At 45.7% G+C, this 72,089-nt stretch overlaps 1 protein-coding gene and 1 long non-coding RNA gene across 2 annotated transcripts in view; both read left to right on the plus strand.

The window, feature by feature from the left end:
* The first annotated feature begins 35,106 nt into the window (after window positions 1–35,106).
* Window positions 35,107–57,891, plus strand: LOC115462454 (alpha-1,4-N-acetylglucosaminyltransferase-like). Its single transcript, XM_030192455.1, has 2 exons — window positions 35,107–35,534; window positions 56,286–57,891. The coding sequence occupies exons 1-2, from the start codon at window positions 35,130–35,132 to the stop codon at window positions 56,856–56,858; spliced, it is 978 nt and encodes a 325-aa protein (XP_030048315.1). The 5' UTR covers window positions 35,107–35,129; the 3' UTR covers window positions 56,859–57,891.
* A 14,091-nt stretch (window positions 57,892–71,982) lies between these two features.
* LOC115462455 overlaps window positions 71,983–72,089 on the plus strand; it is a 1,391-nt gene continuing 1,284 nt past the window's right edge. Inside the window, exon 1 of the long non-coding RNA XR_003940857.1 lies at window positions 71,983–72,089. This exon is cut by the window's right edge and continues 74 nt beyond it. This is a non-coding gene — a long non-coding RNA (uncharacterized LOC115462455).

Here is a 72,089-nt window from a genome sequence, read left to right on the forward strand (position 1 = left end):
CTGTATGCCAGCCTCAAATGTCATACCCAGCTCCATCACAGCAGGTCCCTGGAGCAGTTGTTAGTGGGTGCAGTGGACTTCAGCCAGGTGGACCTAGGCCCATCCCCCCCTACCTGTTACACTTGTGGTGGTAAATAGGAGCCCTCCCAAAACCGCCCCAAAACCCACTGTACCCACACCTAGGTGCCCCCCCCTTCAGCCATAAGTGCTATGGTAATGGTGTAGACTTGTGGGCAGTGGGTTTTGGGGGGAATTTGGGGAGCTCAGCACCCAAGGGAAGGGAGCTATGGACTTCAGAGGTAGTTAACTTTTTTTTTAATTGTTACAAGTGCCCCCTAGGGTGCCCAGTTGGTGTCCTGGCATGTGAGGGGGACTAGTGCACCAAGGGCGTAGCCATGGGTGGGCCTGGGTGGGCCGGGGTCCATCCATTTTCATCCCAGGCCCGCCCACCAGAAAACCAGCCACCACTCCCTCCTCCGTCGTTGCAGCTTCAGCAGCGAAGTTATGATTCCTTTAGACTGCAGCGTGGGACCAGCCACATGCCCGGTAGCAGCTCTGCGCAGTGTTCCAACTCCCGCCCCTTAAGACACAAACGTCCGACACAGAGAAACAGGAAGGAGGGAGTAGGGCACCACAGCGCTCCGCTCCACACTCTTCTCGTCTCTGCTGCTGCGACTGCCTCCATTCTCTATGGCTGCCTACTGCAGCGCATCTCCTCTAGCCTTTGCACTAACGTGGTCTGCCCTGCAGTGCACGGCATCGATCTGGCACGGTGAGGTTTAATTTCGTCATCTCCAGTGAGCCCCCAGCCAGGACCCTTAGATTGAGAGTGGGAGATGGCATGGCGTGAAGGGTTGAGGCCACAGCACGCCACGGACTCATAGGTTGGTCGATGTTTTCCCTCTCCCCCACAGCCAGAACTATAATCTCGGGGCAGGGCAGACGGGCCTGTGGGCTGCTTCATCCACGTTGTCGTTCTTTATTGTTGGTGCCATTTTTGTTTGAACTCGCTTAGGGAAGCTGGCTTGTGCGGTATGGGGATGTACACAGAGGAAGTATAATAATGGGATAACTTTTCTTTGTGATTTATTCATTGTGAGCCTTGATCAGTGTGTCATTTGTAGAGGCTGGTTGTGGGGACACCCTAGCACGTGTTGTATTTGTGTCATGGGCTCGATATTCAGAGTTTCCATTCAGAGTTTCTAGCACTATTTATTTACTTATTTTAGAACATTTTTATGTATGTAACAACCAAGGCATGCACTAAGGGATATGAATTGGGTTGATACATGAGAGCATTTGAAGTCTTTTTTTTTTTTTTCCTGTGTCTGGGTCAAGGGAGGGGGATGGTTTGTGGGAAGTAATTATTTTTACAGGATACTGTGATGTGTGTTTAGATGTTTGCCATTATAGTAGACTTATGGCTTGTCAAGTTTAGGTGTTGCTTGTCTAGTAATTAATATGCAAAAATTTATGTATGTTCTATACACTATTAATCAGAAGGTAGAAGAGACCAATTTAAATCTCATGAGAAGAGGCCTTTCCTAGGGGTGCCAACTCAAACATACACTATTTAACCAATAGCACATTTAAAGCTGCCAATTACACAGGTATGCGTACACTTACCTGTTGCTTTTCTGTCCATTTACAGACTCAAAGTGGCACATACTGTGATGCTTTGGGTGTGCAATTGGTTGGGTGGTGTTGTTTTGGCTTGCACTTTTGGGAGAGGTTTCTTCTCGTGAAATTTTATGTTATAACAGGTGTAACCTGCCTAGAATTGTGGGATAGTGCAGGATTTACATAAAGTATGTATGTGGTTTATGTTGATGCAGGACGTCTGTTGGGCAGATCTGCCCAAGTGCATACTAAGGCATTATTTAGACTATCCCATGAACCACGACTCATACCTATATACATAGTGCCCACCCATATTAGCTCTGGGCCCATCCAAAATGTGAGGTCTAGCTACGCCACTGCAGTGCACTATGAATCCAGGCCCCTCCCATGACCCAATGCCTTGGATTTGTTCGTTTTTGAGCTGGGCGCCTTAGGTTTCCATTATCATTGAAAAATGATACCGCCCAGCTCAAATCCGCACAAATCCAATGCATTTGGCTGGCACAAACCGTATTATCGGAAAAAAGATAGACGTCCATTTTTTCGAAAAATACGGTTTGTCCTGCCCCTTCACGTACCCGTTCTCGGAGATAGACGCCCATGGAGATGGGTGTTCGCGTTCGATTATGCCCCTCCATATGACCTTAGAATACAAAGAACACAAGTTCATGATATTCCTTGATCAGAACCCTGAGGTAGATGGGAAGTGAAGAAACTCTCAATGTGTATTACTAGTGATCATTTACCCAGCAAAGTAAAAGATCCCTTGGAAAAGTGAAACCATAATTTTCTCCTCAATGAAAGACTCCATAATTATTTGAAGCTCCATTGTCAAGAAGGCCCTCTCTTCTCTGTAGAGCTATGAAAAGAGAGGAAATCACAATCAAGATCTGCAACAGAAGGGCAAGACACATGCTGAATTTATTGAGAAAGTGAAAGTATCGTTTTGTGAAATCATGCATGCAAAAACTTCTTGACCTCTTTGTTTTCCCAGATAAAGGATGTGACTCCCTCCCCTTTACTTTCTAACTCAAACTGAACAATGAGTTTGTCGCGTTCTCGAGGACCTTGGCATACTGTCAGGCTTCTTCCCCGGGAGCACTGGGTTCGTGAGTCCTTGGGCCACTACTGTGGAGCGGCGGTGGCAGGCAAGATCACCTTCAAGGTAGAGACGAGACAAGACTGGACCGGAACCCCGGACTGGAGTTCTGCACAGGAATACACAGGACTGGAACGCACCGGATGAGTGCGCACTGGAGTGGAGCCCGCTGGACTGGAACACACTGGACCTAGGCTTCACCTACGCTTAGCCACCGTTCCCCGAGGGTTGTGCCCTCAGGTTCGGGCAGCCGGTAGGGCTTACAGGAAAAACTGGAACAGGAACTAGCAGGCAGGAACAACAGGAGTCAGGATACAGAAGTGCCCCGAGGCGCCTAGGCGAAAGCAAGGCAGACAGGCAGGGAATGTCCGGGTTCCAGCAGTAGGCAGGTTCAAAGCAAGTCTCAGGGCGGGCGGCTAGCAAAGCAGTAGTCAGGGTCAAAGCAAAGTCTCCGGGCAGGCGGCTAGCAAAGCAGTAGTCAGGTTCAAAGCACAGTCTCTGGGCAGGCGGCTAGCAAAGCAGTAGTCAGGTTCAAAGCACAGTCTCTGGGCAGGCGGCTAGCAAAGCAGTAGTCAGGTTCAAAGCACAGTCTCTGGGCAGGCGGCTAGCAAAGCAGTAGTCAGGTTCAAAGCAATGGTCAGGACAAGGAGCAAAACTATGGCTGCAGCTCCAGTATCAAAGAGTACTGGCAACAGACAGAACAAGGGCAGAAGCCCCAGAAGCAAAAGAAAACACACACGGGAAAAACCAGAAAGCTAAACATGAGAAGACTAGGAAACTGTACACAAGCTAACAGGAAAGCTATGCCCAAGCTAACCGGTCATATACTAGAAACATACACAGAGCAAACACAGGAGAACTAGTAAAGCTGTACACAGGCTAACAAGCAAAGCTGTGCCCAAGCTAACAAGTCATACACTAGAAACATACACAGAGCAAACACAGGAGAACTAGCAAAGCTGTACACAGGCTAACAAGCAAAGCTGTGCTCAAGCTAGCTAGTCAAACATTAGAAACTCACACAGAGCAAACAATGTAGCAGTGTACAGAGCACTCTACATACCAGGGCCCTTAGACGAAATGCAAAGGCAAGGGCTGCAGTCTCAAAGTGATTAATAAAGCCCTTCAACACCAGAGGCACAGCTGCAGCAATCTCCTTGCCTCCAAACCGAGGCTTGACACACAGAGAAGTCAGCCCACAGGAAGGAACAGCGGGAGCCATCTTGGATACTGGCATAGAGGAGTTGGCAGCCATCTTGGAAGAGGCATAGCCCACACAGGTGAGGTCCAGTAAGGCAATCAGCACACAGAGCCAGAGAGAAACTAAGACAGAGACAGACACAGAGACAAGCAGACTGACTCCCAGAAACAGGATAAGAATGAGGGTGGTCATGGCCACAGACGTGACAGAGTTCACCATTCAAATTGAGCCCTTAGGTAGGTTTACCTTCTTATCTGCCACCCTGCTTTGGAGAGGAGCCTGATATGTTGTTGAATGGAAAATGTACATGTTCTGCAACATCTATGCAGGGAGCTCAGTATCCGTCTGTAACATGGGGCACACCTTGACTTCTCAGTAGGAAGATCCCCCTTTGGGTTGTGGTAAAAGCAGATCTTCCTCTTCTTTTTTGGGCTACTGTTCTCTATCACATTAATTTACAGTATATGTTTAGTTATTAGGGATGTGCACTTGTGACAAATTAGGACATTTTTGTTTCATGGTTAAGGTCCAATTTGAACTGTCTGTGTGTGTGTGTGAGTGGGGGGGGGGTAGGTGCAGGGCCATGCCTAGGGTCTCTGGTGCCCCCCTGCAGACTATCAGTTGGCGCCCCCCTCCCCCATGTGGCATCTCCTTTCTCTCTTCTCACACCCAGCGGTCTCACTCTCTCACTGTCACAAACACACACTCGCACATTCACTCTCTCTCACACAGTCACTCTCACACACACTCTCTCAAACATACACACTCCGAGGAAAACCTTGCTAGCGCCTGTTTCATTTGTGTCAGAAACGGGCCTGTTTTACTAGTAAATAAATAAACAGCCCTACCAGGCACCCCCTTTATAGGAGATTGAGAGTAAGTAACACCAGATATCCCCTGCTTATAATAGACAATCCATGGGCTGTAAGTCTCCAGATGTTTGCACACTAACCTAGCTCTAAGGTCCCTGTGTGTGCCAGACCTTTCCAGAAGTCCCTGCCTCTCCCCCACAGAAGGATGTTAACCTGGTGCTAACAGGTACAGCAGTCTCAACAGTGCTCTGTCCCTATGTACAGTTCCAGCCTTTTCAATGATGATGTGCCTGTACTTATGTATCTCTACTCTACCCCGTGGCTTTCTTCGAGTGGCTTTCCTGTACTTCACAGCTTATGTCTGGTGGCAGGTCTTTGTTATTATTCACTACTAGGAAGTTCGGAAGGTTTCAGTATGGGATCAGAGAGCTTTCCTTCAGTGATAAAGCCACTTCGGGCCTCAGCTCTGCAACTCCCAGCTCAGATTTGCAGCGGTTACTGATTTAAACTCCCCTTTGCCTCTGCACCTGGTGCCAGCTTGTTCTGCAGGAAGGGCGAGCACAGTTATTTATTCTGGATGTCAGCCCGAGTCCTCGGGGACAGCTTAAACAGCTGCAGGAGACTATTTATGTCAGCTTGCATTGGAAATCAATAGCCCCGTTGTTAAAAAGCCAGGCCTTCTGTGCAGGAGTCTAGGGCGTCCCAGGGGCCGGTGGCTCTGTACAAGCTCTTGCGCCCTTGCAGCAAGCACAGGAAAAGGCAAAATCTTTGCCTCTGCCCCTGTTGTGACTTTCTCTCCTTATGTTCTTCTCTTGACCTCCCCCTGTTTCTGTCTCTCCCCTCCCCCACTCTATTCTCCTTCCCACTCAGATCTGCCTCCATTATTGCACAGCAGTGGAAAAGGAGGATGGAGCCTGGAGAAGGAGGAGTGCAGTGTGACACCTACCTTTAAAAAAAATGTTGTGAAGCCGAGTTGCAGGCAGCGCCTCGCGTCTGCCCTGCTTGTAAAACTATTAAATCTCTTCTCCTCGTCATCGTCGGGTCTCTCTGTGTCCCGCCCTCGCAGAAATATGAAGTTACTTCAGAGGAGGGTGGGACACAGTGAGGCCCGACGATGAGGAGGAGAAGAGAGAGATTTACTTGTTTTACAAGCAGGGCAGACGCGAGGTGCTGTCTGCAACTCGGCTTCACAAATTTTTTTTAAAGGTAGGTGGGAGGCGGGGCAGCACCGCAGCAGCGCCCTTGAAGGCAGGCTCCCCCCTGCGGTGCTTACCCCGCTTACCGTGTTGGCACGGCCCTGGGTAGGTGGGGGAGGGGAAGGCATACAACTGAACCCACTTTGGGAGGAGGAAAAGGCAGAAGGGAATTTCATGAATGATGTTGAAAAACCATTTTCACAAGTATCCAAACAAACCTATACCACCCTTCTCCCAATCTTATGGCAAATAATGTCATATGCACCTGTCTAGGAAAGTGAAAGAAAGCAGATCATAGCACCATTTTCTGTCTTACTTTCAGCCAGAGAGGATCAAAGAAAAATACTAGCTTGAATATTTACTTGCTTGAAGTCAAAAGTGTAAAAAAACAAAACAGAAAAAGCATCATAACTGCAGAGACAGGGCTAAGAAAGAAAGTTGCAGTAGCAGCACTATCTTTTCCTCTTTGTACAAGAAAACTGGCTTTTCATGCAAAAATTCTCAGCCAATCTGGGTATAGGTCTAGAGTCCCATACTGAGGACTAGTGGCGTAGCCAGACCTGACATTATGGGTGGACCCAGAGCTAATATGGGTGGGCACAATATATGAGTAGTGTTTCTTGGGTTACTACAAAATAATTCCTTAGAATGCGCTTGATGATGGATTTCTTTTTTATTTATTTATTAAATTTCAAAATAATACATTCACAAAAATAAATGTATAGAAAACAGGAAATACTTCCAAAGAAATAAAGAACCATCCATTACATTACCATGGATTTTCAGAAATTATCTTCTTACTTAGTCCACTATAAATGATCAAGATACAAGGTAATAGTCAAAGGAAACCAAAAGAGTAAAAAAAACTCTTACAATAAACATAAGGAGGACAGAATCACAAGTTTGCCTGCGGTTTCAGCTCCCTACTGGTGCCTCCAAGGCTTGAAGATCCCTGCTTTCTTTACTTATTAATAGGAGCTTCAATTTTTCTGGATCAAAGAAAACATAATGAACATTGCCAAAAGAAACAAGACATCTACATGCAAATTTCAGCTTAAATGATCCTCCCAGGGAGAGAGTTCGAGGCCTAAGCCCCAAAAATTCTTGCCTTTTCTTTTGTGTTGGTTTGCAAACATCAGGAAAAATCTGTATCTTTGAGCCAAAAAATTGGGCTTCTCTAAATTTGAAGTAAAGGCGCAGTATATTATTGCGATCAGTCTCGAATGCAAAGGAGACCAGGAGAGTAGTGCGTTCAGTAATAGACTCTAGTGATGTTTCAAGAAGTTGAGTAAGATGCTCCAGATTTGTTTTAGTTCCAGTATAATAAGCTTTAATAATCGGTGGAAAAACTTCTTTTGGAATCTTTAGAATTTCAAGGAAATATTTCTGTAACATCTTTAATGGAGGTAATAGAGGGCTTTTAGGAAAGTTTAAAAATCGCAAGTTATTACGTCGAAGTTGGTTGTCCAAAAATTCTACTTTCCTTTGGTCCCTTTCTTTCTCCATAAGAACATTATCAACTAGAGTTTGTAATTTTTTTATTGCAATAGAATTTAACTCACTCTTCTCTTGCTTTGCTGTTCTCGACTCCATTAGCAGTTGAGAATTTTTAACGTCCTTCACTTCAGCAGTCAATACAAACAAAATCTTTTGCAGGGAAACATTCATTGCCTGGATGGCATCCCATAGGGTATCCAATGTAACAGTTGCTGGTCTAATCAATTCGCTGAGTCTCGCTGGTGAGGGCGTCTGAATAGAAGCGGGTACACTCTCCACTCTTCCCGCCTTGCGCTCAGACGTCGCCGTGTCTGGCGTCGAGAATCCCACAGGGCCGCTACCAACTTCAAAACTATCCAGATGAAATTCTCCTGTAGGTTCCGTCCCTCCACCCGGTCTCGGCAGTGCAACTTTATTAGGCGGACTCAGTGATATCGCTTCCGCGCCAAGATCTCCGGTAAGCTGTTGTTTCGGAGATCCAACCTGGGCAGTAACTTGTGATCCCAGCGTTTGTAGCCCAAAGACTTCTAAGGTAGGCTGCTTTAGCGATGTGGTATCCCCGGTGCTAGGAATGGCTTTAGCACCGATCTTTCCTTTCCTCTTAACCATAATTGGGGCAGGGAAAGGAAAAACGCCAAGCAAGCCTTCTCGTGTCTCAGAGCCTCAGAACGTAGCTCCTCCCACGAACGCCATCTTGATCCTATCAGTTGATGATGAATTTCTAAGTAGTCTGCCCAACAGCTGGCCTGCACCAACATAAACCACATACATACTTAGGGCTAGGTTTACTAAGCAGTGCTACGAGCACATTAGTGTTTTCAACGCACGTAAATGGTTTACGCATGTTAAACGCTAATGCGCCCATAGAAATGTATAGGCGCTTTAGCGTTTAACGTGGCTTAAATTTACAGGCGCGTTAAAAACGCTAACACACCTTAGTAAACATACCCTTAGTAAATATTATTTTAAAATATAGTTACATTATGCTAAATCAAACTGCCTACACTTTTTTTTTATTTTACCATAGGCACTGCAGAGACCATCCCCACCCAAAATCCCACCAAAATGAGAGAAATAGACAACTTTTTTAAAATTAACCTGGGCACTATTAAACTTTATTATTGGTGAATTTCTGGGTGGGGATGGGCTCCATTGCTTAGGGCAAAAGAGATATGTTTAATGATTAAATATACTTTTTTTTTTGCCCTAGTCAGTGAAGAGTCCACCCCACCCAGAAGCCCACCACCAGAGCCATCATTTTGATTACAATATATTATTTAATGATTAAAATATACCTTTTTTGCCCTAGGCAAAATGCTAGGGTAATCAAGAGTAATCAAAATGCTGGCTGGTGGAGGGCTTCTGGGTGGGGGTAGGCTCTTCACTGCATAAGGCAAAAAAGGTATATTTTAATCATTAAATATACCTTTTTGCCCTAGGCAGTGAAGTGCTTAACCCACCCAGAAGCCCACCACCAGCAGCCAGCATTTATGAGTACAATTACACATTTAAAATATATATGTATTTATTACCTGGCTTCTGTAGCAATGTGTGGGGCTGCGGGGAAGTTCTACTGCTGCTGTTGTGATTGGCTCAGGAACAGATGCCCACTGAAAATCATAGACCCCACTGCAAGCACAGGCTGGCAGGCACAGTGTGGACTAAGGAGCCGCACCTGTGCCGCGACACATTCAGGCCGGTAGCCTTCCCTTGCAGCACTGCGTGTGACGCCATCGTGCTGTGCGCACTGCGGGTCACCCAGGCCAGGGGGGGAGCGGACAGTTGTACAGCAGCATGGTGCGTGCAACACCAGAGCGGCCGCTAGACTTTAGTGCGCCACGAGATTGAAGAGCGGCATGGCTTGGAGGATAGTGGTAATGTAGGCATGCAGCGCTGGCTGAGGGACAAAGAGGGGAGGACCGGGACCGTCTGTAATTGAAGATGTAAAGGATTGCTTTTCAACCCTGCTTGATCGATAATGAACTCTGAAATCTTCTGTCTTTGACCGAAAGTAACTTTCCTTGTAAATACAAAAACAAGTTGGAAAATAAGAATTAATTTGGAATGCAAAGGGAAGGATGGTTCTTGTTTTCGGAGTTCAGCTTGGCCACCTGGACTTGGAAAACATGTGACCACGTTCCCACAGTATGGCTTGTTTACCTAAACAGAGAAGCATTCTAATTTTCCTTAGCTCTGAACATGAGTTCTGAGTCTAATAAAAAGGGGAGTTTCTTTCAGTGAAATAGGGAGCTCATCTGTGAGTAACGTATGTACTGCACAGAGGATCTGTTCCTGGTCTAAAAAGCTCCTCGCTCTCGCTGTAACGCCCCCCCCCCCCCCCCCCAGCTGAAGTTAAGAGCCTGGATGATGTAAGGACCAGTGATGTTGTATGTATGTATTATTGCTTCTTTTCCTGGTCTAAGAACTCTTAGCATTGCTTAGATGTAGAGACCAGTGATGTAATGATTGTTTAGCTAATCATTGTGTGTATATAGCTAATCATTGTATATGTCTTAACCATTATATATATATCTTAATCAATGTAGAATTTAGCTCCTCTAATAAAGGTTTCATTTATCTAATTGAATCCAAAAGAATCCAGAGTAATTACTGAGTAGTCTGTGTCAGTGAAGGAGGCTGTAAATCCATAGCAGTACACCGTCTAGAATCCATTCCAGAACAAGTCCGAAGAGCTGCCGCCTGCCAGTGAGAGTGCCGACAGCCAAAAAAAAGCAGGTAGGTGGTGGTTGAGTGGGCTGCCGCAGCTGAAAAAACTAAGGCTTTGGCAGTGGCTGCTGAGCTGGTGTGTGTACTTTCGGCACTTAAAACTAGGTGGGCCTGGGCCCACCAGGCCCACCCATAGCTACGCCCCCTGCTGAGGACTGACCCTCAGGACTAAGCACAAGTTTCAAATAGTGGCCTTGTATGATCAACACCCTGGAGGAGAGTATTCCATTTGGAAACGTAGCCAGGTAGCTTCCACGATGGTGTCCTAGAACTTGTCTTTGTCCTCTGTGAGAGTTGTATGCTTGTCTTCAGAACAATCTTTAGTGGAGGAATAAGACTAAGAATTAGATCTTACAAAGATAATAGTGTCTTCCCAAAAAACTGAACTCTCAGAGGCTTCTAAACCTAAGTCTGTTATGGAGTTCTCTATTGCACCACCAAAGGCTGTGTCACCTGACAATCACTGGAAGATTTCAAAGGCACTTGGTTAGCAGGTGCTGCTAACTGGATAAATACTGGCCAGCAGAATATTCAGCAGCATTAACTGGATAGTGCCACTAAATGCTCCCTCTGACCACTTAGGTGCTAAACGCACAGTGCTGGAGCGCTCAGTTGGTGGAACTTAGGTGGAGTCAGAGGTTATCCAATTAGTCGTGACAATTCAGACCATTAACCAGATATAAGTTAGGACACCAACGTTTTCCCAAGTGTCATTACATTTGTTTGATTTGTTATTTATTTATTGTATACAATATTCATTCAAGTTTGTATTATGTTTATTTTTATATAGATCCACCTGACCACTGAGGCAGGCCTTGTGCCGAAACACAGCCGTGTCGGGTCGTCTTTTATGCTGTTGTTAATTATAGGACTTTTTTGATATCCTCTTTGAGTTTTCTTCACTTCTTTGTTTATCACTCACTTTTACGTGAGGGGTTTTTCCTCCTCTTTCCTGCTTGGTTATTTATCTGCAGCAGATGCTGTTTTATAAATTGCTGACAACCATGAGCTTATTATTAACCACAAAATATCCCTGCTATAGAAACATAATAAGTGATGGCAGATAAAGACCTGAATGGTCCATCCAGTTTGCCCAACAATCACAGGTTAATCCCCTCACTATCGATTTGCAACCCCTGCAATGGTGTTTGCATGCTACTGCCCAGTGGCTCTCAATCCATTGTATTGTGCTGAATTGCGACAAGACAGTGGCCTGCTGGTTGACTGGCTATCTTTCTGTTCTAATGCATCCACTTCTCTTGTTTGACACCACGAGAGTACCTGTCTCTGTTATCTGGGTTGTGCTTCTTGACTCCAGGCTTTCTTTTGAACCACAAATCGTGGAATTATGTAAAGTCTCAGTTTTTTTTCTAATTTTTCAATAATAGATTCAAATATAACAAATAAACAAAAATGAACTTTCATAGACATGTTATAATGACATCTCTAAACACTGCAATATCTCAGTTATAACAATGCAACAATTTTAAAAAATAAAAATACAATAAATATTAATAGAAGAAGAAAAAATGACCACTGAATGCAGTCTATATCCAAATTATTAAAGGTTACGAAACTTTCACCGGTTCCCATGTTGCTTTCCGTGAGTGATACCTAAATCCAGGGGCGTATCTGGACTCGGGTGGTAGGGGGGGCCAGAGCCAGAGGGAGGGGGCACATTTTAGCCCCCCCCCCCGGCGCCACCGATCCCCTCCCCCCGCCATTTCCGGACCCCCCCCTCGCCACCAATGACACCCTCCCCCGCTGCTGTCACTACCTTTGCTGGCGGGGGACCCCAACCCCCCGCCAGCCGAGGTTCTCTCTTCCATGCAGGCTGCGCCGCTGCAAGTTGCAACGCTTCCTGTTCTTCTGAGTCTGACGTCCTGCACGTACAACGCGCAGGACGTCAGACTGAATTCCAAATTCTGAGTCTGACGTTCTGCACGTTGTACGTGCAGGACGTCAGACTCAGAAGAACAGGAAGCGTTGCAACTTGCATCCTACACGGAAGAGAGGACTTCGGCTGGCGGGGGCTTGGGGTCCCCCGCCAGCAAAGATCGGCGACGGGTTGGTGGCGGGCGGGAGGGAGGGGGAGGTGGAGAGGGTCTGTGGTAGGGGGGTCCAGGGCGAAATCTGCGGGGGCCCAGGCCCCTGTGGCCCCACGCAGATACGCCCCTGCCTAAATCCATTGATTAGACTGCTATATCCTAAACTTCTGCTCTGCAGCATGCTGAAAGCCTACTTTAATTGCTCGAAAACTTTATCTAATCGCTTTAAATTGCAGGTTTTGTAGCATGTCTGAACTGTAATCTGTTTATCATTCATCTCATAGCATGTTATTTATTGCTTTTAGAACTGTAATCCGCATTAAATGCCTGTAATTTCCACCTAGAACTGTAATCTGCACCTAGAACTGTAATCTGCGTATCTTTCACCTCATAGCACCCCATAAGGACTACTACTAACAACTCTATCTACTTCCCTTGGACCAAGTATCAGGACAACTAGCTCAAAGAGTTCTCCTCTACCTGCTCATCCTCCAATTTCTGCGCCTCAGCTCTTCCTCTCTCAGACCATCACCTGATCACCTTCACACTTCATCACCCTCCCCCTCAGTCCTGCCCAACACTAACCACTACTTCCAGGAATCTCCAGGCTGTTGACCCTCCCACATTATCCTCTAGTATCTCTAATCTTCTCCCTTCCATCATGTCCTCTGAGTCTGTCAACAAGGCTGTCTCCGCTTACAATACCACTCTCTCCTCTGCCCTGGACACCCTTGCACCATCCATCTCCCATCCCACAAGGCGTACTAATCCCCAGCCCTGGCTGACCCCTTGCGTCCGATACCTTTGCTCCTGTGCCCGACTGGCTGAACGCCTCTGAAGGAAATCTCGCACCCATACCGATTTCATTCATTATAAATTCATGCTATCCTCTTTCCAAGTCTCTCTATTCCTTGCCAAACAGGATTATTATACCCAATTGACTAATTCCCTCAGCTCTAACCCTCGTTGTCTCTTCACCACCCTTAACTCCCTCCTCAAAGTGCCCTCCGCTCCCACCCCCCCCCCCCTCACTCTTTCCTCAATCACTGGCTGATTACTTCTGCAACAAGATCAACCTCGAATTCACCACCAAGCCTCCTCCTCCTCTTCACCCTTTAACCCACTCCCTCAACCATCCAACCCAGGCCTCCTTCTCCTCTTTTCCTGATATCACCGAGGAGGAAACCGCCCACCTTCTTTCATCCTCGAAATGCACCACCTGTTCTTCTGATCCCATCCCCACCAACTTACTTAACACCATCTCTCCTACTGTCACCCCCCCATCTGTCATATCCTCAACCTCTCTCTCTCCACTGCAACTGTCCCTGACAGCTTCAAGCATGCTGTAGTCACACCACTCCTCAAAAAACCTTCACTAGACCCTACCTGTCCCTCCAACTACCGCCCCATTTCCCTCCTGCCCTTCCTCTCCAAGTTACTTGAACGCGCCGTTCACAGCCGTTGCCTTGATTTTCTCTCTTCTCATGCCATCCTCGATCCATTTCAATCCGGCTTTCGCTCTCTACACTTGACAGAAACGGCACTATCTAAAGTCTGTAATGACCTGTTCCTTGCCAAATCCAAAGGTCATTACTCCATCCACATCCTCCTTGACCTATCCACCACTTTTGACACTGTCAATCACAACTTACTTACTTTATTTATTTATTGCATTTGTATCCCACATTTTCCCACCTTTTTGTGGGCTCAGTGTGGCTTACAGTACATTATGATTGGTGGAAATACAATATGTTACAATTCAGGTTATTTCTTGCCACACTGTCCTCATTTGGATTCCAGGGCTCTGTCCTCTCCTGGTTCTCCTCTTATCTCTCCCACCGCACCTTCAGAGTACATTCTCATGGATCTTCCTCCACCCCCATCCCGCTCTCTGTTGGAGTTCCTCAGGGATCTGTCCTTGGACCCCTTCTTTTTTCAATCTACACCTCTTCCCTGGGCTCGCTGATCTCATCCTATGGTTTCCAATATCATCTTTATGCTGACGACACCCAGCTTTATCTCTCCACACCGGACATCACTGCGGATACCCAGGCCTATCTGACATTGCTGCCTGGATGTAAAACCGCCACCTGAAACTAAACATGGCTAAGACCGAGTTTATTGTCTTTCCACCCAAACCCACTTCTCCTCTCCCTCCACTCTCTATCTCAGTTGATAACACCCTCATCCTCCCCGTCTCATCAGCCTGCAACCTCAGAGTCATCTTCGACTCCTCCCTCTCCTTCTTTGCGCATATCCAGCAGATAGCCAAGACCTGTAGCTTCTTTCTCTATAACATCAGCAAAATTCGCCCTTTCCTCTCTGAGCACACCACCCGAACACTCGTCCACTCTCTCATTACCTCTCACCTTGACTACTGCAACCTACTCCTCACTGGCCTCCCACTTAGCCATCTATCCCCCCTTCAATCCGTTCAGAACTCTGCTGCATGTCTTATCTTCCTTCAGGACCAATATGCCCATATCACCCCTCTCCTGAAGTCACTTCACTGGCTTCCGATCAGGTACCGCATACAGTTCAAGCTTCTCTTACCTACACATGCACTCAATCTGCAGCCCCTCATTACCTCGCTACCCTCATCTCACCTTACGTTCCTACCCGAAACCTCCACTCACAGGTCAAATCCCTCCTCTCAGTACCCTTCTCCGCCACCGCCAACTCCAGGCTCCCCCCTTTCTGTCTCGCCTCACCCTATGCTTGGAATAAACTCCCTGAGCCCATACGCCAAGCCCCCTCCCTGCCCATCTTCAAATCCTTACTCAAAGCCCACCTCTTCAATGTCGCCTTCGGCACATAACCATTATACCTCCATATAGGATATCTAGACTGCCCCAACTTGACATTTTGTCCTTTAGATTGTAAGCTCCTTTGAGCAGGGACTATCCTTCGTTGTTAAACTGTACAGCGCTGCATAACCCTAGTAGCGCTTTAGAAATGTTAAGTAGTAGTAGTAGCTTGAAAGATCTTCATAGAATTATTGCCTTCCGCTAGGGTTTTTTCATATTTGAGAACAGTGCAGACATTGGCCCAGCAGAAAGAGACAGAGACTAATTTATGGTTTTTCCAATTGTTAATAATAGTGGAAATTTCAATAGTTAATAATGTATCATATATCTTGTAACTACAATTATAGTCTTTCTTATTTAAACCTGCGGATTGAAAAATAATTAGTTTATATGAAAGAGGAATCTTGATGTGAAAAGTATCACCTATTCTTTCCCATACTGCCGACCAAAACGTTTGAAGATCAGGGCAGGAAAATCACATATGTTCAAGAGTACCTATACTGCTATTACAGGACCAGCACAAATTTGACAACGAAGAATCAACTTTATGTTGCTTAACTGGGGTCCATAATGCTTTATGAGCCAATAAAAGAAGAGATTGTAATATTGGGGCAGATGCAATTGATTTCATAGATTTTGTCCATTTCCAGAATTTGTCAGTGTATTGCTCTAAAAGTACACCCTGCTTACTTTGTCACTACAGACTGCTCAGAAAATAAATTACTGCAGATTCTTTTGGATTCCTATTGGGTAAATGAGACTTTTTTTTATTAGAGATTCACTTCAAAACGGAGAGTGTATGAGTCATTATTGTCTGAGATACACAATGATTAAGCTATATACCTAAAAAGAAACAATACCTATCTATAGTTAAAAAGAAACAATTATTACATCACTGGTCATTAATTACTACATCCAGGGTTCCTTATCAGCGAAACTAGGAGTCTCTTGACCAGGAGAATAAAGAAAGATAATATACATACATAAACAATAACTATCTATAGTTAAAAAGAAACAATCATTACTTCACTGGTCATTAATTACTATATCCACACTTTTTACATCAGCTGAGAGAAGCCCCTTTTTCAGTGAAGCCGGAGACTCATGACCAGGAAAAGGTCCTTCTGCGCGATACGTCTATCCATAGATGAGCTTCTGGCTTCACTGTTCAAAGCTCCCCTTTTTATTGTTTTTTTTTCAGAGCCATGGAAAATTACAAAGATGTGCAAGTGTCACGTCCATGGCCGTGACAACCCTCAGACTTACCCTGTTTCTGGGAGTCAGTGTCTGTGCTGGCTTCTGCTTGTCTCTGTGTCTGTGTCTGTCTTAGGTTCTCTCTGGCTCTGTGTGCTGATTGCCCTACTGAACCTCACCTGTGTGGGCTATGCCTCTTCCAAGATGGCTGCCGCCTCCTCCTCTTTGCCAGTATCCAAGATGGCTCCTGCTGTTCCTTCCTATGGGCTGACTGCTCTGTGTGTCAAGCCTCTGTTTGGTTGCAAGGTGATTGCTGCAGCTGTGGCTCTGGTGTTGAAGGGCTTTATTAATCACTTGGAGACTACAGTCCTGGCCTTTGCATCTCATCTAAAGGTCCTGGTGTATAGAGTGCTCTGTACACAGTTTCACTGTTTGCTCTGTGTGAGTTTCTATGTTTGTTTAGACTAGCTAGCTTAGGCACCGTCTGGCTTGTAGCCTGTGCATAGCTCTGCTAGTTCTCTGTGCTTGTTCCTAGTATAGACTAGCCAGCTTAGGCACCGTCTGGCTTGTAGCCTGTGCATAGCTCTGCTAGTGCTCTGTGTTTGTTCCTAGTGTGGACTAGCCAGCTTAGGCACCGTCTGGCTTGTAGCCTGTGCATAGCTCTGCTAGTTCTCTGTGCTTGTTCCTAGTATAGACTAGCCAGCTTAGGCACCGTCTGGCTTGTAGCCTGTGCATAGCTCTGCTAGTTCTCTGTGTTTGTTCCTAGTGTAGACTAGCCAGCTTAGGCACCGTCTGGCTTGTAGCCTGTGCATAGCTCTGCTAGTTCTCTGTGCTTGTTCCTAGTGTAGACTAGCCAGCTTAGGCACCGTCTGGCTTGTAGCCTGTGCATAGCTCTGCTAGTTCTCTGTGCTTGTTCCTAGTGTAGACTAGCCAGCTTAAGCACCGTCTGGCTTGTAGCCTGTGCATAGCTCTGCTAGTTCTCTGTGTTTGTTCCTAGTGTAGACTAGCCAGCTTAGGCACCGTCTGGCTTGTAGCCTGTGCATAGCTCTGCTAGTTCTCTGTGTTTGTTCCTAGTGTTAGACTAGCCGCCCTTACTAGCCACTATCCCGAGACTGTGATTGTTCCTAGTGTTAGACTAGCCGCCCTTGCTAGCCACTATCCCGAGACTGTGATTGTTCCTAGTGTTAGACTAGCCGCCCTTGCTAGCCACTAGCCCGAGACTGTTATTGTTCCTAGTGGTAGACTAGCCAGCTTAGGCACCGTGTGGCTTGTGAGCCTGTGCATAGCTCTGCTAGTTCTCTGTGTTTGTTCCTAGTGTAGACTAGCCAGCTTAGGCACCGTCTGGCTTGTTAGCCTGTGCTTAGCTTTGCTAGTTCCCTGTGTTTGTTCCTAATACTCGACTAGCCAGCTTAGGCACCGTGTGGCTTGTAGCCTGTGTATAGCTTTGCTAGTGTTCTGTGTATGTTTCCAGTGCATGACTTGTTAGCTTGGGCACAGCTTTGTGGTTAGCTGGTGTATAGCTTTACTAAGTCTCCTGAGTTTGCTCTGTGTATGTTTCTTGTGTATGACTGGTTTGCCTGGGTATAGCGTTACTATTAGCCTGGGTACAGTTTACTAGTCATTGTGTTGAAACCTGCCGACTGCCAGAACCCAGACAGTCCCTGCCTGTCTGCCTTGCCTTCGCCTAGGTGCCAGGGGGCACTCCTGGATCTTCATTCCTGCTGTTCCTGCTTGCAAGTTCCAGTTCCGGGTTTTCCTGTAAGTCCTACCGGCTGCCAGAACCTGAGGGCTCAACCCTCGGGGAAAGGCGGTCAAGTGTAGGTGAAGCCTAGGTCCAGGGTGTTCCAGTCCAGCGGGTTTCACTCCTGTATGTTCCAGTCCAGTGGGGCCACTCCAGTGTGTCCAGTCCAGCGGGCCCCACTCCAGTGCGCACCCGTCCAGTGCGTTCCAGTTCCGAGTGTTCCGGTGTAGAACTCCAGTCCGGGGTTCCGGTCCAGTCTTGTTTCATCTCTACCTGGAAGGTGATCTTGCCTGCCACTGCCGCTCCACGGTAGTGGTCTATGGACTCACAAACCCCATGCTCCCGGGGAAGAAGCCTGAAAGTATGCCAAGGTCCTCGAGAGCGCGGCAAGCGCGAGAGACGCGACAGGATGCAAAGGCCATGAGTCCGGCGAGATCATCGGTCCAGGTGGGCTACATGCCCATAAGTTTGTGCCCTCTGGACAATCTGAGGGTAACTTCTGATTTTTTTTTTTATTCCAAGGACAGCCTAGTTTCTTTTTTGGATCCCTTTTTAAGGCTGTGGGAGTACCGAGAGGAACTTCTGTCGAATCCAGCCTTTAAAGCTACTCCTGAAGCAGCAGCGGAAAGAAAGCATGTCTACTGGGGTCTGGTCCACCATAACCCAGTTTCTGACATGAATCCGGCTATCTCGCTCCGCGAGTACCGCCTCAGACTTCTGGAAGACCCAGATCTGCGGGAGACTCCGGAAGCTGAGGTCGAAAGACGCCGCCGGGGACTTCCTCCGCTCGGGTCTCGTCAGTCACCTCAGCCGAGCAGCTGGCCGCACCTTAGGGAGTTAGCTCTTCTGTGGGATCCCAGTCCACCTGTGTTGAGTCCAGTTCGAGGAGAGTTTCCAGTGGAGCCTTGGAAGCCGCTTCGAGTGGAACCTCCAGCTAAGCCGCTGAGGTCAGGCCGAGGGACGGTCCTGACCATGTCGGTGAGGACAGGCCGAGTGAGGCGTTGGACCAAGCCCCTGACTCCAGTTCAAGTAGCGCTACCTCTTAAGCGCCTGACTCCAGTCCAGGGGATGCTTCATACTGAGCCTCCTATTCCCGTCCAAGTAACGATGCCACTTAAGTCTCCGAGGCCAGTCCGAGGGAGGCTTTCGATGGAGCCTCGGATTCCTGTTCGAGCGGCGCTCCAGGTCGAGCCTCCAGTCCTCGTCCAAGTGGCACGCCCTTTGAAGTCTCCGAGGCCAGTCGGAGGGAAGCTTTCGATGGAGCCTCGGATTCCTATGCAAGTGGCGTTCCAGGTCGAGCCTCCAGTCCTCGTCCAAGTGGCACGCCCTTTGAAGTCTCGAGTCCAGTCCGAGGGAAGCTTTCGATGGAGCCTCGGATTCCTGTTCGAGCGGCGCTCCAGGTCGAGCTTCCGGTCCTTGTTCAAGTGGCACGCCCTCTGAAACCTCTGAGTCAAGTGCGAGGGGTGCTTCTGACGGAGTCTCCGAGACCTGTGCAAGTGGCACTCCGGGTCGAGTCTCCGGTTTTTGTCCAAGTGACCCGTCCAGTCAAGCTCCGAAGCCCAGTTCGAGGGGCACTTCAGATCGAGCCGCCGATCCCTGTCCAAAGGGTGTGTTCTGCCAAGCCTCAGTTAAAGTTCCGTCCCTGCCAGGAGGCAGAGGGCGTCGCGAGTTGCAAGTCCAGTCAAGATGCTGAGTCTGGACCGAGTTGCAAGTCCAGTCAAGATGCTGAGTCTAGATCGAGTTGCAAGTCCAGTCAAGATGCTGAGTCTGGATCGAGTTGCAGTTCCAGTCAAGATGCTGAGTCTGGATCGAGTTGCAGTTCCAGTCAAGATGCAGAGTCTGGATCGAGTTGTAGTTCCAGTCAAGATGTTGAGTCTGGATCGAGTTGTAGTTCCAGTCAAGATGCTTGTCAGGTTCTCAGGTTCAGAGCTCCTAGCACTAAAAGGGAAGACAGGGGAGCCACAAGGAAAAAGCAGTGCAGCAAACACATAAGCCAAAAGTGCTTCTAAAGCACCAAACACCAACAGCAAAGACTGCAATGCTCCCAATAGCACAAACACCAGAAGTACTTCTAACAGCAAACTCTGCAGTGTTCCTAACACCAACAAACCCTGAAGTACTTCTATCAGCAACAGAGCTTCCAAAGCCCTACACACAGCAATGCTTCCAAAACCAAGAGGGAAAAGCAAGAAAGCTAAATACACAGTCACCAGTGCACACTGCACTAACACTAACCTGGCCCTTAGCAAAAGCAAGCAGGGAAACTAGACACAAAGTCAGAAGTGCACACTGCACCACCCTACCTACACTAACACTAACCTGGCCCTTAGCAAAAGCAAGCAGGGAAACTAGACACAAAGTCAGAAGTGCACACTGCACCACCCTACCTAAAGCAAACACAACCGTTGCAAAGGCTCTGAAGGAAACAAGACCACTTCCTTATCAAGGCCCACCCTGATGATGTCACACTCCCTAGCCCCAGGCAACAGCACACTGACCCAGAGAGGCCCATCCCACACCAATGCAAAACCGTGAAGCACTTGAAGCCAGTACCCCCAAAGAGAGGTAGAGGTAACGCAGTCCACCCACACAGGTGCAATATAGTGAAACAATTAGAGCCATGCTGCTGGAAGCTGTCAGCACAGAGAGACAGAGCCAGCTCAGAAAGGACAGAGAAAAGAAACAGAAACCAGCTAAGAAGCTGACCCCCAGGAAAGAGGTAAGTTTGAGAGGGGTTCAGACCCCAATCATAACAGCACCTCCCCCTCAAGGCTCCCGTGTCCCCACGGGAGCTCCAGGTCTCAAAAGACAATTTAGGTCTCCATGGGTAGCTGTGGTGAAATCTCCCAATGGGTTTCACAACATAAATCTGGGCGGCAGGGCAGGACGTGACAAGTACATCTGGAACTAGGAAACCAGAATGGCTTTGGCCGCCACGAGGCTCTTTAGAACGGCTGCTAGGCAGGATCAGAGTCTTGGATGCAACAAGTGGAGTTCTATTCAACAGGAACCATCTCCTGAAGGAGTCCACAACTTCCTTGACTTCCTGGCACTCTACTGTAGCAGCCAGAACTGGGCTAGAGCCCATACCCAATGGAATCTGAAGCCGGACAGGGACTCGAACTGGACTTCGGACTGGACCTCGCCTCTTGGCTGGAGCTGGAACTCAGAAGGAGGTCAACATCTTGGCTGAAATGGGAACTCGGAGTAGACTCAGCATCTTGGCTGAGACTGCAACCTGATCCGGCCTCAGCCTCTTGGCCGGAACTGCCACTCAATTCTGACTCAGCCTCTTGGCTGGACTCGGTACTCAACGTAGGCTCAGCATCTCGGCTGGCACTGGAACTCACTCCGGACTCAGCATCTTGACCGGGACTGCAACTTGACCCGGACTCAGCATCTTGCCTGGGACTGGAACTCCAACTTGACCCGGCCTCAGCATCTTGGCCGGGACCGCAACTTGACCCGGACTCAGCATCTTGCCTGGAACTGGAACTCCAACTCTCACCGGACTCAACATCTTGACCGGAGTTGCAACTTGACCTGGACTCAGCATCTTGGCTGGGACGGCAACTCTCACCGGACTCAGCATGTTGGCTGGAACTGCAACTTGACCTGGACTCAGCCTCTTACCTGGGACTGGAACTCCAACTCTCACCGGACTCAGCATCTTGGCCGGGACTGTAACTTGACCCGGACTCTGCATCTTGCCCGGGACTGTAACTCAATTCTGATTCGGCATCTCGGCTGAACTCTGCACTCGGTGCAGACTCAGTACTCATCGTGGACTCGTCATCTTGGCTGGGCTCTGCACTCAGTGTAGACTCAGCACTCATCGTGGACTCAGTATCTCGGCTGGCCTCTACACTCAGTGCAGACTCAGCACTCATCATGGACTCATCACTCGGTGTAGACTCAGCATCCCGGCTGGGACTGCAACTCGATCCAGACTCAGCATCTTGACTGCCAATGCTGCAACTCGATCCAGACTCAGCATCTTGATTGGAACTACAACTCGATCCAGACTCAACACTCATCATGGACTCATCACTCGGTGTAGACTCAGCATCTTGGCTGGGACTGCAACTCGATCCATACTCAGCATCTTGACTGGAACTACAACTCGATCCAGACTCAGCATCTTGACTGGAACTGCAACTCGATCCAGACTCAGCATCTTGACTGGAACTACCACTCGATACAGACTCCGCATCTTGACTGGAACTGCAACTCGATCCAGACTCAGCATCTTGACTGGAACTCCAACTCGATCCAGACTCAGCATCTTGACTGGAACTACAACTCTCAGCATCTTGACTGGAACTACAACTCAATCCAGACTCAGCATCTTGACTGGAACTGCAACTCGATCCAGACTCAGCATCTTGGCTGTCACTGCTGCAACTCGCTCCGGACTCAGCATCTGGGCTGGAACTCAAAACAGACTCGGGCACTGGGCTGGAACTCATTGTGGACTCAGAAGCTTGGCAGACAAAGCCCTTCAGGCTGGACTCAGAAGTTTGTCGGGAAAAATCAGGAAGCCACCTTCTTTCAGCTTGGGCTTCAGGAGTATCCCGCAGGGTTGGCTCTGAGAGGAGTTGGAAGCAGTAAAAGAACAGCTTGGTAGAGGGATCAATAGCAGAAACTGGGTTTTCTTCGAACCCAAGCCAGGAGACACGCCTTCTTTCTGCTGCAGCTTCAGGAGTATTCTTCAGGGCTGGATCAGACAAAAGTGCAACCCGGTAATCCTGGAGTGTCAGAAACGGATCCAGATCAAAAATTGGGTTGGAACTGGGATCCAAACTTGTACTAGGAGGCTTGGTTTGAAGCGCCACTTGAACTGGACGCAGAGACTTGGCTTGAAGCACTGCTTGGACTGGAATCGGAGACTCGGTCGAAAGCATCCCTCGGACTGGACTCGGAAACTCGAATGGAAGCGCCACCTGAACTGGGATAGGCGGCTCGGTTCGAAGCGCCCTCTGGACTGGACTTGGAGGCTCGGTCAGAAGCATCCCTCGGACTGGACTCGGAGGCTGGAATGGAAGTGCCACCTGAACTGGCATTGGAGGCTCGGTCAGAAGCGTCCCTCGGACTGGACTCTGAAGCTTGGCTGGACGCGCTGCTCGGACTGGATTCAGAGGCTTGTCTGGGCGCGCTGCTTGAACGGGACTGGACCCCTGCTGGGCCCAGAGCATGGAATTCCCAAGACGTCTCCTCTCAGCGACAGCTTCAGGAGTATCCCACAAAGCTGGATTCAAGACCAGGCTGCGGCGATATTCAGCGAGCGTGATAAAAGGGTCCATATCTGAAACTGGGTTTTCAGCGATTCCAAGCCACCGGACACGTTTTCTCTAAGCTGCCGCTTCAGGGGTCTTCTTCAAAACAGGATGAGACAAAAGTTTCCCATGATACTGACGAAGAGTCATAGAAGGATCAAGGACAACGATGGAGCTGGACCCCAGCTGGGTCAGCTGGGTGGGGGTTCTTGCCGGGCTCATGGCCTTTGCAATCTGTCAGGTTCTCAGGTTCAGAGCCCGCGGGGCCGGGCTCTGGAGCAAACGTGAGCCCTTGGGCTGCTGCCGAGGAGCGACAGCAGCAGGCAAAACCCACCAACCAACACTGGGCAAGCACACCGGCAGGGACTGCAGGCACTGCCCAGCGAACCGGAACACATGGACTGGAATCCCCCGGACTGGAGGACACAGGACTGGAACACACACCGGACCGGAACACACTGGACTGGAGTGCACCAGACTGGATTGGAGCACACTGGACTGGTCCGTACAGCTTCACCTGCACTTAGCTACTAAGCCCCCCAGAAGTTGAGCTCCTGGGTTCGAGTAGCCGGCAGGACTTACTGGATACCGGATGACACAGGGACCAGGACTGGAAACAGAAGTACTTCTAAACCTAAACTGATCTATGTGCTCCCAAGTCCTAAACCAGCAGGAGTGTTCCTAACAGTAAACTGACAAAAGGACTTCCTAAGCCCTATACTAAACAGGAGCTCCTAATCCCTGCTCAAGAAAGGGACTTCCTAAGCCCTAAACTAACAGAGCAGGGAACTAAACACAAAGCTAACACAGGTGCTACTAAGCACCAAGCTACAAGCAGAGCTTTACACTAATAAGCTAAACACAGAACTAACCAGCTACCTAAGCACTGCTCTAGCAAGCTAGATACAACTAACAAGGTGCTTCCTAAGCACTACTCTGGCAAGCAACCAGAAGAGCTCCTAGCACTAAAAGGGAAGACAGGGGAGCCACAAGGAAAAAGCAGTGAAGCTAACACATAAGCCAAAAGTGCTTCTAAAGCACCAAACACCAACAGCAAAGACTGCAATGCTCCCAATAGCACAAACACCAGAAGTACTTCTAACAGCAAACTCTGCAGTGTTCCTAACACCAACAAACTCTGAAGTACTTCTATCAGCAACAGAGCTTCCAAAGCCCTACACACAGCAATGCTTCCAAAACCAAGAGGGAAAAGCAAGAAAGCTAAACACACAGTCACCAGTGCACACTGCACTAACACTAACCTGGCCCTTAGCAAAAGCAAGCAGGGAAACTAGACACAAAGTCAGAAGTGCACACTGCACCACCCTACCTACACTAACACTAACCTGGCCCTTAGCAAAAGCAAGCAGGGAAACTAGACACAAAGTCAGAAGTGCACACTGCACCACCCTACCTAAAGCAAACACAACCGTTGCAAAGGCTCTGAAGGAAACAAGACCACTTCCTTATCAAGGCCCACCCTGATGATGTCACACTCCCTAGCCCCAGGCAACAGCACACTGACCCAGAGAGGCCCAACCCACACCAATGCAAAACCATGAAGCACTTGAAGCCAGTACCCCCAAAGAGAGGTAGAGGTAACTCAGTCCACCCACACAGGTGCAATATAGTGAAACAATTAGAGCCATGCTGCTGGAAGCTGTCAGCACAGAGAGACAGAGCCAGCTCAGAAAGGACAGAGAAAAGAAACAGAAACCAGCTAAGAAGCTGACCCCCAGGAAAGAGGTAAGTTTGAGAGGGGTTCAGACCCCAATCATAACAATGCTGAGTCTGGATCGAGTTGTAGTTCCAGTCAAGATGCTGAGTCTGCACCGAGTGCAGAGGCCAGCCAAGATATTGAGTCTGCTTTTGAGGATGAGATGACGTTCCAAGGGCACCGTGATAAACTTTGTTCTGATCCTGCCCGGGGGAATATTCCTGAAGCTAAGGCTAGAGAGACGTCCCAGTCCGGGCAGAGGGGTGTGTCCAGCCTTGCAGCTGAATCTCTTCCTAGTTCCAGGTCCGACCAAGACGTTGAGGTCGTCCTAAGTTCCAGTGTCCGTCAGGAGGCTGACCTTCTGCTGAGTTCCCGTTACAGTCAGGCTCCTGAATCCAGCTCCAGTCAGGGGGTTGAGGCCAGTCCGGGTTCCTATCCCGGCTCCGTGTTGGATGCCAACCCGGGTGCTAGTTCCAGATCCATTTCTATTCAGACTTCTAGCTCCTGTCAAGATGGGAATGCCACTTCGAGCCTCAGCCCAGCTTCTGATGTCAGCTGGGGTAGTGACTCCAGCCCTGTTCCTGTCATTTCATGGATTTGCCAAGAGGTTCAGGAGATTGTGGGTTCCCTCAGGGGAGGGTTACTTTTGAATTGTGTTCCTCTTGATGCATCCATGTTCCTGAGGTTGCCCCGGGGTGACTCGAAGGAGCTTCCTGGTCACAAGTTCTACTTTTGTCTGCCAGTTTTGAACTTCCTTGTGACTTCCAGCCCAGTGATCTATGTCTGGATTTTGAGACCTATCAGGAAGTTCCATCATAGTTACCCCTGGATACCCGACCGCCTCCGGGAGACCGAGAGGGGGGTCTTGAGGAAGGGATACTGTCACGTCCGTGGCCGTGACAACCCTCAGACTTACCCTGTTTCTGGGAGTCAGTGTCTGTGCTGGCTTCTGCTTGTCTCTGTGTCTGTGTCTGTCTTAGGTTCTCTCTGGCTCTGTGTGCTGATTGCCCTACTGAACCTCACCTGTGTGGGCTATGCCTCTTCCAAGATGTCTGCCGCCTCCTCCTCTTTGCCAGTATCCAAGATGGCTCCCGCTGTTCCTTCCTATGGGCTGACTGCTCAGTGTGTCAAGCCTCTGTTTGGTTGCAAGGTGATTGCTGCAGCTGTGGCTCTGGTGTTGAAGGGCTTTATTAATCACTTGGAGACTACAGTCCTGGCCTTTGCATCTCATCTAAAGGTCCTGGTGTATAGAGTGCTCTGTACACGGTTTCAGTGTTTGCTCTGTGTGAGTTTCTATGTTTGTTTAGACTAGCTAGCTTAGGCACCGTCTGGCTTGTAGCCTGTGCATAGCTCTGCTAGTGCTCTGTGCTTGTTCCTAGTGTAGACTAGCCAGCTTAGGCACCGTCTGGCTTGTAGCCTGTGCATAGCTCTGCTAGTTCTCTGTGTTTGTTCCTAGTGTGGACTAGCCAGCTTAGGCACCGTCTGGCTTGTAGCCTGTGCATAGCTCTGCTAGTTCTCTGTGCTTGTTCCTAGTATAGACTAGCCAGCTTAGGCACCGTCTGGCTTGTAGCGTGTGCATAGCTCTGCTAGTTCTCTGTGTTTGTTCCTAGTGTAGACTAGCCAGTTTAGGCACCGTCTGGCTTGTAGCCTGTGCATAGCTCTGCTAGTTCTCTGTGTTTGTTCCTAGTGTGGACTAGCCAGCTTAGGCACCGTCTGGCTTGTAGCCTGTGCATAGCTCTGCTAGTTCTCTGTGCTTGTTCCTAGTATAGACTAGCCAGCTTAGGCACCGTCTGGCTTGTAGCCTGTGCATAGCTCTGCTAGTTCTCTGTGTTTGTTCCTAGTGTAGACTAGCCAGCTTAGGCACCGTCTGGCTTGTAGCCTGTGCATAGCTCTGCTAGTTCTCTGTGTTTGTTCCTAGTGTTAGACTAGCCGCCCTTGCTAGCCACTATCCCAAGACTGTGTTTGTTCCTAGTGTTAGACTAGCCGCCCTTGCTAGCCACTAGCCCGAGACTGTGATTGTTCCTAGTGTTAGACTAGCCGCCCTTGCTAGCCACTATCCCGAGACTGTGATTGTTCCTAGTGTTAGACTAGCCGCCCTTGCTAGCCACTATCCCGAGACTGTGATTGTTCCTAGTGGTAGACTAGCCAGCTTAGGCACCGTGTGGCTTGTGAGCCTGTGCATAGCTCTGCTAGTTCTCTGTGTTTGTTCCTAGTGTAGACTAGCCAGCTTAGGCACCGTCTGGCTTGTTAGCCTGTGTATAGCTTTGCTAGTGTTCTGTGTATGTTTCCAGTGCATGACTTGTTAGCTTGGGCACAGCTTTGTGGTTAGCTGGTGTATAGCTTTACTAAGCCTCCTGAGTTTGCTCTGTGTATGTTTCTTGTGTATGACTGGTTTGCCTGGGTATAGCGTTCCTATTAGCCTGGGTACAGTTTACTAGTCATTGTGTTGAAACCTGCCGACTGCCAGAACCCGGACAGTCCCTGCCTGTCTGCCTTGCCTTCGCCTAGGTGCCAGGGGGCACTCCTGGATCTTCATTCCTGCTGTTCCTGCTTGCAAGTTCCAGTTCCGGGTTTTCCTGTAAGTCCTACCGGCTGCCAGAACCTGAGGGCTCAACCCTCGGGGAAAGGCGGTCAAGTGTAGGTGAAGCCTAGGTCCAGGGTGTTCCAGTCCAGCGGGTTTCACTCCTGTATGTTCCAGTCCAGTGGGGCCACTCCAGTGTGTCCAGTCCAGCGGGCCCCACTCCAGTGCGCACCCGTCCGGTGCGTTCCAGTTCCGAGTGTTCCGGTGTAGAACTCCAGTCCGGGGTTCCGGTCCAGTCTTGTTTCATCTCTAGCTGGAAGGTGATCTTGCCTGCCACTGCCGCTCCACGGTAGTGGCCTATGGACTCACAAACCCCGTGCTCCCGGGGAAGAAGCCTGAAAGTATGCCAAGGTCCTCGAGAGCGCGGCAAGCGCGAGAGACGCGACAGCAAGAGAATGTAGTCACATGATCTTGGTTTCAAGTAAACAAGCCACTGGCCCATAGGCGGTCGGTGGCCCAACTGTTTGGGGAGGCTAAAGGGGGCGGGGTTAGGGGTGGAGCTTAAATCCATAATTGTCTGATAACACACAGAAAAAATAAATAAAAATAAAAGTCACAATTAATACCTTTTATTAAATATAGATATTAGATATGTATCATATGTCAAAGAATAAAGTGGTTGCTCAAAGCATATACTAACCACAATCGCTCAACTGCAAAACACTATACACAATTTTGTGCAAAAACACACTCAGAACCTTACTGTACCATAAATATTACACTGGGCAGAACCTAATACACCAATATACCATCCATACGGAAAATGCAGACCGTCAACAATATGAAACAAGGGATCATAATATCACAATTCTCATGTAGAGCCACAAAACACCCTAATTCATGTTTAATGTGGGATAAAATGCCATAAATAAGTAAATAAATACAAACTTTTAATGGTGAGCACCTGATTCTCAAAGTGGACATATTCCAAACACTATAATGAAAATAAAATTATTTTTTTTTCTACCTTTGTTGTCTGGTGACTGTTTTTCTGATCATGCTGGCCCAGTATCCGATTCTGCTGCTATCTGTCCTCTTAACTCCGTTTCCAGGGCTTCCTTTCCATTTCTTTCTTTCCTTTCCTCCTTTCTTCTTCATTTCTGGTCCTCAGCTTCTGCCTATTTTCTTCATCCATGTGCAGTTTTTCTCCTCTCTTTCTTTTCCCTCATCTCATCTCCTTCCTCACTCTTCCCTCCCCTCCATCCATGTCCAGCATTTTTTTCTCTCTCCCCTCCTCTCCCCTGCCCTCCATCCACCCATGTCCAGTGACCCTTCTCTCCCCCTGCCCTGCAAGCACCCATACACAGCAACCCTCCTCTCCCCTGCCCTCCATACATCCATGTCCAGTAGTGATCCTCCTCTCCCCTGCCCTGCATGCACCCATTATACCCAGCGACCCTTCTCTCCCCTCCTTCCACAAATACCCAGTGACTCCCTTCTCTCCCCTGCCACCCCCTCCCGAGTTGTTCGGCAAATTCCTCCCCCTCCCTCCCTCCCTCCGGATCCGGTCCACTCACGTCACTGACCTGACTCTTCTGAGCTGTCAGCGATAACTCTACCCAGCTGCGCTGGCGCTGCCGGTGTTCACGCTTCAAAATGGCCGCCGAGACTTACAGGGCGGCCTCCAAGACTTCAGCAGAAGTCTTGCGAGGCCGCCTCTGGAAGTCTCGGTGGCCATTTTTAAAGCACGAACGCCGGCAGCGCCAGCGCAGAGGGGCAGAGTTAGCGCTGACAGCTCCGAAGATGAAGAGTCAGGTCGGTAACGTGAGGGACAGGGACCGGGACCGGAGGGAGGGGGAGGAGCCGGCTCGCTGCGGCAAGCCTTCGATACCAGGCGCCTATGCACTGGCCAGATGGCTTATCTCTTGACCCTTAAACATGCTGCACTTCCCTTTTGCACCAAATAAATCAGAGACATGACTTCATCTTGTTTTACAAGAAAAAATTAGTTTCGGTCAGAAAACAGGAACTTTAAAGTAGACTGTTGGTTAGAGCAAAGTTGAAAAACAATCTTTAAAATCTCCCATTACAGTCAGACATTGAATGATCAGTGTCCAATGACCATATGTTTTAAAGAGCACCGATTTTTGAATGAATGGAAGGTAATAGAACAGAGTATAATTTAGATGTAATTCACTTTGGTTGAAAGATAGAGAGAAGTAATTTCAAGATATCTGGTGTTTGACACGATATATTTTGTTTGTTTAACCACTTGGTAATAGCAGATTTCACCTGTAAATATTTAAAATATTGACTATCAGGCAGGTTATATTTACATATTAAATCTTAAAAGGAAATGGGATACATCTGCCAAACAGTAAATACCTCTAGAGACGAAGTATTTCCAGATGATAGTATTGAAACCAATTTTCACATGCGGATGACTCCAAATTGAAGCCTCCATAGAAGAAGAAATAGAGAACTTACAAGTGGAGTCCAATATAAGAATGGCTTTGAGGGTATTATTTATAATAGGCCAATTAGTAATTAATGCAGTTGATACCAATATAAGCAATTTGTCTAAAGGAAAGGGATCTACCAAAATTTATTCAATGAACATCCACATAGGAGCAACATCATTCTTTGAGTGTAACCAAGTCAATGCCCCTTTAAGCAAAAAATGTTTGTTTATAAAGATAAAAGTCTGGATGTTTCAACCCTCCTAAGTGTCTAGGCATATGCAATTTAGATAAAGAAATTCTCACAGGTTTAGTTTTCCATAAGAAGGAGGATATAATTTTATCCAAAGCCTGAAAGAAAGAATTAGGAAATTGGAATGGAAACATATGCATTACATATGTGATGCGGAGAGCAATAACAATTGTAATCGTTTCTATTCTCCCCCACCAACTAAGATATAGGGGAGACCATGAATTACATGAGTCATGAGGTTTTCTTTAGGAATAATTCAGTATTGATTTTAAGAGTATCTTCCCATGAATTCCCAAAAAGGATACCAAGAAACGTAATTTGGTCTAGACACCATCTTATTGGAGATGATATGATTTGTGACCTATTACAATGTATGTTGAGGGGTATTTATTTATTTATTTGTGATGCATTTATACCCCATATTTTCCCACTAGAGCGGGCACAATGTGGCTTACAATGTTACAAAAGGTTACAATGCAATGAGGGTAATGACATGACATTGACTCTATAACCTGAAAGAAATCCATAATAGTTCAGTGATGATAAAGAAGGAAGAGAGCTATCTGGGTTAGTAATATAAAGTAAAACATCATCCGCATGTGCAGAGAGTTTAATTGACGAATTACCAATAGGGACTCCTTCAATTTCTTGGTGATCCTTAATATTAATAAGGAGTGGTTCTAGTACAAGAAGAAATAACAAAGGTGACAAAGGGCAACCTTGGCGGGTGCCTTTGTACACCTGAAATGAGTCTGTAAGAGAGGAATTGATCAAAGGTTTAGCAGTTGGTGCTGAGTATAAAACAGAAACCATATCAGTGAATTTAGGACCAAATTTGAACCATTTCAATACATGAAACAGAAAAGGCCATTCTACATAGTCAAAAGCCTTTTCTGCATCTAAAGAAATCACACAAGTTGAAGCTTTTTAGAACTATGCAGTATGGGGCCCTTTTACTAAGCCTCATTAATTTGGAGTTCTTGCCAGGCTACCGCGTGACCCTTGCGGTAATTTCATTTCTGACGTGAGTCTGCTACGCACATCTGAATTTTTATTTTCTAGTGGCATTTGATGCATGTAGGTCATTACTGCCCAGTTAATGTGTGAGACCTTACCGCTAAGTCAATAGCTGGCAGTAAGGTCTCAGACCCAAAATGAACACATGCCAATTTTTATTTTGGCACACACGCACCCAAAACCCACACCTATACCACCGCAGGCCATTTTTCAGAGCACCTTAGTAAAAGGACCTCTAAACACCCTAGAATTATCTGAACCAAGGTAACCAGGAACAAAACCACTCTGTTCAGGTGGTACTGTATGACCAATTATCATCGCTAATCTGACTGCTATGATGTTTGCAAAAATTTTAGAGTCAAAATTTAGAAGAGATATAAGACGGTAATTACCAGCAAGAAGGGGATCTCTTCCAGGCTTTTCTAGAAGAACAATAATTGCTTATGACATAGAAGAGGTACATATTTTACCTGATATGCAATAATTATACAACTGTAAAAACTGTAAGACCATCACTGCCTGGAGAGTTCCTTGGTTTTAATGAAGAAATGGCTTTTTTTTTTTTTTTTTTTTGCAAAACTTTTATTGAAAAAAAAATCGATCAACATACAACAATATAATTGAAGGTATCAACCCTTTCCCCACTCACCCCATCTATCTCTATCCCCTACTAATGTTCCATCATTATGTGGGATAGTTCTCCTCTTCACTTTCTATCTGTACATCTTGTTAGAGTCTTAACCTTCATTAGGTTCTCCTGCCTCCTCCTCCTGAATTTTACTCAAACACCATGTCTTCTATTTGTCCCAGATCTTATGAAAGGAGACCCATTGTTCATTTTTGGTCACTGTCAATTCTGCCATAAGGTGCAGATAGTCCAATTTCTTGAGGCAAATAGTTATAGAGGGAAATGTTGTGGTTCTCCATTTGGCAGCCAAAGCCAGACGGGCTGCTGTGACTAGTTGAATAGCCAATCTATGATTTTCAATTTTCACACCAAAGGGTCTATGATGCAGTAGATGGTAAGAAATGGCTTTTTTAATCTCAGACAAGGAAATATCAGCATCCAAATTTGAAACAAATTATGAGTCCAGATTGGGGCACTTTAAAGACTGTAGGAAAGACATCATTTGATCAGAAGATGCATCATGATGACAAGAATAGATACCTTCATAGAAGTCCAAAAAGTGATTACTAATATCCTTTTGCTTAGTCAGGATGGATCCGTTGTGGTTAATGGCACAAATCAATAGTCTTTTCCCTGGCATCTTTCAAGTAGTTTGTAAGAATTCTGCCAGTCCTATTCATGCCTGAGTAATATACAGCAGATTGAGAAGAAAGTTGAATTCCAGCTTTGAGGCTCAGTACTTTGTTATAGTTAAATTTAAGTTTTTGAAGATTAACTAGATCTTCCTTATCTCCAGATGACATATATTTGTGCTCGGAGTGAATTTCTTGTTCCAGTTGTACAAGTTCTCGTTTACTTGATTTATTAATATGAGCCGGATGAGCAATAATTACCCCCGAATGTATGATTTATATGAGTCCAATATAATTAAGCGAGAAACATCAGGAATATTATTTATCTCAAAGAATAACTTAGTACAGTCAGTAATTGTTTGAAGAAATGCTTCCTCATGTAATAGAGCCGAGTTAAAGCACCACATTTTGGCCTCTGGTAAACAGGAGTTAATATCCTAGGAGACTGTGACACCAGCATGGTCAGATATATGAATTGATTTAGTCATAGAAGTAAATAAGCTATCAATCTGGGATTTCGAAAGAAACCAGTAGTCCAGTCTGGAATATAATTTATGAAGGAAGACAAAGCCACAGCGGAGAGATTAAATGAATTCTTTGCTTCCGTCTTCACCGAGGAAGATTTGGGAGAGATACTGGTGCCAGAAATGGTATTTGAAGCTGACGAGTCAGAGAAACTTTTATTGAAAAAAAAATCGATCAACATACAACAATATAATTGAAGGTATCAACCCTTTCCCCTCTCACCCCCATCTATCTCTATCCCCTACTAATGTTCCATCATTATGTGGGATAGTTCTCCTCTTCACTTTCTATCTGTACATTTTGTTAGAGTCTTAACCTTCATTAGGGTCTCCTGCCTCCTCCTCTTGAATTTTACTCAAACACCATGTCTTCTATTTGTCCCAGATCTTATGAAAGGAGACCCATTGTTCATTTTTGGTCGCTGTCAATTCCGCCATAAGGTGCAGATAGTCCAATTTCTTGAGGCAAATAGTCATAGAGGGAAATGTTGTGGTTCTGCATTTGACAGCCAAAGCCAGACGGGCTGCTGTGACTAGTTGAATAGCCCATCTATGATTTTCAATTTGCACACCAAAGGGTCTATGATGCAGTAGACGGTAAGAAATGGCCCAGCTAAGGAACAAGTTATTTTGAGTTAGTCTTCACTGGACCAAACTTGATTTCCTTGTGCCGTCACCATCCAGCTGGATAGGTGGTGTCTTAAAAGGTGGAGGATAAAGAATTCTTTTAAATATTTATATCACACATTATCCCCAGCAAAGTCAGGTTCAATGTGGCTAAGCCAAAAAAAAGGCCTTTTTTACAGATGCGCTGAAAAATGGATTTGCGTGCCTCTAAAACACGTGCTTACACTAGCGCAGGCCATTTTTCAGCAGCCTTTGTAAAAGGACCCCTTAGTGTTTAACTGTCAGAGGGGGTCTTTTACTAAGCAGCGGTAGGCCCAACGCGGGCTTACCGCTTGCTAAACCGGAAGCACTGCCAAGCTACCACAGCAGCCCGGCGGTAGTTCTCACCCCAGCACGTGCAATAGCATTGGTGTTTACCCAGAAGTAATAGGGCAATGCCGCGTGTTGCCCAGTTACCGCTGGGTTAGCGCAGGAGCTCTTAACGCCACCTCAATGGGAGTTGTTAAGTGCTCCCCCCTGAAAATGGCCATGTGGCAAGTGCTTCACTTGCACCACAGACATTTCTTTAAAAACAAACTGCCATTTACCCATTGCGGTAAAAGGGGACCTCAGCGTGCGTCAAAAACACACGCTGATGTCAGCGCAGGCACCCTTTTGCCACATCTTAGTAGTAAAAGGACCCCAAAGTGCCTAAAACGTAAGTACCCACACTTCTGCTAGTTATAAAGCTGGTGTAAGTGCACGCACCTAAATTTGGCAGGAATGCATGGAACTTACAATATTCTGGAAGTTATGCACATAAGTGGGAGTCCCATTCTGTGTGCACTCTCTCTCAAATATGCACTAAGGGCCCCTTTTACTAAGCTGCAGTAAAAGGGGGGGGGGCCTGTGCTAGCATCAGGGCGTGTTTTTGACGCTCATTGAGGCCCTCTTTTACAGCAGCAGGTAAAAGGCTATCTTTTTTTTTTTTTTTTTAAAGAAATGGCCATGCAGTAAGTGAACCACTTACTACGTGGCCATTTCAGAGGGGAGCATTTACCGCCACCTAACCCGGCGGTAACCGGGCTGCACGTGGCACTGCACTAGTGCTACAAAAATAAAAAATAATTTTGTAGCACTGGAAATGGCGCATGCTGGGGATGGGAACTACTGCCGGGTTCCTGCGGTAGTTACGAATTAGCAAGCAGTAAGCCTGCATTGGGCTTACTGTCGCTTAGTAAAAGGGGCCCTATGTAAGTTAAGTGGCATCTGTAGAATAATATTTAAACACCATACAAATATGAGTACCTAGAATTGCATTTTATGTGTATTTTGTGATGTTGTTTTTATGTCTTTTTGCTCTGCTCTTTTCCTTGCATTGCTGAATTGAAATAATATGTTATATATTTATAAATGTTCATATCAGTTAATGGCAGCTTCTTTTCAAAGAAAAATATGAATATAGCAGCCTTTTAATGGGCATTTCAAAATTTCTAATATCAGGCCACTTTCTTTTTCTCTCACTAGGTCCTACAGCGCTTTACTCCAACAGTCATGAAATTATGGATATTATGTCTATCTCTTTTCTTTTTGATATTTATTTGTTCTGCTGTCTACTGGATGAAAACGGAGTCTTTACGGACATTGCACAGATTCTTAAATAGGCAGTTCACAGCTGAAGACATTATTAAATCTAATACTGGAATCTTTTTCGCTGAGACCACAGAGAAACTGGAGCCCTCCCCTTTAGCAGTGTGTGCAATAGAATCAGCAGCTCGGACGTACCCCAACAGAAGTGTTTATTTCTACATGAAAGGGCTGACCAAAGACATGACTGTCAACAAGAGTTCCTTCTACAAGGCCATTCCACTGCTATCATCTATTGCAAATGTCCACATCCTTCCCTTAGACTTTGAAGACGTTTTTAAAGACACTCCTCTCTATCCTTGGTACCAAAAGGTAACTGTTTTATTTGTTGTTGTTGTTTTGTTGTTGTTGTTTTTTGTAGAATACAACTTCCGTAATGGGATAACAGACTTCTAAAAGACTATACTTACACACCAAAAAGTTTGTTCAAAATTACAACAGAGCCGTAATATTCATTATCTTATATAATAAAAATAATTAAATAACTGGAACCTCAAATCTCCTGATAGGGGAAATCTTAAAGCTTATCAGGCTTATTTTCGAAAGAGAAGGACGCCCATCTTCCGACACAAATTGGGAGATGGGCATCTTTCTCCCAGGGTCGCTCAAATCGGCATAATCAAAAGCCAATTTTGGGTGTCCTCAACTGCTTTCCGTCGCAGGGATGACCAAAGTTCATAGGGGCGTGTCGTCAGTGTACCGAAGGTGGGACGGGGGCGTGGTTAAGGGATGGGCGTCCTCGGCCGATAATGGAAAAAAGAAGGGCGTCCCTCACGAGCATTTCGCCGACTTTACTTGGTCCCTTTTTTTTCACGACCAAGCCTCGAAAAGGTGCCCGAACTGACCAGATGACCACTGGAGGAAATAGGGGATGACCTCCCCTTACTACTCCAGTGGTCACCAACCCCCTCCCACCCAAAAAAACAATATTAAAAAACATTTTTTGCCAGCCTCTATGCCAGCCTCAAATGTTATAACCAGCTCCATCACAGCAGTATGCAGGTCCCTGGAGCAGTTTTTAGTGGGTGCAGTGCACTTCAGGCAGGCAGACCCAGGCCCATCCCCCCCTGCCTGTTACACTTGTGGTGGTAAATGTGAGCCCTTCAAAACCAACCACAAACCCACTGTACCCACATGTAGGTGCCCCCTTCATCCCTAAGGGCTATGGTAGTGGTGTACAGTTGTGGGGAGTAGGTTTTTTCTTTGGGGGGGGGGGGTTGGGGGGCTCAGCACCCAAGGTAAGGGAGCTATTCACCTGGGAGCAATTTGTGAAGTCCACTGCAGTGCCCGCTAGAGTGCCCGATTGGTGTCCTGGCATATGAGGGGGACCAGTGCACTATGAATGCCAGCTCCTCTCATGGCCAAATGCCTTGGATTTGGTCGTTTTTGAGATGGCCGTCCTCGGTTTCCATTATCGCTGAAAAACGGCGAGGACCATCTCTAATGTCGATGATCTCAACATTTAGCTCGACCATCTCTAAGGTCGACCTAAATGTTGAGATTTGGGCGTCCCTGACCGTATTATCAAAACGAAAGATGGACGTCCATCTTGTTTCAAAAATACGGGTTGCCCCGCCCCTTCTCCGGAACGTCTTTAGAGATGGACGCCCTTAGAGATGGTCGTCCCTATTCGATTATGCCCCTCCACGTCACCCTCTATCACATGTAGGAGTCCTTTTATATCATTGGTTCCTACTAGGGGACAAAAACTGAACCAGTGTAAAAAAAACTCCAAGCAATTGGGAGAAAAATTACTTGTTCTAAAAAATCCCCACTAGACTCGTATACAAAATAAGAAACCAAATAAATATGTCTCTGTGTGAAAAAGATCAAACAACTTCATGAATTAATAGGAAAAATGCTGAAAAAGGCATACCAGCTTCTACCGCTAGTGGAAACATGTGCACTTCTCTGACACCCAGCAGCGTTGCTGCTCTCAAGCTTTTCCAGCATCACTGTCCACTGTCTTCTATTTCTCCGGAGCTTTCACTATGCTGGATACTGGATACTGCCCCACAGCTAAATTCCAAAAGGTGTGATAAATTCCTGTTTTGTTTATTTTTTTGTCCAAGAAACTGTATTGAATTAAAATGCATAATAATACAAAACATGAACAAGAACAAAAATACACTCAGGAAACAGGGAAGGTGACAGTAAAACGATGATGCCTCAACAAACAGGCAAACAGCAGGGCCACCTTTAAGGAGCAGGAGATGTCTACATGATGTGGCCAGTGGCGTAGCCAGACAGCCAATTTTGGGTGGGCCTAAGCACAGAATGGGTGGGCACAAAATTTTCTCTCTCCCCCAGCACTTCCCAATTCAAAATATAAATACTTTAGCAGATGAGGATCCCCAATCTCTGTCAGCTGAAGGCCTCCAGTAAAGATGGCCAGAACTCCTCTCCACCAAGCCCAGTAGGCAGCAGCAACTCCTCGAGCCACTGATGCCAGCACCCCATACATTCTTAGTTGTCAGTGGCTCCAGGATGCTGCCCCCATCTGCCAAGCTCAGTAGAAGGCATCTCTGGCCAGCTTCAGAAGAGACCCCAGCTAGTAGGGCTTGGGAATCCCCACTAGCTACAGCAAGGGTCAGGGCTGCCGTTAGCCATGCTGGTGACCAGGGCAGAAAATAAAGCCCCTCCCCCAATTCCCTCTCCTCTCCAATCTCCTCATCTGCAGTTAAAGTCACACTGACAGACCCTCACAAATTAGAAATAAAAATAAATAGACAAAATTGAACTGGGAAACTCAGCATGTACTGTAACACTGGAGAAAAAAACCCCAAAACAAAAGCACATTTTCTTTTCTACTTAACACAATAAAAAGACATCCGCTATGCACATTTCCCAAAGTTAACATATTCCATTTGAAACATTCAAAGTAAAATGATTTTCCTACCTTTATTGTCTAGACATTTTATTTTTCCATCGTGTTGGTTCCAATTTCTCTTTCCCGCTTTCCTGTCTTCTGCTAATTCTTCAAGCGGTTGACCATTTGTCTTTTTTCTCCTGTTGTTTCATTTCCTCACTACACCTACCTCTGAAATATTGATCTTTCCATTTTAGCTCTTTCCTGCCTCTGTACACACAAATTTCATCCTCTTTCTAAATCTTTTCCGTCTTTTTACTTTTCAGATATCTATCACATTTCCATCTCCTTTCACCCACTAGCTCTCACATTCCCTTCCATCTATGCGCCATTACCATATTTCTACCCCCTGTGATCACTATTCTCTCATTTTTTCCTTGCCATCTCCACTCCCTGGGCCTCTTCCCCATTCCCAGTGTCTCCCTCCCTCCACCCTTCCAGTCCAGCATCTGTTCCCTCTTTCTACCCTCCTCACCCTTGTAGCCTGATATTTCCCTATCCCTTTTACCTCCCACCACCAGCATCTTCCTGTCCCATCTCTCTCCCCTCCCCCATTGTACAGCATTTTCCCCTTTCTCTTCCCTACCATCCATTGCCTATCTTCTCTCCCTGGATCCATCTTCCCTCTTTCTCCCCTCCCCCACTTGTGCATCTCTTCTTTCCTCTCCTCTTCTCCACCTTCATGTCCAACTTTTCTCCCTCTCCCTGCCTTGAGCCCCTGCTTTAACATCTCTCTACCCCCTCCCACACCCACCACCATCTCTCCATCCTTCTTTCCCTCACCTCAATGCCATGTTCAACATTTCCCCTCTCATCTCTCCCTTCCACTGCCATGTCCAACACGTTTTTTTCTCTCATGCCCTTTCCCTCCCTCTCCCCATCCCATCCATATCCAACAATTCTCCCTCTTTCCCCATGCAGCATCTCTCCGTCCCTCCCCCACCTAGCTGTACCCTGTTTCACTCCCTCATCCTCATCCCAACAGCGCTCCTGTCTTTTCCCACCCCCAGACACACACACAAAACCACCCGCCCACCAGCATGCTGCAGTTTTGTTTCCCTCCCTTTCCCCAGCCACCTCTCACTGACACGCTGGCTGCAGCATTTCTTTCCCTTGGTCCTACTCCTGCCGTCGGCTTTCTCCACCCCGGAGGTCTGGGAGGGTCTGGGCCTCGGATGATCGCTGTCGGAGCTTGACTCCTCCTTCGGTCTCGACTGGGGCTGATCTGGGCACCGCGTGGTCGTGTGACTGCGGGGCCTGCAGCATCTGACTCCTGTGCTTCCTGGTTCGCGCCGCTGGCTGGAGCAACGGAAAGGTGAGAGGCGGGCAGTGCGAGTCGCGAGGTGCGGAGTGGCGGGAGCAGCGAGATCAATGGGACGCCACGTAGCAGATGTTCTTCCTCCACTCCGCTCCGCTGCACAGCAGAGTGGAGTTGTTAGTTCTTCTGCCTGCTTATCTGTAGCAAATCCGTGTGTTGTCTGCTGCTGCGACTGCTTCCTCTGCGCTGGCCCCGCCTCTAAGAGGCGGGGCCAGCGCAGAGGAAGCAGTCGCAGCAGCAGGCAGCCCTGGCAACGTGCGGATCCGCTGCAGATAAGCAGCAGAAGAACTAACAACTCTGCCAAAGATGATGACAACGGAGCGGAGCAGCAGCGTAGCGGCAGGACGGACCCGGTACCGTGCCGCTTTGATGTAGACTGCGGTGCTGCCCAAAGGGGAGGGCGGGCCCGAGGGAAAGAAGTCCTGCAGCGTGCACCATTGCTGGGTGGGCCTGAGCCCAAAGTGGGTGGGCCCAGGCCCACCCGTGGCTACGCCCCTGGATGTGGCTGGCTCGAATCAGGCCGTTTCACTAACAGCGGTCCTTCTGATAACTGCTCTAGATAACAATCAGATAAAATCATGTTTTTGTGGAGGCTTCTTATACTACTGTTGAATACTGGGGCATCAGTACTTTATGTCTTTCTCCAGTTTAACTCCGTTATATCTCTCTCTGGAGCTAACGTCACCCCATCTTTGGAGGGTGGTTACATTCTCCTACCCTAACCCGTCTCATAACTGCAATACCAACTGTACCCCAAATCATAATTCTCCCATTGCTCTTAAAATATACCATTTCTGAAGTAAAGTGCTGTCTTTTAAACTCCTAATTTACAGCACATTTTGAATGGTCAGGAGCCCTATTACGAAGCGTCATGAAAAAAGGCCCTGCGCTAGTGGCAGGGGCCGTTTTTCCCACAGCGGGTAAAAAAGCCCCCAACACACTTGGCCATGCAGTAAGAGAACTTTTACCATATGGCCATGCAACGGGGAGCCCTTACCGCCACCCACTGAGATGGCGATAAGGGCTTCCGCGCTAACCCAGCGGTAACCGGGCAGCGCGCAGTGATGCCTGATTATCACCGGGTTACCGCTACACAAGCCATTTCCTGGGGTTTTCTTTTCCCCCCAGAAATGGTGTGCGCACGGGGCAGGACTACTGCCGGCAGCTGCATTGGGCTGGCGGCAGTCCTGAATGAGCGAACAGTAATCCCGCATTGGGCTTACTGCAACTATGTAAAAGAGCCCCTCAGTTTGCAAATTCTGGTGCTTCCCATGCGTAAATTTCCCTTTCCAGTAGATACATTGTGCAAATATTTAGTTTGAATCAGTTCCAATTAAGTTCCACCACCCCTACTCACCAAACTGGCCATTGTCTTGACCTCGTCCTCTCCTCTACCTGCTCACCTTCCAACTTCTGCGCCTCAGCTCTTCCTCTCTCAGACCATCACCTGATCACCTTCACACTTCATCACCCTCCCCCTCAGTCCCGCCCTACACTAACCACTACTTTCAGGAATCTCCAGGCCGTCGACCCTCCCACCTTATCCTCTACCATCTCTAATCTCCTCCCCTCCATCATGTCCTCCGAGTCTGTCGACAAGGCTGTCTCCGCTTACAATGCCATTCTCTCATCTGCTCTGGACACGCTTGCACCATCCATCTTCCGTCCCACAAGGTGTACTCATCCCCAGCTCTTTGCGTCCGATACCTTCGCTCCTGCGCCCGATCTGCTGAACGCCTCTGGAGGAAATATTGCACCCGTACCGACTTCATTCATTACAAATTCATGCTATCCTCCTTCCAGTCCTCCCTATTCCTTGCCAAACAGGACTATTACACCCAATTAACTTATTCCCTCAGCTCCAACCCTCGTCATCTCTTCACCACCCTTAACTCCCTCCTCAAACTGCCTTCCGCTCCCCCCCCCTCACTCTCTCCTCAATCACTGGCTGACTACTTCCCCAATAAGGTACAGAACATCAACCTAGAATTCACTACCAAACCACCTCCTCCTCCTCACCCTTTAACCCACTCCCTCAACCAACCAACCCAGGCCTCCTTCTCCTCTTTTCCTAATATCACCGAAGAGGAAACCGCCCACCTTCTTTCCTCCTCGAAATGCACCACCTGCTCCTCTGACCCCATCCCCACCAACTTACTTAACACCATCTCTCCTACTGTCACCCCCTCCATCTGTCATATCCTCAACCCCTCTCTGTTGGAGTTCCTCAGGGATCTGTCCTTGGACCCCTTCTTTTTTCACTTTACACCTCTTCCCTGGGCTCGCTGATCTTATCTCATGGTTTCCAATATTATCTCTATGCTGATGACCCCCAGCTTTATCTCTCCACACCAGACATCACTGCGGAAACCCAGGCCAAAGTATCTGCCTGCTTATCCGACACTGCTGCCTGGATGTTCAACCGCCACCTGAAACTGAACATGGCCAAGACAGAGCTTATTGTCTTTCCACCCAAACCCACTTCTCCTCTCCCTCCACTCTCTATCTCAGTTGATGGCACCCTCATCCTCCCTGTCTCATCTGCACGCAACCTCTGAGTCATCTTCGTCTCCTCCCTCTCCGTCTCTGCGCATATCCAGCAGATAGCCAAGACCTGTCGCTTCTTTCTCTATAACATCAGCAAAATTCGCCCTTTCCTCTCTGAGCACACCACCCGAACTCTCGTCCACTCTCTCATTACCTCTTGCCTTGACTACTGCAACCTACTCCTCGCTGGCCTCCCACTTAGCCATCTATCCCCCCTTCAATCCGTTCAGAACTCTGCCGCACACCTTATCTTCCGCATGGACCGATATGCTCATATCACCCCTCTCCTCAAGTCACTTCACTGGCTTCCGATCAGGTACCGCATTCTGTTCAAGCTTCTCCTACTAACCTACAAATGCACTCAATCTGCAGCCCCTCATTACCTCTCTACCCTTATCTCCCCTCACGCTCCTACCCGAAACCTCCGCTCACAGGACAAATCCCTCCTCTCTGTACCCTTCTCCACCACCGCCAACTCCAGGCTCCGCCCTTTCTGCCTCGCCTCTCCCTATGCTTGGAATAAACTTCCTGAGCCCATACGCCAAGCCCCCTCCCTGCCCATCTTCAAATCCTTGCTCAAAGCCCACCTCTTCAATGTCACCTTCAGCACCTAACCATTTTACCTGTATTCAGGAAATTTAGACTGCCCCAATTTGATTGACTGCACATTTTGACTATTAGATTGTAAGCTCCTTTTAGCAGGGACTGTCCTTCTTTGTTAAACTGTACAGCGCTGCGTAAACCTAGTAGCGCTTTAGAAGTGTTAAGTAGTAGTAGTAGTAGTTTATGATTTATTAAAATTTGCTATACTACTAGACGTTCTCAGATCACAGCAGTTTACAAGATACAAAATACAGTAAAAATACCAATATAAAAATCAGAAAGGAACAAGAAACAATTCCTACCCAAATGTATCAAGAGTATTCACGCTCTAAGGATAATAGTAATCCTAAATAACACGGTGGTTGTAGCTACACCCAGAGACACAAACATCCTAATACATCTCAAGGGTTGAAAGGTAATCTACAATAATGACATAAAAGCATGAATTTCTTAAGTGAGCCCTCTTAATAGATTTATAAAACTCTTATCCTAGGTATTGGTGAAGATATTTCAGTTGGCTAAGTTGATATCATGAGGGTAATTTTATAACAGGTCACCAAGACTGCAAGGCTGGGATAGTCGACAATTTTGATGTTAATAGCAATGAAATGAAGGAAACCAGGAATGGTGAAATGGTGAATAGTGGCTGTTAATAACTGGGTATGCCTGTTGCAATAAGGCTTCCAGGATATGATTGTCACATAATACAGAAGATAAGTACAAAAATTCTATTGACTTTATCATTGAAAACACAAATGTATATAATGGAACTGAATGGAACTGTTGGTATGCGATGATAGAAACTCTTGGTTGCTTTGGTATCCCAACAAAGGGCACTATTTATTTTTCTGAGTGCACAAATTTAAACATTTTAAATGTATAAGAATTGGGAAAAACAACAAATATTTCTGAACTGATATGAATAATAAAAAGAAAAAGTTTGAAGTTTTATAAAGTTAACTATAATTAATGCAGAACCCTGGCCAAAAGAAAAAAAAGGCTAAGTAGGTGCCTATTTTGAGGCTTTTTTTTATAAGGGCAACTTTATAATCTAGGCCCCCACATTTCCATGCCCCTTTCACATACAAATGTCTAGAATACTAGCACCTATTCGTGTAAATGTACCCTCACCTGCGAAATTGCCAGCAATGCGCTAAAGGTCTAATCTGCAAATACCCACTTAACTTACAGAAGCCTAGATTCTATAAATGGTGCCTAAAAAATTGGCACTGAAAAAAATAGCGCTATTTTATAAACTGCACTTACGGTTAGGCGTAGTTTACAGAATAGCTCTGGGAACAATGACTACTTTTAGGCATGACCATTTACACCAATGAAAACCTGATGTAAACCCCCAGGCTTAAATTAGGTGCGGATCCCACAAATTCTATAACAACGCACATAAATTTTAGGAATGCATCTGACCCATCCATGCCCCTCCCATGGCCATGCCCCTTTTCAGATTCACACACTGGAATTTATACGAATCTCTTTATAGAATATGCCTAAAAAGATACGCGCATAAATTCTAATTAGTGCCAATTAGTGCCGATAATTGCTTGTATTCCCCACATTGCGAGCAACTTCTTCAATCATATTAACATAGTAGATGACGGCAGAAAAGACCTGCACAGTCCATCCAGTCTGCCCAACAAGATAACTCATATGTGCTACTTTTTGTGTATACCTTACCTTGATTTGTATCTCTCTTTTTCAGGACACAGACCGTATAAGTCTGCCCAGCACTAGCCCCGCCTCCCAACCACCAGCCCCTTAATTTGTATCTGTCTTTTTCAGGGCACAGACCGTATAAGTCTGCCCAGCAATAACCCCGCCTTCCAACCATCAGCCCCATCAGCCACTTCCTCAGTTAAGTACATCAGTTTGGTCAACTTTCCAGAAACAAACTCTTTTCTCTTTGGGCAAAATTCTGACCTGTGTGAAGCCTACCTTTTGTTTAAGTGATCCTATTCCTTCATCATGGCTAAAGATCCCTAAACTGGCCTTCTTCCTACTCTTTTATCAACAATCAATCTCAGCCTCTCTTCAAGCCAGTTCCTGGATATCTGAAAACTGGCTATTGTTCGTCCTATCCTGAAAAAAAATAATCTTGACACCTCAGTCCCCAGTAATTACCTCCCAGTCTCTAATCTCACATTCATGTCCAAAGTTCTTGAGAAAATAGTCTTTGATCAGTTGACTTCCTTTACTGATAAAGTTATAGCACTGCATCCTCGTCAATCAAGGTTTAGAACACATTTCAGCACTGAAACAATCATGACAACAGTCCTAAGCGATATACACTCTTTTCATGATCAATACTGAATTGTTCTGCCTGTCTCTCTCGATTTTTCCAAAGCTTTTGACCTTGTAGATCACTCCCTTTTCCTTTCTCATCTTGCTTCTCTGGGTATTGCTGGTGAAGCTTTCTTTTGGTTCATCTCTTTCCTGTCTCACTTTTCTTCTAAAGTTTTTACCGCTTCTTCCTCTTCCAGCATTAAGCAACTTTCCTGTGGTGTCCCCCAGGGTTCCATTATTTTCCCTTTATTATTCAATTTATTTCTGAGCCCTCTTGCGGCCCTCATCAACTCATTAGGGATCTCAGCATATTTTTACGCTGATGATATTCTTCTTTACCTGACCTTCCCTTCTTACCCTTCCCCCACTTCTGTGACCGCATTACAGACATATTTAGACTCTATTGCAAAAAGGTTAGTAGATCATCAACTACTGCTTAATGTGGATAAGATGATCGCCTGCTGGTTCACTGGTGCTCTGTCTCCTCCTACATTTCCTATCTCCCTATTAGGGACCCAGGTCACTCCGGTCACACGTTTTTGATACCTTGGGATCATCTTCGACTCTACTTTATCCTTTCAGCCACAAATCACTCAGTTATCCAAGACTTCTTTTTTCTGTTCTGTCAGCTATGTGCAGTTCACCATTTTTTCAATGACAATACTTTTCACGAATTGATTCTTTCTCTTTTCACATTTCGGCTCAATTACTGCAATATTGTTTATGCTGGTTTACCATCATCCTTGAAAAACTTCAAACTCTTCAGAACACCGTTATTCATCTCCTACATCACGTTCGCTGCAACGATCACTCCACTCCACTGTTCAAACATCACCATTTGTTACCCATGGAGTACTGTATAATTTACAAAGTAGCTCTTCTAACCTTTAAGGTCCTTTGGATGGGCCTACCAGACTATCTTGTTTGCTTTACGATCCCTTACTCCTCTGCATGGATGCTCCGATCTGTTGATGACCACAGGCTTGTCTTCTCTGGCCCTAAGCTCGCCCACTATGAATCTACTAAGCATTGTGCCTTTTTCTTTATGTTTCCCCACACACTTGGAACAATCTTCCCCACCCCCTCCGTACAGAATCCTGCCTTAAGATTTTTAAAGCTTAGCTAAAAGCATGGTTGTTTAGACAGGTGTTTGAAGTGTCTGATTAAGTAGAGTTTCACCAACTGGACGTCCTCCACCTTTTCTTTCTCTGCTATCACTCTCTGATTTTCTTCTGTGTGTTTCTTCCTCCCTTTTTTTGTGAGAGTGTTTATCTTTCCTATTATTAATGGCATTCCTTTCCTACTGCTTATTTTAATAGACTGTACACCGCTTAGTTCTACCATGGCAGCTTGAGTGGTCTAGAAAGTTCAAATAACTCATAACCATAACCATATAGCTATTCTTATGTTCTTATCTCCCAGAGGGTGTCTCCAAGGTTTTGCTGGCTTCCAGGAAAAATTCCACTAAGAGATGTTATTTTTTCAAATGGAGGAGGTTTGTTGTCTGATGTGAGGGCAAAGTCCTAGATCCACTTTCTTGAATACTTTCTACACCTCTCTTAGTCTGGTCTTAAGACCAACTCTGTAAGAGTTCACCTCAGTGCGATTAGTGCTTGCCATTTCCATGTAGAGGGTAAGCCCATCTCTGGAAAGCTGCTAGTTGTTTGGTTCATGCAAGGTTTGCTTTTGAGAAAGCTTCAAGCCCTAATAGTGGATCCTCCTTATACTAAATGTCATCACAACAGAATAGTTCTCCACACACACCCTAAGTTCCTTCCTGAGGTAGTGTCGGAGTTCCATCTAAATCAGTTAATCATCCTTCTAACATTCTTTTTCAAACCTCATGCCCACCCTGGCAAAAGCACATTCCTCAGCTGAGAGGTGCCCAGCTCTACCACCGGCTGCCTTTCAGGTGCTGTGGAGGACTTGCAGCTCATCTGCATATCCTTACAGCCTTCTCTGGGGTGACACCCAGGTCCACTCCGATCCACTCAGGGCCTCTGCTCTAGGTGCGGCGCGCGGGGCATTTTTCTCTTTGTATCTAATCTTTTTCCAGTTGCTAAAGTACCTTAATTGTTTATGGCCCCTATTCAAATTCTCTTCCTAGCTCTGTCCCTTCCTAATCTTTTCCCTCACCCCCTACCTCTCTCCGCTACAGGAACTCACTTCCCATCCATTGACTTCATCACCTCACCTTCTCTCCTACCCTCGTCCTCCCTCTTGGCTTTTAATCTTCGTCTCTTTCTTCCCTCCATTTTGCCTTCCCCAGTCCACCTAAATACCTCTCGCCTTCGACGCCTTCGTGGCCACACCTCTCCTACTCTCCTCCGCTCTCTTTTACTCCTTCTCTTACTCTCAGCTGGTGACATCAATCCCAATCCTGGCCCTCCTCACCAACTATTATCCAAACTCTACAGATCTCACCATGACCTCTCTAACCTCATCTCTATTCCTCTACTCCCCTCCTCTTCTCTGCCCTTCTCTTGCGCCCTATGGAATGCCCGCTCTATCTGTAACAAACTCCCCTATATCCACGACCGCTTTATCTCGCGTCACCTCCATCTGCTCGCCATAACAGAAACCTGGCTCTGCCCTGATGACTCTGCTTCAGTCGCAGCCCTGTGCCATGGCGGTTATCTATTTTCACATACTCCTCGCCCTGCTGGCCGTGGGGGCGGTGTTGGACTACTTCTCTCTCCCTCCTCCTGATTTCAACCCCTTCTTCCACCTCAATCTCACTGTTTTTCCTCCTTTGAAGTGCACTCTATCCGCCTTTTCTCTCCTCTGCCTCTTCGAATAGCAGTCATTTATCGCCCCCCTGATAAGTCCCTTTCATCCTTTCTCAGTGACTTTGACGCCTGGCTTGCCTTCTTCCATGATCCTTCCTCCCCTCTCTCATCCTTGGTGACTTTAATATTCCTACTAATGATCCTTCCAACTCTTATATTTCCAAGTTACTCGCTTTAACGTCCTCATTTAATCCAACTATGCTCCACCTCCCCACTCATCAAAATGGTCACTGTCTTGATCTCATCTTCTCCTCCAACTGTTCACCTTCTAGTTTCCTTGTCTCTGATCTTCCCTCCTCTGATCACCATCTTATAACTTTCACACTTAAATCTCCTCCCTCCCAGTCCCGTCCTATCTTATCTAATTTATCTAGGAATCTTCACGATATTGACCCTTCATCTCTATCCTCCCATGTTTCAAACCTCCTCTCTACTGTGGCACCATCCACATCTGTCAACGAGGCTGTTTCTTCTTACAACAATACAACAATACAATACTCTTGCACCTTTGATGTCCCGCCCTGTAAGGCGTACAAAACCCCAACCTTGGCTGACTTCTAATATCCGCTACCTACGTTCCTGTACCCGCTCCGCCGAACGCCTCTGGCGGAAATCTCGGGCCCTTGCTGATTTCTTACACTTTAAGTTCATGCTGACCTCCTTCCAATCTGCTCTTTTACGTGCCAAACAGGATTATTATATCCAACTGACCAACTCTCTTGGCTCTAATCCTCGACTTCTCTTCACCACATTGAACTCTCTCCTCAAGGTGCCCCCTCCCCCAACTCCACCTTCATTATCTCCTCAGACCCTTGCTGAATTCTTTCACAACAAGGTTCAAAAGATAAACCTTGCTTTCTCTACCTCACCACCTCTCCCTCCACTAGTCCGTTCCCCTCTCTCTCTCCTTCCCCTCATTCCCTTCCCTCCTTTCCTGAAGTTACTATTGAGGAAACTACACTTCTCCTTCCTCAAAATGTACCACCTGTTCCTCTGATCCCATTCCCACCCACCTTCTTAATGCTATCTCTCCTGCTCTTATTCCTTTTATCTGTCACATTCTCAACCTCTCACTTTCCACTGCGACTGTCCCTGCTGCCTTTAAACATGCTGTGGTCACACCTCTCCTTAAGAAGCCTTCACTCGACCCTACTTGTCCCTCTAATTACCGACCCATCTCCCTCCTTCCTTTTCTCTCCAAATTACTTGAGCGTGCTGTTCACCGCCGCTGCCTTGATTTTCTCTCCTCACATGCTATTCTTGACCCACTACAATCTGGTTTTCGCCCTCTCCACTCAACCGAAACTGCGCTTACTAAAGTCTCCAATGACCTATTACTGGCTAAATCCAGAGGTCAATATTCCATCCTCATTCTTCTTGATCTTTCCGCTGCTTTTGACACTGTCGATCACAGCATACTTCTCGATACCCTGTCCTCACTTGGATTTCAGGGCTCTGTCCTTTCCTGGTTCTCTTCCTACCTCTCCCTCCGCACCTTTAGTGTTCACTCTGGTGGATCCTCTTCTACTTCTATCCCTCTGCCTGTCGGCGTACCTCAGGGTTCTGTTCTTGGTCCCCTCCTCTTTTCTATCTACACTTCTTCCCTTGGTTCATTAATCTCATCCCATGGCTTTTCCTACCATCTCTATGCTGATGACTCCCAAATCTACCTTTCTACCCCTGATATCTCACCTTGCTTCCAAACCAAAGTTTCAGCGTGCTTGTCTGACATTGCTGTCTGGATGACTCAATGCCACCTGAAATTAAATATGACCAAAACCGAGCTTCTCATTTTCCCCCCCAAACCCACCTCCCCGCTCCCCCCATTTTCTATTTCTGTTGATGGCTCTCTCATTCTCCCTGTCTCCTCAGCTCGAAACCTTGAGGTCATCTTTGACTCTTCTCTCTCCTTCTCTGCTCATATCCAGCAGATTGCCAAGACCTGTCGTTTCTTTCTTTACAACATCCGTAAAATCCGCCCCTTTCTTTCCGAGCACTCTACCAAAACCCTCATCCACACTCTTGTCACCTCTCGTTTAGACTACTGCAATCTGCTTCTTGCTGGCCTCCCACTTAGTCACCTCTCCCCTCTCCAGTCGGTTCAAAACTCTGCTGCCCGTCTCATCTTCCGCCAGAGTCGCTTTACTCATACTACCCCTCTCCTCAAGACCCTTCACTGGCTCCCTATCCATTTTCGCATCCTGTTCAAACTTCTTCTACTAACCTATAAATGTACTCACTCTGCTGCTCCCCAGTATCTCTCCACACTCGTCCATCCCTACACCCCTTCCCATGCACTCCGCTCAATGGATAAATCCTTCTTATCTGTTCCTTTCTCCACTACTGCCAACTCCAGACTTCGCGCCTTCTGTCTCACTGCACCCTACGCCTGGAATAAACTTCCTGAGCCCCTACGTCTTGCCCCATCCTTGGCCACCTTTAAATCTAGACTGAAAGCCCACCTCTTTAACATTGCTTTTGACTCATAACCACTTGTAATCACTCGCCTCCACCTATCCTCCTCTCTTCCTTCCCGTTCACATTAATTGATTTGATTTGCTTACTTTATTTATTTTTTGTCTATTAGATTGTAAGCTCTTTGAGCAGGGACTGTCTTTCTTCTATGTTTGTGCAGTGCTGCTTATGCCTTGTAGCGCTATAGAAATGCTAAATAGTAGTAGTAGTAGTAGCATACCTTGCACTGCAAGTGAGCATTGGCCTATTACCTGGAGCAGACTAGGTCCTATAGACAGTCCACCCAGCTTTTTATTTCTTTTGATCCCAACAGGATGGGGGTTGCCATCAAGAAATGCGCAATCTCTAATTGGCTAGCAGATTGCATATCTTTTACTTATGCCCAAGCTGAGCTGACTCTGGAGGGTCATGTCAAGGCTCACAATGTTAGAGCCATGACAGCTTTGGTAACTCACGTCAGATCAGCCTCTGTTGAAGAGATTTGCAAGACTGCAACATGGTTTTCAGTCTACACATTCACATCCCACTATTGCCTTGAGCAAGACACCCGATGCAACAGTTGGTTTGGTCAGACAGTTCTGCAGAATTTGTTTGGGGTTTAGAATCCAACTCCTAGGCCTAGTTTATTCTGTTCCAGGTGTCACCTTCACAACAGTTTATACATGTTTTCAGGTTAATTAACTTTTTTGAGCTCACTGTTGCAAGTTCCTATTGTCCTAGTGTTGTTGTTTTCTGTGTGCCTGGTAGCTAGGGATTTTCACATTTGAGAATTACCTGGACTGCTTGTCCTTGGAGAAAGTGAAGTTACTTACCTGCAGCAGGTATTCTTCGAGGACAGCAGGTCACTTATTCTCACATACCCTCCCACCTCCCCTTGGAGTTGTCTCCTATAGTGTAATATATGGTAACATATATTAAATGTTTTTTTCCTGGGGCTCTGGGAGGGCTGTTCCAGGGTTTTGGTGGATGCTGCTGGCTGGAAAAGGTTTAAAGTTAGTTTGGAAATTATTAATAGAATTAGGTGAAGAAAGTGTGAGATGTTTCTTAAATATGATTTTATTTTTCAAGAAAAAAACCATGATTAAGTGGGGATTGTACTATAAAATGTTCCTTGCTGTTTTGGGTACAAGTCAGGTTAAAATTGACTTTGAAACTCTCTACATAGGAAGTTTTGCTTTTACTTCTATGGGGGTTGGGACAGCCAAGATTCTAAACAGTTAAGAAAAAAAAACCCAGTCTTTAGCTGACAAGCTGATTGGTTGAGTGATGTCAGGTGTTCCTCTAGGGGGGTGAGTTGCAGTGTTGCCAGGTGGGCGGTTTTACCGCCCAATTGGGCGGTTTTCCGTGACCCACCGCGGGAAATTTTTGCCCGCGGCGGGTCGCAGTTTTTTGGGCTTCTTTTTTTTCTTTTCCGCGGTTTTTCGGGCGGTTTTTTCGGCCGCGGGGGGCGGGGTTAGTGACGTTTTGGGCGGGGTTAGTGATGTTCTGGGCGGGGCCGGTGACGGGGGAGGCGGGGCCAATGACGGGGAGGCGGGGCCGATGATGGGGAGGCGGGGCCTGTGACGGGGAGGCGGGGCCGATGACGGCAGGGGCGGGTTGATGACGGCGGGGGCGGGGGTGATGACGCGGGGGTGGGGTGTCAGGGGCGAGGTTTGAGTTTGGCCGGGTTTTGGGCTGTTTTTAGGCTGGATTGGGTGGGAAAAAAATTTTCCACCTGGCAACCCTGGTGAGTTGCCAGGGAAACTGCTGAGCAGGGAAGCACTGGGAAAGAAAAGCGTATGGTGTGTGTCTGTGTAATGTAAGAGAAAACAGTATATTTATGAGTTTAAAGTGAAATGTGATATTGAAAAAGGGTACTTTGATATTGAAAGTGAGCTGAGGTGACTGTGAAGGGTGTTTCAGAGATAGAACTGGGTTCCAAGAGATTAAAAGTGAGCTTCAATTTTGTGGAATGAGAGTCTGTATGCTAAGGTATTAAGTGGACAAATGGCTGCCTACTCTTTTTAGAATAGGGAAAAACAGTTGAGACTCATGTTGAGAGAGACTGGTAGAAGTGTGGGAGACTGTGATTTCTGCTGGTAGTTATACTAAGTGAGAGAAACTATAAGGGTGTCAGGGAAAGAAATGTGCTAGAATTTAAAGGGGGATTAAGGGGAAATTGAAGGTGAATCTGTTATTTGGAGAAAGAAACTTTTAGGCTGTGTCTGTGGAAAAGGTGTGTTGTTTGTAAGTGCTCTGAGTTCAGTGCAAGGTTTGTCAGCTGGCAGATTAAGCCCTGCTTTTGTATGAGTGTGCTGTATTCTCCAGATCGATCTGATAGCTGTGCAGGGAAATGTTATGTTTTTATGTGAAGTCTGTGAGTTGGAATGTTGTATTACTATTTGAATATGGAATGGGTTACTGTGTGAGATCCCTGAAAGCAGTGCAAAAGCCTTCTTCTGCAAGTTTATAATAGGGAATTAACAGTGAGAAATAGGCTGTGAAGTGAGTCCTCCTTTAACTTATTTTATTTCAATTAGAGAGTGTGGCCACAGTATTGAGAACTGATTAATTGTCACCAGAGTGGAGTCAATTCCTGGACAAGCAGGGAGTTTAAGGTTTTGCTTCCCTGGTTATTTTCTTTATAAGTGAGATTTAGGGAGAAGAGATCCATGAATTATCCTCTGAAGGGTTCCGGCTGAGCTCCAACGTAAGAAAGATCTCACCTAAATAAATTCAACCACAGCTAAGTGACATTGGCAAAGGGTGTTGAAGGAAATATAGTTTTTTTTTTTGGTCTACAACATTTTAAGGGAAAACTAAAGAACAGAACAACATCAAATATAAAAAAAAAAATCCATGTTTTCCTGACTTGCCTAAGTATTCTGGGTTCAAGTGAGATCTTTTCACAAACATCCATAATACCCATAAAGACTCAAATTCTGACATCAATAGCAAGGAAAAAGTATTAAAACAAATATCTGATTTTGATTAAAAGACAATTTAAATATTTATCTGAAAAGGTTCTTTTCTGCCTTTTTAGGTGATTTTGTTGAAAGAAACAGAAAAAGTTAAGGGTATACATGTAAAACTACATTTGAATGTTGAATATGTTATTGCAATTCTATTAAGCCACACACTAATTGTGAATTTGAGTTTATTTGAATGAAAATTTGTTTGCATTTGTATTCAATAAAGAAAAAGATAATTTGCAAATCTGAAGGTGCGGTTCTTCCAGTTCAGGAACAAATCCTAAATTTAGCTTCTTTTCCTTCTTTATTCTTTGAGAGTAAAGGACGAGGTTAGTTTATTTGTTCCACTCCCTCGGCTGTGAGTGTGTGTTCCCTGGATATTCGCCACGACTACAACAATCAGGTATCTGGGAGCACATCACTACAGTCCAGCCGAGAGGGGTGGTATCAATAGCTATATAAATATACTAATTAGTCCTATGCTTGCGAGTTGGGCGGGAAGGCACCTGCACATGCGTGGTGAGAGTGTTGCTACAAGCAAATATATGGAGGATGTCACCCATATATGAGAATAAGTTGCCTGGTTAACGCAAGAGACCTTACCGCTAAGTCAATGGCTGGCAGTAAGGTCTCAGACCCAAAATGGACACGCCAATTTAAAAAAGGCATTTTTTACAGGTACGCTGAAACATGAATCTGCGCGCACCCAAACCTCGTGCCTACACTAGTACAGACCATTTTTCAGCGCACCTTAGTAAAAGGACCCCTAAGTTTATTATACTTTTTATTTTTCGACTAGTGATGGCCTAGTTTTTTGCTTAAATTGTTATCCGCATTGATCCTAGTTGGTACATAGCGGAATATACATTTTGTACTGTATTGTATTAACCAGTGGCATAGCCACAGGTGGGCATGGGTGGGCCAGGGCCCACCCACTTAGGGCACAGGCCCACCCAACAGTAGCACATGTTTAGTGGTAGCTGATGGGGATCCCAAGCTCCACCAGCTGAAGACTTCCCCATGATGCTATCGAAAACGCTACTCTCCACGATACCGGCACTTGCGCATGCTCAGTTTTCAGTGCATGCCTGCTGCAGACTGCCAAGTTGGAAAGAATCATTTTTCTGCCAGCTGAGATATTTTGTTGTTGGTGGTGGTGATGGTGGTGGTGGGGGAAGAACACTTGGTGCCCACCCATTTCTTGCCTAGGACCACCCAAAATCTGTTGTCTGGCTACGCCCCTGGTATTAACTGGTCGGTGGCTGTTCCTGGCTGGTTAACTCACTTTGAATATTGGTCGGCCTGTTTTTTAGACTTTTACTCTAGGCTTGAAAATGCATCCAAATGTTAAATGGCTTTCATATTAATAAATGCACAGTAACTACAGGATATCTGGTGGGTTATCTTAGTTTTGACAAAAATTTGACTTACTGTGTTCTGGCTTTTCTGAGCAGAATAGCTATATAGTGCAACAGAGGTTTTTCAGCACAGTCCTTGGGGTATGCCCAACCAATCGGGGATATCCTGAAAACTCTGACCGACTGGATATGCCTCAAGGACTGTGTTGAAAACCCCTGCAGTGGAGTAATCACTTTAGCATATGCTATAGTATGTGTTAATCTGTTCCTGATTGTATACTGATAATGAAACAAAACAAGTGAAAGAATAAAAACTCAACATCTTAGAGGGGCGTGACAAGATGGCGATCTAACACACACGCTAACGCTCGTGCTGCTTCTTGGATGCTTGTTTGCTGAAATCATTGTTACCTGAGATGCCACATACGAAAAGAAAGGGGGTAACGAAAGGCTATCTGCCGGCAGCCAGAACCTCCTCTCCAGTGCAGCAAACGTTGGAGCGCTATGTAGTGATTCAGCCTTGTGCGACCGGAGGAGCGGGACCCGCATTGGACGCCGACACGGAAGTATTGGCGATTCAGGGCCTGGATACCACGCTGTCGCCCCCGGGTATTATTCCACCTCCATGTCCTGCCAAATCAAGGGGAGAGCAAGGAGGGTTAGACGAGACGGAAGGCGCCAACGGAAACCCTCAGTCTGGCAGTGCATCCCTTGATTTTGGTAAGGAGAAAAGCATGGAAGAAGCTTCGCCTAGGGAAATAACTTTGGTTTCGATATGGAAGGTCCTTCAAGATTTAAAAAGTACTGTCGATAAATCTGCACAAGAGACCACCTCAATAGTTAACCAGATGACCTCATTAACGGATTCCTTGGAAAAGGTACGCTCAGAGACTTTGGAAAAAATTTCATTGAATCAGGAGCAGATTAAATCGGTAAAAAATGTAACAGACTCTTTGGTAAAAGATAAACTTCTGATTCATAAAAAAATAGAAAATTTAGAAAATTACAATAGAAGACTCACTTTGAGGCTATTGAATTTCCCAATAGTTCCAGGAATAATAGCAATAGACTTATTTAAAAAATACCTAATGGAGAATCTAGGTATATCTCCACAAGCTATTCCTCCTTGCAATAAAGTTTATTATTTGCCGTTACCTAAAAAAAAAGAGCTTCCTGGACGACTGGGAAATGAAATAGATCTTCAAAACTTAACAGCAATTCTAGAAGAATCGATTACTGAGGTGGAGACACGCGGAACATTAATTGTTTCCTTAATATTTGACCAAGATCTCAGCTCTTTGATGAGACTATATTTCAAGAACTCAATGAAACCATTTTATGGTAAAAAGATATGGATTTACCCTGATGTTACTAGAGCTACACAGGAGAGGAGAAGGCAGTTTTTGTTATTGCGGGACAAAGTGAGAGAGATGGGTGCAACATTTTTGTTAGCCTATCCTTGTAAATGTGTGGTAAAATACTTGGGAAATAAGTATATTTTCTACGAATCTAATCAATTGCAGATTTTTGTAGATAGGAAAAGCTTAAATAAGGAATAATGTTATGAAGATATAACAAGGTAACAACAGATGTTAAGCCACTATTGGATATATTTGTCCTCTCTTTGAGGATTTTCCTTTTGTTTATTATTTCTAAACACTCCCCCCTTTTTCCTACATATATTGTGGTCTAAGGAAGTGTAATATTGTTACCTTTGGAGCCGAATTAGGTTCAAAAATGCTTTATGTTAATTTCTTTCTGTGTTTCAACAAGTATGATTTGTTTGTCAACCTGTATAAATGATTAAACTTAATAAAAAAAAAAAAAAAACTCAACATCTTTCATTAATTTACAGGTAAACCCGGCCCAGGAGCAATTCTGGACATATGTCAGTGCAGATGGCTTCAGATTAGCAGTGGTTTGGAAGTATGGTGGGATTTACATGGACACAGATATAATATCCATGAGGCCTATCCCAGAAGACGATTTCCTGGCATTGGCGCCCACTAAGTCCTGCAGCAATGCGGTATTTGGTTTCCAAAGGCACTATCAGTTTCTCTGGGACTGCATGGAGGACTTTGTGAAGAACTACAGAGGAGAGATATGGGGACAACAAGGCCCTAGACTACTTACTAGAATGATAGTAAGGCAATATGGGATGCCAGTTGTCAAGGGTACAGAAGATGCCACATGTGGAGATTTTTCCATTCTGAACCCACAGCGATTCTTTCCAATTCCCTATTCTGCATGGGAAAGGTACTTTCAGGTCTGGAATCCCAATGACACTTTTAAAAGCTCTTATGCATTGCACTTGTGGAATTTCATGAACAAAGGTAGAAAGAAAGCGATTGCTGGAAGCAATTCATTGGCTGAGAACCTCTTTATCAAATACTGTCCACATACTTATCAATTCATTGTAAGACACTAGTACTACTACTAATCATTTCTATAGCACTACTAGACATATGCAGCACTGTACACATTATATGCACACATTATATAAATAAAAACAGGAGAGCAATATTATTCAAAGTAATAGCTTCTTACCCAATATTTTTCTTAAATGCAGAGAGAGGCAATGAGGACCTGTATAAAACTATTCAGACCTTCATCTTTTATTCCTTATTTTCTTTATTTATATTTCTTTTCCTTGAATTATACTTGATGAGAATCTTAATACTATAAAGCAATTACAAATTATATAAAATGTTAAAATAACATGAAGGGGGAAGTGACATCAGCATATTGGCAGCACTGAGCTGAAGCTAAGCAAATAAATTAATAATAACTCCTCAAATCGACCTTCTCAGCAGGCGATATTCTTGAGAAAAAGCAACAGCAGTAATGAGAGTGGCAGGTGGGTCTAGGCAGAACAAGATGGCAGCATAGATTCCTGAAGGATAGCAGACCACAGATATAGAGCGATCTGGCCTGTAGAATTATGAGCACAGTTATGCACTATGAAATGGGTTAAAAGGCCAGAGATTGATAAGCCTGTGTGACTTTGCACTCTATCAGAGATTGATGAGCCTGCATGATCTCTGGTATTTATGATCTATTATGATACCCTTATGGGCAAGGCAGGCTTGGGAAAGAAACTAGTATAAACAACAGAAGAATGTTGTCTGGCAACTTAAGGGAACCAGATGCTGGGAACCAGATAATAATCTGTGAGAAGGATAATTTACAGAAAAAAAAGTCATGTAAATCATTGTCTGAAACAAACGATATAAGCAGCTGAATCAGAACAGTATTTCAGAGATGCAGACAGTGAACATCTCTTTAGGTAACTGTACTGATCTATTGACCCCTTTACTCTATCCTCTTGTGTCTCTAACCTATTCTCTACCACCACTCTATCTAAGTCTGTAAATGAAGCCGTTTCCTCCTATGATACTATTCTCTCCTCTGCGCTGGACACTCTTGCCCCTCCCATGCCCCGTCCTACTAGGTGTACCAAACCCCAGCCTTGGCTGACCTCTAAAATCCGCTACTTTCGTTCCTGTGCCCGCTCTGCTGAAAGTTCTTGGCTTAAATCCCGCACCCTTGCTGACTTCATTCATTTCAAATTCATGCTTAACTCCTTCCAGTCTGCCCTTTCACTTGCCAAACAGGATTATTTCACCCAATTGACAAATTCCCTTGGCTCCAACCCTTGACTTCTCTTCGCCACACTGAACTCTCTTCTCAAGGTACCTCCGTCCCCAATTCCCCCATCTCTTTCTCCTCAGACCCTAGCTGAGCACTTCCACGATAAAAGCTGTAAGATTAACCTTGAATTTTCATCCAAACCCTCCCCACCTCTCTCTCCCTTAGTCCTCACCCCCTACTCTCCTTCTTCTCCTTCTTTTTCCTCCTTCTCGGAAGTTTCTACTGAGGAAACTGCCCTTCTTCTTTCCTCCTCTAAATGTACTACCTGTTCCTCTGATCCCATCCCCACTTATCTACTTAACACTATCTCTCCTACTATTATCCCTGTCATCTGTCACATCCATAATCTTTCACTCTCCACTGCAACTGTTCCTACGGCCTTCAAACATGCTGTTGTCACTCCACTTCTTAAAAAACCCTCACTTGACCCTACCTGTCCCTCCAACTATCGCCCCATCTCCCTTCTCCCTTTCCTCTCCAAATTACTTGAACGTGTCATTTACCGCTGTTGTCTTGACTTTCTTTCTTCACAACCTATTCTTGACCCACTCCAATCTGGTTTTCGCCCTCTTCACTCTACTGTAACTGCACTTACCAAAGTCTCTAATGACCTGCTACTGGCTAAATCCAGTGGTCTCTATTCTATCCTTATCCTTCTTGACCTCTCAGCTGCTTTCGACACTGTTGACTACACTAGACTCCTGGATACGCTGTCCTCACTTGGATTCCAGGGCCCTGTTCTTTCCTGGTTCTCCTCTTACCTCTCACTTTGTTCTTTCAGTGTTCACTCAGGTGGATCCTCTTCAACTTCCATCCCGCTTTCAGTTGGTGTGCCTCAGGGTTCTGTCCTTGGACCCCTCCTTTTCTCCATCTATACCTCTTCCCTTGGTACCCTGATTTCATCCCATGGCTTTCAATACCATCTTTATGCTGATGACTCTCAGATCTACATCTCCACCCCTGAAATCTCAACCTCAATCCAGGACAAAATTTCAACCTGCTTGTCCGACATTGCTGCTTAGATGTCTCAACACCATCTAAAGCTAAACATGACCAAAACTGAACTTCTCATTTTCCCCCCTAAACCTACCTCCCCTCTTCCCCCTTTCTCTAGCTGTGTTAATGGCTCTCACATCCTCCCTGTCCCCTCGGCTCGTAACCTTGGAGTCATCTTTCATTCCTCTCTCTCCTTCTCTGCACATATTCAACAGATCGCCAAAACCTGCCGTTTCTTTATCTACAACATTAGCAAAATTTGCCCCTTCCTTTCTGAATACGCTGCCAGAACCCTTATGCACACCCTTGTCATCTCTCGCTTGGACTATTGCAATTTACTTCTCACTGGTCTTCCGCTCAGCCATCTCTCTCCTCTCCAATCTGTCCAAAATTCTGCGGCACGACTTATTTTCTGCCAGAATCATTATACCCACACTAGCCCACTCCTCAAGTCACTTCACTGGCTCCCTGTCCACTTCCACATACAGTTTAAACTTCTCTTACTGACCTTTAAATGCATCCACTCTGCAGCCCTCCATTACCTCTCCACTCTCATCTCTCCCTACATCCCTCCCCGTGAACTCCGCTCACTGGACAAATCTCTCTTGGCGTCCCCCTTCACCCCCACTGCTAACTCCAGGCTTCGTTCCTTTTCTCTCGCGGCACCTTATGCCTGGAATAGACTTCCTGGACCTATACGTCTGTTTTGTCTGTCTGTATTATTTAGATAGTAAGTTGTTTGAGCAGGGACTATCTCTTTGTGTCATGTGTTCAGGGCTGCGTGCGTCTGGTAGTGCTATACAAATGCTAATAATAATAATAATACTGATCTCTCATGAGAAACTATTAATTGTATCTGTACTTGGTAAGCAAATAAAAAATATACCTTCTCATATGCACGTCGCCTTGGTTTCTTTTGTCCTCCCAAATTGTGGATGGCTGGTACATGTTAATTTGGGAAGAGGTACAAGGAGCCTAAAAATAAGCCACAGGGAATATAACAGCACACTGCAACAGTGGATGAGTGATATAAAGCATGGAGCTGCAGATGGTGTGATTAAATAAAAGGGGCCCTTGAGGACATAAAAAAAGAGCTGAGTGAACTTAGTATATGCCAGGAGGTGCTTGAGACCAAAATAGACAGCATCGATGATACTGTGTAGGAACTTAAATCCCAGCAGGAGCCTCTTGGCAAAGGTAACAGGGCTCTCTGGGGGAAGTTAGACCTGGAAAACAGATCTCGTTGGAGCAACATTAGGATCAGAGGGGTTTCATAAGTACATAAGTATTGCTATACTGGGGCAGACCGAAGGTCCATCAAGCCCAGCATCCTGTTTTCAATAGTGGCCAATCCAGGTCACAAGTACCTGGCAAGATCCCCAAAACGTACAATATATTTTATGCTGCTTATCCTAGAAATAAGCAGTGAATTTTCCCCAAGTCCATCTTTTGAAAATATTTTTTATTAAGGTGAATAGCATCAACATTACAGTGAATCAAAGCACATCTTTAACAAGTGTATCGCAGGCTTACACATATAAAGCAAGAAATACAGGCTAAAGTTCCTAACTATTACAAGATCTAAATACAATCTCCTATATCTACTATTCATTCAATAAAAGTATTTTCATAGCCATTTTATGTGCACTGACAGAGAAATCCTGAGACATCCTAAACATGCATATCACCTTGCTTTTTTATTAATGTCCCCCACAAACATGCATCACCTATTTACTTCCCTCCCCTCTCCCCTTCCCCCCCCCCCCGCCCCCTGGATTAGGTTGAGACCCCACAAATGATACCAAATACAGCTGCCATAACGCTCTATATGCCTGGCCACTTGTTTGGCGAGAAGCTTGCAGCCTCTCTATCTCCCATTTGGCCATCTGCACCATCTTTGTTGTCCACTGCTGAACATTTGGTGGTTCTGCTACTATCCAATTCACTAATATAGCTTTCCTAGCTATCATTAACATCACATATACAAAGCGCACCTGTGGGGGAGATAATCCCTGGTCAGCTAAAGACGTTTCATCCCCCAGAAGTAAAACCCTATAAGACCATTCCACCGAAACATTCAACAAACGCTCCACAGCCCCCAGCACTCCCCCCCAAAAAAGTATTCACTTTAATACATTCCAGAAAAGTATGGACAAGTGTGCCCACTCGTTGCTTACATTGCCCAGAACACTCATCCTCCCACAACCCCATCCGCTTCCCCCTTTCCTTACTAATGAAAGCACCATGGAGCAGCTTAAACTGCATTTCTTGCAAATTAGCACTTGGAGTACCCCTGAACGCTCCCTTGAAATATGCTGATAACATGTCCACCGTGATCTCCTCTCCCTACTGCTCTCCCCACCCCTCCGCTAATCTAACCATGAAAGATGCCTCTCTATGCTCCCTACCAGCGGCATACCAGACTGCAAGCCTATTGGCCTCTTTGGGAATCTGACAGAAGATCTTATCCAGCCGAGAAAAAGTGGGACCACACGAGTTTGCAGGCAACAAAGATCCACAATAGTGTCTCCATTGCATAAAAGGAAAAAAATCTTCTCGTCCAAAACTCCATATCTGCCTTGCCTGCTCAAATGTAGGGAAAGAGTCCCCCTCAGGCCCCTTGAACTGTCCCACATATTTACATCCCTTCCACGCCCACTCCTTAAACCGCGTTCCTCCCTGCCCCGCTGGGAACTGAGGATTGTCCACTGCCGCTAAGAAAGGAGAGGGACCTGATGCGCCTCCCAAGCCTTCCCTCCACCACTTCCACGCCTTTCTCAAAGGCTGAAAAAGCAATTGTATACCCTCTCCCCTCTGCGTTGGCAACTGCAAGAGATTAAACCCCGAGTGTGGTAAAAATCCCCCCTCCCATATATATGGTGGTGCAAATCTGGTGGCCCCTGTGTACATTTCATGAATCCATCTGAGTAAAGCTGCTACATTATACAGATGAATATCTGGCATAGATAGATAGAGCATATGCTGTGGGCCCTCCTGGTGTTACATCCCTCTGAGCCACAGCAGCCACATCGACAAATTGTCACCTCAGAAGTTTAGCTGAAATTGGGTGGCGGAGCAGTTGGGGGGAAGAGGGGGTGGTGGTTGGGAGGCGAGGATAGGGGAGGGCAGACTTATACGGTCTGTACCAGAGCCGGTGATGGGAGGCGGGACTGGTGGTTGGGAGGCGGGAAATACTGCTGGGCAGACTTATATGGTCTGTGCCCTGAAAAGGACAGGTACAAATTCAAGGTAAGGTATACACATATGAGTTTGTCTTGGGCAGACTGGATGAACCATGCAGGTCTTTTTCTGCCGTCATCTACTATGTTACTATGAGGCATATTTTCAAAGCACTTTGGGAGGCTAAGTTCCATAGGTTTCTATGGAACTTTGGGAGGCTAAGTGCTTTGAAAATATGCCTCTATGTCACCTTCCCCTCTCTCCTTCTCCCTCCTGTTGTTCCTCTTTCCCTTCTCTGACGCTAATTCCTGTATTTTGTATTAATGTTGCTTACCTGTCCATGGGTGGGAATAATGTGGGATATAAATGCCATAAATAAATCTGTAGCCCCCCCTAGCTCTGAATTGTGTTAGTTTGGCTAAGCCTATTCTTGCCCTACGTCCTGCCCAAATAAAAGACCCCGTGAATCCTTTGAAACATGCTTTGTCCCGCTTTGTAATCCACAAGGGCAGCATCTGCACTGGATATAATAACTTGGGCAACATGACCATTTTTACTAGTGCTACTCTACCTAGCAGCGAGAGTGGCAATGCATGCCAACGGTGACATAATGCTTTAAGAGTATCTAGCTTGTCCTGTATATTCCTTCGGTAAATGGCCCTCATGTTCCTATGAAGATACACCCCTAGGTATTTCAATGTTCCCGAAGACCATGCCAGAGGGAATGCTGACAACTGTTGACACTTGCACGGGGCGGAGACTGGCAGAGCTTCAGATTTTTCAAAATTAATCCTTAAGCCCAAAAAAGATCCAAATTGTAAGATCAATTCAATCATTTTGGGCACTGACGTGGTAGCCCTATCTAGGTATATGAGCATATCATCGGCAAATAAATTAATTTTGAATTCTTGAGAGCCAACCCGAATACCCTGCACTTGATCAGCTCTCCTAATCTTTTCAGCAAAGGGCTCCAGCGACAACACAAATAACATAGGCGAAAGCGGGCACCCCTGCCTTGTACCTCTCTTCAACCCAAAAACCGGGGATAACGCTCCATTGATCAAAATTTGAGCTGTGGGGTTATGATACAAAGCCCTAACTCTACCCAAGAATGTCCCATAATTCCAAATTGAGGTAACACCCAGAACAGGTAATCCCTCAAGATCTTGTCAAACGCCTTCTCGGCATCAAGGCTCGTAATAATAGCGTCTCCTGGTAAACCACCCAATCTCTGCAAAACTGTCAAAGCCCGGAGCACATTGGAAGACGTGTATCTGCCTGGCACAAAGCCCGCCTCATCCGTATGTATTAAGGCGAGGAACCCAAGCGATGGGCTAATATGTTTGCAAACACCCCTCCGAAGGGACACCACCTTGCAAGTGGTGGAGGGGCTTCCATGTTTCAATGACTCAGATGGCTATGCTGTAGGGTTACCCATATCAGACAGGCCTCTGTGGAGAAACCAGACAAAGAGTGTCCCAATCTGGAGGATCCAAGATGGCGTTGAGGGAGGACGTACGCTAGCTGAGTTCCCGTTTTACACCAGAATGCCTGAAGAAGAGGGCGCGCTCCCCAGAGAATGGGGAAGAGAAAAGGCAAAGCCGTGGTGCTGTCCTCCTCGAACACGGCTGGGGTTCCCACCACTTCTCAGTCTATTTTGGAGAGATTCAGGGTCATAACATCGGGGATATCGGTTCTGGCTTCGGGGAACAGCAAGGCTTTATTGCCGAATCTCAGTGGAGGGAGTGATTTTGAGTCCCCCTGTTGGCACGACCCCTCCAAAACCCGGAAATAGTAATGCTTCGCTATGGAGGTTAATAATGGAAACGCCCGAAGTGGGTTAGGATTTTCATGTGACCCGAGGAGGTCCTGGCGCAGCATCGACTCCAGATAATAAACCAACTGGGAGATTGGAGAGTGAGCTCTTCCCCCCGAAGATATCTGGAGCGGTTTCTGTGGAGAAATTGGACTTGGTGAAGCCAATAATGTCATAAAGGACGTACTAAAGGAACTGCAGCAGAATGTGAATAACTGTCTTCTTCAGATGTTTAAAATTTTTCACTATGTGAGTTAAAGAATTTATATTAATACTTATCTAACAAAGTGGAAGTCCAAGATATAAACATGGAGACTTTGATTACGGAAATGGCTTCTTTATGAAAATTAGATAATTTGGTAATGAAGAATAGTTATCTTTCTTGTAAAAAATGGAATTTCTGGAGAACCAATTAAGGGAAAATAACTTGAGAATGATAAATTTACCTATAATATCCTATATATCAGCTACTGAATTCTTGAAGAAATATTTCTCTGATACTTTGCTTATACTTTCTGATAGCCACCTTTTGGTGACTAAAATTATATTTCCTTTAAAAATTTCTTTATCAGAGAAAAGAGATGTAAGTTTAACTGACATTTTGGAAAATTCAGAAGTTATAGATAGAGTTATATTATTAGTGACTTTCGTCTTTGATTAGATAGGAACAATGTTTTGAAATTGTGTTGCCGATACATGGTTGATAGTTTTTTTGGGTTTAAAGATAAATATATTTCCTGACACATCAAGGGAATCGCAGACTGTGAGGTGTGAAGTCTTGGCTTTTAAGCCAGGAATCATTGCCCCAGGCAGTGGCGTAGCCAGACCTGACATTTTCGGTGGGCCCAGAGCTAATATGGGTGGGCACTAGGTGTGAGTAGTGTTTCTTGGGTACCCCCTCCCACTCTGATTCTGATTGTCTTAATGCTTCTTTTTACACAGAAGCTAAAAAGAAATATTTCCTCTTCGGCTATACCCAGTTCTGCAACAGTGAAAAATCCCTTCCTCCTTCCCAGTTCCTCAGATGTTGCACTGGCCTCCGAATTGCTGTAGCAGCATTTTCTTCCCTCCCCCCCCCCCCCCAGCATGTAACTGTATCATCACACCTCTCCATCTTTTTGTTTAAAAACTGTGCCTTCCAAGTTGGCAAGTGAAAGGCCACATGCGCGAGGAGGGGGAAGCGAGCACCCCAACCTAGCAATGTTCAAATACCTTCCCCTGCCTATCAGCTCCGTCGATGGAGGGCCAAACCGACCCTCTTCTGCCACCCGGCACACAGCCTTAAAAAAGAATCGGTGAAGCGCAATAGCGCATCGCGTCTGCTGCTCTGCCCTGCTCTGCGCTGCTGCAGCTGTAAAGCGATTTGCTCGTTGGCCCTTCACTGTGTCCCGCCCTCGCGGAAATAGGAAGTTACATCAGCGGGCGGGACACAGTGAAGGAAGGGCCGAAGAGCAAATCGCTTTACAGCTGCAACAGCGCAGAGCAGGGCAGAGAGAGCAGCAGACGCGAGGCGCTTCTCTGATTCTTTTTTTTAAGGCTGTGTGCCGGGTGGCAGAAAAGGGTTGGTCTGTGTCCCTCGATGGAGCTGGTGAGCAGGTGGGGACTGGTACGAGGATCTTGGCTGGGCGGGCCTGGAGGGAAAGTGGCTGGGCCTGGGCCCATCCAGGCCCGCCCGTGGCTACACCCCTGGCCCCAGGTGGGACCTTCCTAGCACGATTCCCTTGTAAGTGTTTTATTTTCCTTATTACTTATTTGTTTGAACCTAAGAAATTATAAGAGTTTGTGGAAACAGATGAAGAATCCTCTGCAGCAACTTCCTTCAGTTACCACTGTACCGGCTGCAATAACCGATTAACCTTCCTCCCTCAGAAAATGTGAAGTGTAAGATTAACCATTTTGAGTTTTTCTTATTTTCTTTAAGATTGTTTTCCTGATCTTGGATCTTCCAATTGTGGACAATTATGTAAATATATATTGTTGAGAGAAAATGTTTTCCTTTTTATATTAATTTCTGTATTTCCTTACATTTATGTGATAAATGTGAATGTAATTAAGTAAAATGATAAATAAAATAATATGTTTGCAAACAATTTAATGTCCTGATTAAGGAGTGATATTGGGCGATAGGACCCTAATGCCTCCACATCCCTACCAGGCTTAGGGAGTACTACTATGTGGGCGTGTGTCAGCTCTCCTCCTGCCACTCCCTTCTCGCAAAGATTATGACAGAGCTCCTGGAAGGGGGGACATATCTTTGTACCCCAAATCTTATAGAACTCCGGCCCCAACCCATCAGGTCCAGGTGCCTTTGCCAGCTTCAAACGCTTAATCGCTTGACCTATCTCTTCCCTCTCAACGGGGGCATTCAAGGTATCTCTCTGCGCCTGCGACAGCTGAGGCAAAGACATTCTCAAAAAAGGACTCCCTCTGGTTCCAGTCTATATCGCCCTTGTCGTACAAGCCCTTATAAAACCGCACAAACTCATTTTGAATCCCCTCCACCGACGTCATTGGTCTCCCCTCCATCGACTTAATCCTTCTTCCCTGCTTTGTTCCCCCATCTATAAAGATTATATTTGTACATGTGAATATCCCTCGCTGTTCTATCATTCAGTAAGTCATTAATTTTCTTACGTATAGAATATTATTCTCTTTTGGCCTCCTCGTCTTGCGTAAAAATGTGCGTTGCCCTCATCTGTTGTAATTGATGTGACAGAGTAACCAGTTGCCTCTCCTGTTCCTTACGAGTTCGCGCCCCATATGCCAATCTGTGCCCTCTCAATATGGCCTTTCCTGCTTTCCAGTACACTGTGGGGTCCACTGACTCAGGATAATTCTCCGCAAGGTAATTCTCCCACATTTTCACCAGGAAAGTGCGGAAATAGGACGTCCGAGCTAAGAGAGGCAGACAACGCAGAGCTCCCACGTGTGGAATAACTCACCGATACCCCACTCGCTGATCTCAAATTTTGCAGGACAGCTGCGAAAAGCTCAGCGCCAAGCACGACACCAAACTGAGACCGGCCGAAGGAGAGGACAGCAGAAAACGGGCATCCGCAAACCCAGGAACATTGCGCCAGACCTGCAACACGGAGCAATCGCTGGCCTAAGGTAACCTCCAACCAGACCGGAACGGACCCTGACCAACCCAACGCTATCCTCTGAAATACTGGACCGTGACAACTTCACAGCCGTGCTGAGACCTGCTGAGACCAACTGACAGCGCAGACTGAATTGGATTGCAGCGTGGTGCTGGGGGAGACAAGCAGAGACCGTGAGCATCGATGATTCAGCTCACCACAGCGCTCCTTCATACTAACCTCGGAAGAAGAGGCAATAGACGAGCACCAACTGCAGAGGGGTTAAATGGGCAGTATTCACAATGGAGAAGGGTAGTTAGTGGGGTTCCTCAGGGGTCCGCTGCTTTTTAATATATTTATAAATGATTTAGAGATGGGAGTAACTAGCGAGGTAATTAAATTTGCTGATGACACAAAGTTATTCAAAGTCGTTAAATCGCGACAGGATTGTGAAAAATTACAAGAGGACCTTACGAGACTGGGAGACTGGGCGGCTAAATGGCAGATGATGTTTAATGTGAGCAAGTGCAAGGTGATGCATGTGGGAAAAAAGAACCCGAATTATAGCTACGTCATGCAAGGTTCCACGTTAGGAGTTACGGACCAAGAAAGGGATCTGGGTGTCGTCGTCGATAACACACTGAAACCTTCTGCTCAGTGTGCTGCTGCGGCTAAGAAAGCGAATAGAATGTTGGGTATTATTAGGAAAGGTATGGAAAACAGGTGTGAGGATGTTATAATGCCGTTGTATCGCTCCATGGTGCGACCGCACCTTGAGTATTGTGTTCAATTCTGGTCGCCGCATCTCAAGAAAGATATAGTAGAATTGGAAAAGGTGCAGCGAAGGGCGACTAAAATGATAGCAGGGATGGGACGACTTCCCTATGAAGAAAGACTAAGGAGGCTAGGGCTATACAGCTTGGAGAAGAGACGGCTGAGGGGAGACATGATAGAGGTATATAAAATAATGAGTGGAGTGGAACAGGTGGATGTGAAGCGTCTGTTCACGCTTTCCAAAAATACTAGGACTAGGGGGCATGCGATGAAACTACAGTGTAGTAAATTTAAAACAAATCGGAGAAAATTTTTCTTCACCCAACGTGTAATTAAACTCTGGAATTCGTTGCCGGAGAAAGTGGTGAAGGCGGTTAGCTTAGCAGAGTTTAAAAAGGGGTTGGACGGATTCCTAAAGGACAAGTCCATAAACCGCTACTAAACGGACTTGGAAAAATCCAAAATTCCAGGAATAACATGTAAAGAATGTTTGTACGTTTGGGAAGCTTGCTAGGTGCCCTTGGCCTGGATTGGCCGCTGTCGTGGACAGGATGCTGGGCTCGATGGACCCTTGGTCTTTTCCCAGTATGGCATTACTTACGTACTTATGTACTTATATGACCGAACCGCGAAAAACCCGCCTGGTCTGTCGATTGGGGAACCCAAGACCGGACTCGGAGAGGACCCACGTGGAAGCTCACTAACAATGAGAACTACTCCAATTGTAGAATCTAGCTTCCTCTAATAAAGGTTTCATTTACTTATCACGAATCCAAAAGAATCTACGGTAATCATTGAGCAGTCTGTGTTAGTGGGACAGGCTGTAAATCCATAGCGGTACAATTTGGCGACGAGGATGGGATTCGTGCAAAGAATGACACCTTTGTAAGAGGAATGCAGATACAGGGGAGAGTTGAATTCCAAAGCTGGAATGAGTATTATATGTTATTTTACCCACTGAGTGGTCCTAATGGGAGGAACAGGATTCCGGTTTAAAAGAATCATTGCCTTGCTGCAGGCAAAATGCTGAAAACAGTAAGAGAGAGGGAATTACTATGCAAAAATGAGTTTATCTTGTTGGGCAGACTGGATGGACCATCTGCCATCATTTACAATGTTACTATGTAACAGTGCTTATCTGGAAGCCCGTTATAGACGGGATTAAGCAGCATAGGAAAAGTACAGAATTGGAATGTCTAAAGTGTGTGATTTGTAGTTAGAATGCTGTGTGATCTATGCAATTAAGATAACTGAGTGTGATGCAGTAAGAAATTATGTGTGATTTACGCAGTTAACTGAGCGAGTGCTTTTGTAAGTGTGATGTAGTATATGTTTAGATTCATTTGGAGATTAATTGCATATTTAAAATAAGGGGTTAGGAGTTAAATTGTATAGAGACTTGTGGACCGTTTTCAGTCAGGGAAACTGAAACTGTCAGACATAGGAGCTTTTGTAAGCAGTGCTTATTATCAAGGAAGGAATGACCTTGAGCATGGGAAAGGAAGCAACAGGGTTTGTTTAAAAAAAAAACAGGCTTTTGAACAGACAAATTGTTTGATCTGTGAGCAGTTCAATTAATTAAGTGTCTTAGGGAATGAAAATTATGTTAATAAGAGCTTTTGCCAAAAATATAGGAATTTGGCAAAACATTGGGGTTTTAGAGCCATAGGTTTGTTTGTTTTTTTAGAATTAGAACTAAACAAAGTTACACCCGCTTTAACTGCTGCAGTCCCGGATACTATTATTTTGATAGAGAGACTATTTGGCTAATGTTTTTTTTTTTTACAATACCAGTTAATGAGTAACATTGGGATCAATTTGCTTTCAGTTGGCAGGGCAGGCAGTATAGATGAGTTTCCTCTAGCTGATCATATGCAAATTGTGCATTATATTGATGATATTATGACATTTAAAGAACAAAGGATGGGAGATCCTGATAAGATACAAGGACCATCCCAAACAGTTAAATTTCTAGATATTCAGCAAGATAAATTTTGCCAAGAGCTAAACAGAAAAATTTGGATTGGATTATTTGGCTTTTGGAGACAACATGTACCCCACCTGGGGCAAATTTTGGCAAAAAAAATATAATTTTGAGTGGGGAGAAAAGAAACAACAAGCTTTTGAAGCAGCGCAACAGGCAATAGGAACTGCCTTAGAACTCTGACCAGTGCAGCCAGGAGAGGTAGAGCTAAGTGTCTCATTATGCTAATTGGAGCCTCTGGCAGAAACAAAAGACTGGGGTGCCTTTAGGATTTTGGGGTCACCAGTTACCAGAGGCAGGAATTAGGTATACGACTTTTTTTTAAAATAATAGTTATTAGCATGTTATTGGGCTAGAGCCTCTGGAATGGGTGGAAAGCCCAGTCAGGTGGGGGAAAAGTTTATAATTAATTCAGCAGTAGTTTATAATCCCACACTAAAGCATTCACTAGAATGCAGTGGGGAGGGAGCAAGTAGTCAATATGCAGAGCAGTATGCTGCCTATATGGCTTTGAAAACAGGAAATTTAGGGCAATGTCATACATATATACAGATTCATGATCTGTGGTAAATGAATTAGCCACGTGGCTAATTCATTTGGTATAAAACTAACTAGAAAATTAATATGAAAGATTTGTGGGGCAGAGAATTGTGGGAATTGTATAAAATATTAATGTTATTGTTTTTTTATGTAGATACTCTAGAACATCTCTACAGCGCAGTGGCTGATGACTGTGGAAGAGCCAGATAAATGCTCAGGTTTGGTGAAATGGGTGCACAAAAATGTGAACGTCTGGGAAGAAAGGCCACTCACAGGTGGACAACAGATCGTGGTATTAGTTTAATTATGGATGTTATTAAAATTGTTATAGTTGAATGTCTGGCCTGTTAATACCAGACTAGGCGATCTGTTCCCCACATGTCTGAGGGGTAATTAAAAAGGGGAAAATTACCTGAACAAATTTGGTAGATGGATTATACAGAACTTTTACCCAATTTGCAAGGATGTAAATATGTGTGCACAGCAGTAGCTAATTATTTTAGATATGTAATTGCACATCCTTGCAGGCAACACTTTTAAAACTTTAGAACTGATAATTGATAATGGTTCCCATTTTTGAAGGTTAATTGGTAACAATATGCTTCAGACCATAATAACAAATGAATGGTCTATTGAAACAATAAATATGTAAAATAGGGGGATCATTAAAGAATTGGAAAATAAATTTGGTATCGGCCTATTGGGGAGGCAGAAACACCCCTAATGCGAATGGTTACACCTAACCTACAAGTCTTGACTACCAAACATGACCAATTAGAATATCGGGGAATTACAGCAGGAGCTATGATGCCCTACAGGGCTACTCCAGGAGCGGCCGGGCTTTATTTATATGCTCTACAAATGGTTAAATTGTTACAGATATTCAAATAATTAATACAGGCTTTGGGAGGGGTGATTGATACAGACTATCAATGAAAAGTAAGGGTTATACTTCAGGCTAATGATAGAATTGCTTAATTATTAATTTTGGAGGAGGTGTTCCACCAAGGTGGATGAACACTAACTCACACGAGAAATCAACAGATAAGGGAAAGTGGGAAGTGGACCAATGACTCCAGGGAAACAGGAAACTGGTGTACAAAGTACCACTTTATTCACAGACTCGACACAGTACCGTGTTTCGGCCACAGGCCTGCTTCAGGAGTCTAAACAATAGGTTAAAAAATATAATAATTAAAAATTAAAAACTGCACATATACATATAAAATTATATGATAAATACATACACATATACTTATAAAATGTGGCAAAGAAATATATAAAAAAATACACAGACAACCTCTGAAAAATACACATATATAGTGCTATTTAACGGGCAAGAGTCTCAATACATATGTGGATACACATATATATGGACTCGTAATGTGTAGATGTAAATAGGAAAGAATAAAAAATTAGCAGAAAATAACATGCACAGATAACCTCTGAAAAATACACATATATATATAGTGCTATTTAACAGGCAAAAAATCTCAATACATATGTGGATACACTTATATATGGACTCATAATGTGTGGATATATATGTTATAATATAAACCAGCACAAATAGGCACCAAACAAATGTATATGTTTCTCCCCACAAGCGTTTAGACGCTATTTTGTTTACAACTGACC

Source organism: Microcaecilia unicolor, chromosome 2 (genome assembly GCF_901765095.1).
Source record: "Microcaecilia unicolor chromosome 2, aMicUni1.1, whole genome shotgun sequence".
In the NCBI taxonomy this organism is placed as follows: domain Eukaryota; kingdom Metazoa; phylum Chordata; class Amphibia; order Gymnophiona; family Siphonopidae; genus Microcaecilia; species Microcaecilia unicolor.

Excerpts from the sequence above, each read along its gene's own strand:
- LOC115462454 (XM_030192455.1), top strand. The coding sequence starts at position 35,130 with ATGAAATTATGGATATTATGTCTATCTCTTTTCTTTTTGATATTTATT. Across the intron at positions 35,535-56,285 it reads TCTATCCTTGGTACCAAAAG|GTAAACCCGGCCCAGGAGCA; the intron begins GTAACTGTTTTA and ends ATTAATTTACAG.